We start from the raw sequence: 69,943 nt of genomic DNA, 5'->3' as shown, positions 1-69,943 counted from the left end.
ACTGGAGGCCATCGAGCACACCTAACGACCATTCCCTTTCCATCTAGGCTGGGCTAATGGATGATTAACATTTGGGTATCTCCAGCTTTATCTGGAGCCTGCCTGGTGGGCAGGGTAGCCTGAGCACCCCATTTTCTCTCCCCGCTTTTCTGTTCACAGGGCCCGCCCTTCTCTGCCCTACTTCCTCTTGGATGCTGTGGGCAGAAAGGGTTTCCTGGGTGAGGGCTGACTGGGATGGCACTCTCAGATGGAGGGTGCACTCCCACAAAGCCATAGGTGGGTTCTTGGGGGAACAGAAGGGATCGTGTTGGTCTGAATCCCAGAGGTAGGTGTTAGCTGATGATGGCGGCACTGTGAAAAGGAGGCCACCCCAGGGCAGGTGTCTTGAGAGTTTCTAGTGACTCTGGGTGAATTTAGAGCTTACAGTCACGTGGTTTCCTACTTGGGGCACTATACAAGGGATCACAAGGCACATTTACATGTTGGAGGCTCAAGAAAGATATAACTCCCTCCACAAAGATATTATTTATTTATTATTATTATTATTACTATGAATTGTTTGTTTTTTGAGACAAAGTTTCTCTGTATAGGCCTGGCCGTGCTAGAACTCACTCTGTAGACCAGGCTGGCCTCGAAGTCACAGATCTCTCTGCCTTTGCCTCCCAAGGGCTGGGATTAAAGGTGTGGGCCACCACTGCCCTGCTCCTCTCGATCAATTTTAATCCACCAGTGAAAAGAAATATCAAGGGGCTGGAGAGATGGCTCAGCGGTTAAGAGCACTTGTTGCTTTTGCACGGGGCCCAGGTTTGGTTCCCAGCACCCACGTGGCAGCTCACAGCCGCCTAGACCTCTAGTTCCAGGGGTCTGATGCCCTTTTCTGCAGCCCCACTGCACATACCCAGCACGTGTGTATACAGACAGGCAAAACACTCAGACACATAAAAATAATCTTTTAAAAAAATTAATATTTTAAATATTTTAAAAAGCTGGGTGGCGGTGGTGGCGGCACATGCTTTTAATCCCAGCCCTTGGGAGGCAGATGCAGGCGGGAAGGAATCTCAGAGTTCAAGGCCAGCCTGTCTACAGAGTCCAAGAAAGCCAAGGCTACACACAGAGAAAGCCTATCTTGAAAAACCTAAAAACGGGGGAGGGGAAGAGGGTAGGGCTGGGAGGAAAGGAGGGAAGGGGCAACAGGGTGTAAAATGAATCAAATAAATAAATAAGAAAAAATGAAAAAGAAAAAAAAAACTTAAAAAGAAATAAAGACCCTGTGTCATAAGACCTGATTTAAATAAACAAAACAGCAAGACCCTATCTAAAACCTAAGCCCATCCTCAAATCCCAAAGCCTGTCATCTTGTCACATCCTCTATCGTCACAGATCTTCTGAGGTCATTATTCTGAGCTCTGACTCAGGCCCTTCTATCCCTCATCAGCCAGAAGGAGCCGTAGGAGAAACTATGACACTGAGACCACGTCTCAGGATACTAAGGTTTCTCGGGGTTCATTGATGTCTCCCTCTAAATCCAGGGACCCTTGGGAGCTTTCTTTGCCTTAGCACAAGTACCGAGGACATGGCTATGGCACCATTTTTTTGGCAGTCCCGGAAGGCCTTTTTCTTGGGTTCTTCCTTTCCTTCTTCACTCATCCTGGTCCTTGGAACCCTTAACCCAGCAAGACAGTGTTCTGCTTATAGCTCCGGGGCCTAATCATGGTCACTCTGTGACTCCGGTGGCCTGGTTGGAAGATCCAGTATTGAGTTAAGTGCCCCTGTGGGATGAGAGGTCGCTGGACTGGAAAGACTGCTCACTTCAGCGTCCTGGAAACCTAGCCCGCCTACTCAGCCATCACTCGCCATTTAGACTGCCTCCTTCTCTGGGAGCGAGCTTTGCCTTGCATCTCCCAGCTACCAAGGGGCTGAGATTAGATGTCAGGGCACATTTCGCTTCCAGAGGGCAGGCAGGGACTGCATGAGGTCTTGCATGCTGCTGAGCAACACAGTTAGTGGACTTATGAGGGTTTGTATTAACGCCTGGGTGCTTCTGTCTGAAGGTGGAGGGGATCCAGAGAAAAAGTTGATGCCATTCTCTGGGGCCTAGACTCTGGTGCCAAAGCCAAGGCAGGGAGGGCTCTGTGGTAAGTTCCCAAGACCATGAGAGCCACCAGGTCCTCTGTCAATGTGTTCTGAGATGGTGCCTTTGCGCCCTTTCTGTCACCTCTTGCAGCCTCCTCCCAACTGTCCCTTGATTTCTTTGTTGTTGGGTTTTTATTTGATTGTCTGAGGCAGGGTCTTGGATGTAACCTTGGCTGATCTGGATCTCACTATTTAGACCAGGTTAGTTTCAAATTTGTGGTAATTATGCTGCTTCAACCTTCTTAGTGCTGGCAACAGAGGAGTGTGCCTCCATGGCCATTTTGTTTGTTTGTTCGTTTGAGACAGGTTGGCCTCGAACTAACTAACTCACTGTTCCAAGTGTTTGGATTCCAGGTAGGCACTAACATATGCAGGTTTTTTGCTTTTGTTTGTTTGTTTTTGTGTGTTTTTTTTTTGTTGTTGTTGTTGTTTGTTTGTTTTGAGACAGAGTTTCTCTGTGTAGCTCGGGCTGTCCTGGAACTCACTCTGTAGACCAGGCTGGCCTCAAACTCATAGAGATCCACCTGCCTCTGCTTCCCCCAGTGCTGGGATTAAAGGCATGTGCCACCATCACCACGCAGCCCAAGAAAGGGTCTTACTCTGTAGCCCAGGCTATCGTGAAACTCACTACGTAGCCCAGGCTGGCCACCTCTAACCCACAGAAATCTTCTAGCTTCAGCTCCCTCCCTGCTAGAATTACAGGAACTAACCACTACACCCAGGTTGTTTGATTTTGAGGCTAGAGTTTTGTTCTGTAATTCAGGGTGGTTTCAACTATGTGGTCCTCCTACCTCAGTCTCTTAGGCACCGGGATTTCAGGCATGTGTTACATTAAAAGTCTCCCCTTGAGAGTGAGGAGGTTCTTGTTCCCTGAACTGGGCAATCAAAGATGATGTGTCGGGGGCTCTGGGGAAGGGAGGTGGTAGGTTTGAGTCTACAAGTTTCTCCACTTCCGAGGAGCAGCAATGCCAAGAGGAGACCAGAGACAAGCAGGCATCCCAGGCCGCCCCAAATCGCACTTGGGTCCTGGGAAATTTTCGGAGGTTGGAAAGAGCGGATAGAATTTGTTCCTCGTAATTATGGGGCTGGGGACCAAACCCAGGACTTTGCAAATGCTAACACAGTCCACTTAGCACCCTCAGGACAGGCCTGCGGAACCCGATCAGACTGGAACCTGATCAGACTAGTTCCATAAATCCAAGCGGCAGCTCAGCATACCAGAGCAGAGCCCTGGTGCTCGGAGTCTCTGCGTGCTTTCGGGTGGGAGGAGGGGCCTCAGGAGGGAGCGGAGACCCCTTCCTGCTTCTCTACAGAAAAGTTCAAGATGTAGGGGGTTAGAGGACACGGACAGGGGGAGTCAGAGGATACCCCAGCTGGGCCTGAACTTTGTCAGGTGGAGAGAACACAGGTTAGGAGATACTAGGGGACCCTGGAAATCAGAGGTTCAACATGAGGTAGAGAGAAGCTGGTGTCGTGGACCGTCCGTGGGTGCAGTGCTTGCACTTGGAAGGCTGAGGTGGGAGAATCCCAAGTTCGAGGCTAGCCTAAACACAAAATGAGTTCCGGGCTAGCCTGGGTTACCCTGTGAAACACTCACACGCTCTCTCTCTCTCTCTCTCTCTCTCACACACACACACACACACACACACACACACACGAAGTGGCGGTGCACATGAGAGGCAGGCTCTCCCTGGCTTCCCCGCCCCTCCTGGGTTCTCTCAGGGCCTTTGCTGGCTCTTCCAGTCCCCAGCGATGACTCACCGCCACCTCCCCCTCACACAAGCACACAGACCCTGCAGATATTCCAGGCTCAGCCTGCCTCAGTGGCCTGCTGACTCAGAGCAGGCCTTCCCTGCCTTCGGTTCTGCGTTTGAAGTCCTCTTGTCTCCAAGCTCCCTGGCTGACTCAGAAAGTCAAGCCGGGTCCCCTCCCTGATCCCTCTTACACCCCTGCAGAGCAGGAGACCAGAGGTGACGCACACCCGGACCCAAAACAACGACAACAAAAACCACAAACTGCCAACAGTTCACAAACTGCCTACACCTCTAGCATCAGGGAAGCTGAAAGACTCTTCACACCTCTGTGTGCATCCTACCCACTACACACGTGTGCGCGCACACACACTCACACAGGTAAAAATAAGATAAATACGTGACTATTTCAAAATTATGTTTAGGGCTAGCGGAGTGGCCTGAGGTTGGGAGTGTGCACTGCTGTCCTGCAGAGGACTCAGGTTCGATTCCCGGGCACAGGCTGTCCACGGCTGCCTCTAACTCCGGGTCCAGGAAATGCAATGCTTTTGGTTTCAGCAGGCAGCTGGAAACACACACACACAAACCACACAGAGATACCGTATATATATACCGTGTTTAAATTAATTTTTATTTTTAATTACTATTATTATTATTATTATTTTTTGAGACCATGTCTCACTCTGTAGTCCTGGCTGGCCGGGGATTTGCTATGTAAACCAGGCTGACCTGGAACTCAGGAGAATTCTGTCTGCTTCTTCTGCCTCCCGAGTGCTGTGATTAAAGGCGTGCACCTCCATGCCTTTAGCATTATTGGTTTTTTTTGTTTGTTTGCTTTTGCCTTTTCGTTTTTTTCCTCAAGATGGGGTCTCTCTGTGTAGCCCTGGATCTCTTGGAACTTACTCTGTCAACCAGTCTACCTTCGATTTAGAGCCCCGCCTGCCTCTGCCTCCCGAGCGCTGGGATGAAAGGCGTGCACCACTGTACCCAGCTCAATTTTTAAGCTTCACTTATTAATTGGTGTGTGGATGGGCATCTGTGTGCCACAGGGTGTGGAGGTCTGAGGACAACTCTGGGAAGTGAGTTTTCCTTCCATGGTGTTCTTCCTGGTGCTTGAACTCAGGCTGTCAGGCTTGGAGGCAAGCACCTTCACCTTCTGAGTTATGTCGCGCTGCCCCACTGAGCTGTTGTTATTTATTTTAAAAACATAAAACTAAGCCAGGCAGTGGTGGCGCATCCCCTCGGTCCCAGCACCTGTGAGGCAGATGCAGGAGGATTTCTTTTGAGTCCAACTCGCTCGACACAGCAAATTCCAGGCTGGTCAGGGCTATATCGTGAGGCCCTATCTAAAAATAGAAAAACTTAAAAAAAGATAAAAGCAGTACAAAAAAAATAAACCTGTAGAAAGGCTTCAAGGAAATGGGAGGAAATGAGAGAGGAGGGTGGGGTGTGTCACCAAAATGTATACACACATACGAAACTCTCAAAGAATAAATGAAAAGCTATTTTCAGGGCTGAAGAGAAGGCTCAGAGGTTAAGAGCACTGGCTGCTCTTCCAGAGGTCCTGAGTTCAATTCCCAGCATCCACATGGTGGCTCACAACCATCTATAATGAGATGTGGTGCCCTCTTCTTCCCTGTAGGCATACGTGCAGGCAGAATACTGTATAAATAATAAATAAATCTCAACACCAATGTATATAAAATAAAAATAAATTTAAAAAAAATCATACTCCCTCCCTCTAGGCATGCTGGAAAGCATAGGGTATCCATTCCTGGGATATTCAGAGGACTGAGATTCCTTCCCCTGCAAGGCAAGGCTGCATAGGCAAATTTCTTTTTCTTTCTTTCTCATAGCCCCAGGTGTCCTGGAACTCCCTATGTAGACCAGGCTGGCCTTGAACTCATAGAGATCCACAAGTGTCTGCCTTCTGAGTGCTGGGATTAAAGGTGTGCACCACCACCACACCAGGATTGTTTGGGCAAATTTCAATGTCTTTGCCTTTGGTGGAATTTTGCAATTTGTATAGAGCAGACATTCTGTGTGTGGCCATGGCATCTTTTGCTATTCCTTGATCAATGAATTTTTTTTTTGATAGGTAGCATTTTCTTTTTCAAACCACTGGGCTCATGGAGATATAACAGAGGGTCTCTGTGTGGTGAAAATAATGGAAACCAGTCACTTAGAGAGAGGAAGCGGCACGGATGCCATCCTGTGGTTTCCAGTGTGTCGGAGAACACATCATCTAGGACTGATGAAGGAGATTCTCCGGGCTTCACCTCCAGAGGATTGCAGGGTGGCTAAGGAGAGGGCTCAGGGTTGGAGAGCGGTGATGTGCCTGCAGGATTCGGGACTTAAGGGCCACGTGAGAATCTGTGTGCTTGTTCCCCTGCCTTTTGTAGCGTTGGCTCCTAAGTCTCAGCGCGCGTACCATCTCATTTTACTATGAAGACATGTATAATTAATCAGACCGTTAGCTAAAGTCAGGCCACATCCGGGATTGATCTGGCGAGTTGCAGTTAACCTTCAGCTCTGGGTGCTAATGGAAGAAATTCTGGTGGCATGAAATCTTGGGACATCAGATGAGCCTAAACAACCCTTGATTTGGTTTGCAAGCGTATTCTTCGATGGTTCCTTTGAATTTTTGTTTGACGTTTTAATAGTTTACTGTAAAATATATACTGGATTCTGTCTGGAGATCTTGAAAATTATGAGAAGGGAAGGAAGGAGATGGAGAAAGAGAAGATTAATGAGTGGTATTTCTAAAGAGAATTATCAGAGTTCTTATTTCAGTGTTTCAGCCACCCTCCCATTGCTGGAGTTTCTTATCAGATTTCTCTCTCTCTGTCCAGAGTCTCACGTTGGCCAGGCTGCCTTCAGTCTTACTACTAGATAGCTGAGGGTGAACTTGAACTCCTGCTCTTTTGTCCACCTTCCAAGTCTTGGGATTATAGGCTTGCAGACACTGGGCTTTAGTATGACAACTCTGTAATTAATAAAGAGATTGTATAGAGCGTACCCACTTCTCCCGAAAAATAATCAGAACCTGTACATAGCTGCTGCACAGCTCCCTATTTTTGAAGTACTCCACTGGTCTCTCTGTGATCCTCTCTGCGGGAATCAAGCGCATTCTGCTCTCTTTGGTTCACTTCTTTTGGATGTATAGCGAAACAATTTACTGCTTAGTTTTATGCATTCTTGAACTTACAGAATTAGAACCGTAATGCGTGTAATTCCTCACTTTCAGAGCTTTGGGTCACTGTGAGAGTCAGCCGCGCCGGTGCACGTCCCTTCTTCCATTGTTGCTGCTCACGGCTACCCCACGGCACGGTTATGGTTATGGCAGGCTTTAGGGGTTTCTGGGTTATGACAAATGTTGCAGTAAATATCATTTTATTAAGACTATTACATTTCTTCACTGTGTGCCGTGTGCACTTGCAGACGGCTGCATGGGTGCTTGTACCTACAGAGACGGGTTCTCCCTGTGCAGCATGTGGGTCCTGGGGATTGGGCTCAGGTTCTTGTCCACAAGCATCTGTACCTTTGAGCTCTTCCACTGGCCAAGCTATGGTGTATCTCTACAGGGATTAATGTGTACAGCATGCCCTGCTTTTAAACGGCTTTTCACTTTCCTTCTTTCCTTCTTTCCTTCTTTCCTTCTTTCCTTCCTTCCTTCCTTCCTTCCTTCCTTCCTTCCTTCTTTCCTTCCTTTCTTCCTTCCACTATATAATCCTGGCTGTCCTGGAATTAGATATGTTGACGAGGTTGGCCAGAAACTCACAGAGATCTGTCTGCCTCTGCTTCTGTATCATGAGTGCACACCTCACCTGGCTAAAGAGTGTTTTTATTGTTTTTAAAATTGTTCTTTCTAATTATTCAAAAGGTTTAAAAATCTTTTATACAATCATATGGAATGTAAGTGCAAGATGCTATTTTACTATATTCTATTTTTATTTTTCTTTCTTTCTTCTTTTCTTCTTTCTTTCCTTCTTCTTCCTCTTCCTTTTCTTCTTCCTCTTCCTTTTCTTCTTCCTCCTCTTCTTCTTTTCTGATATAGGTTCTCTTTAAATAGTCCTGACTGTCCTGGAACCACGCTGGTCTCAAACTCACTGAGATTCACCTGCCTCTGCTGCCCAAGTGCTGGGGTTAACAGTGCACTATTTCACTCTGTTCTTTCTAGCAACAAATCTTACGATTCTTTTTAAAATCAAATTTTACCTTCATGACCTGCTTAATTTTAGGTTTAATTTATAACACTATTAAAATTGTTTTTTTGTTGTTGTTGTTTTGTTTTGTTTTTTTGCCTTCTCTTAGAACTGGTAGCTAGAACATTCAGTTATCAACGATCTGATATGAGTAAGAAGGGAACCCCAGAGGATCTGGGGAATCACCAAGAAGAGAAGCTCTTTCAAAGTGACAGTTTTGAATGACATAACAAAATAAGCCATCTTTATATATGGTTAATGGGGTCTGAGTGACACTCCCAGAAGGAAGATGCTAAGATGCTCTTAGCAGAAAGCAATAAGTAGAGTTTTTCTTTGGGATTGCTACCCTGGCTGTTTGGCCCCAGGGGAACCCAGCACGGGAAGGGATGTGGCAAGTAGCTGAGGAGGTTGCCTGCTTACCTAAACCCTGGGTGGAGAAGGATTCTCAGGCTGTCTGACACAACTCAGGAAACGGACTCAGCAGTTGACACAGAGCACAAGACTACCATGAGCACAGAGCTAGGGCATGACAAGCCCAGGGGTGTCCCTCCGTTGCTATTTTTCATGTGGAACAATGACTGTTTTCAGTGTGATTGTGCTGTGTTATTATTTACTTTAGAACAAAACAACAATCACCCAAAAGCATTTTCCCTAATCATACTGTCCCCTCCTTGTCAGACAGAATCACGTTTACTCAATGTATTTTTTGGTTGACATCTGTCAACAATGTGTTAAATTCCCTGGGTGAGGCATAGTCCTTGTTCTCAAAGATCTCTTATGTAACTGAAAACAAAATTAGTCTTAAGCAACATGAGACTGGGAAAAACCATGCAAAGATGTCAAAGTGTCTGGTGGTGACTGTTCTCCAGTGAATGTTGGGAATGTAAGGGTGAAGGCGTTCTGGGCTCTGTCGTCCTGGAGTTCTAAAAAAAAAAAAAAAAAAAAAAAAAAAACACCTTTCCTATTTTTGGAATTAATTCAAGCATCTCTGCATCCTCTCTGGTACCAGAGATAATGGTTTGAATGTTAACAAGTGGGAGAGGAAAGGGAAGGGGAAAGAAAGAGAAGTGTGGATAAGCATATTGATTAAGAAGAGGGAAGACAAGAGTTGAGGGGCAGGGGTCAGCAGCACAATAAACGGGGAAAGGGGAGCAACAGGGAGAAAAGAAAAACTGAAAGGAGGGTAAAGGTAAGGGGGGAGGGGGAGAGGAATTGACAGTGTCGGCAGCAGGAAGAAAAATGGAGGAACAAAAGGAGAGGGGGAGGAAGGGAAAGGGGAGTGGAGGGGGAGGGGCGGGGAGGAAGAGGAAGGGAAAGGGATGGGGTCAGGAGTCTCATTTGAAATCAATTTAGAAATAAGTCTGATATTGGTCTCCTGTATACTTTGAAAAAACATTGCAGAAATGAAAAGCTTAAAAAAATTTTTTTTTCAGTAATTTAACACAAAAATATTTTGAACAGATATTTTTTTATGTTATGTTCAAGAGTGGAAATAATAAGAGTTGTCATAATAAGAATTTATTTAAAATTTAGAGTGTTTCTGGAAGAAGTGTATGAATCAAAAAAATTGCCTAAATTGACTGCTGAAAACCAGGAATCATATCCTGGTTTGGTCAAGGAACCAAATGTAAAGGCAAAACCACTTAGGTGTTTTGAATCTTTGCTGTTTGTAAAACTGGTTTGTAAATGGAAACAGAGTGACGTGGTGGCTTTTAGTGATTTTTTTTATCCCGTGTGTGTGTGTGTGTGTGAGAGAGAGGGAGAGAGAGGAGAGAGAGATGAAATACTAGTGAAATGACCCATGTACTGATTTTTTAAATTTAAAACCAAAAACTAACAGCAACATTTTCCCCTAAGAGTTTGACACTATTTGAGGCAGCTCCTGGGGAAGAGGTGTTGGGGGGGAAATCCTTCCAAGGTTAAGAGTAGAAAAACCAATTGACCTTAACAAGACTGAAACTTGGAGAAAGCAAATGAAAATGATTTACTTGTTAGCTAGAAAAATATTGTCTTTAAAATGCATGGATTTTTTTTTTTTTAATGCATGGATTTTAAACACATTGGGAAGCTCAGCTTGAGTTAACTTTGTCTGCTTGACGTCCCAAAGGGTTCATTCTGAATCAAAATACTTTAAATACTTAGAAGATACTCTGGTTTCAAGGATGAAACCTCATTACTACATCCATGTTAAATAATGTTTAGGAATAGATTCCCTGTTTTCATAATTTGTTTTATTTGAAAAAAACAAAACAAAACAAAACAAAAAAACAACACTTGTCTCTTCTGGAACTGCAGTTTCCTACAAATGAACTCAGAGATCTATTTTGCATTCTGTGCCACAGGGCACAAAACTGCTCATTATCTTTGACCAAATGACTTTGGGGTAAAACAGAAAATGCAAAAGCAACAGGAGTATGAAGAGTAGTGTAGACTATTTTACCTCTATTAAAGATGCAGGGTAGGGCTGTTTTATTAGCAAAATGAATGTGGAAACATGTATTAAAAATAAAAAAGTTACTAGGAGAAAGTATTTACTTCCTTGCTTTAAGGTTTCCACATTAATTTTGAGTCAAAAAAAGAAATTAAGGTTTTGTCACACACACAGTGAAACAAGTGATTGTTCTTCTCCCCTTTGAGTCCTAGTTCTACAATTAAAAAGCATTCCTTTAAAGGTTTAAAACATGTCTGAGTGAATGATGATTTAAATAAGGAAAATGGTCTTTTCTGCTATGACCCTCTATATTTCATGAGATATCCTACACATAATCACCCTTATCTTTTTGAGGAGAACATGCTGCCTGTCCTTTAAAACTGGGACTAATTATGCTTTCTTAAAGTTTACAGGCATCTAAAAGGAACCACACTTCAAAGTGCAGAAAGAAAACATCCCAAGGCAGTATCAACAATAAAACAGGCAAACAACAACAAAAATAAACGACACATAAACCAGACCAAGAAACCCTCAGAATGTCCAGAAACTTTGAAGTCAGAGCTGTCAGGAAATGTTTTTTGATTTTCTATTTTGTCCATCTCATAGCAACCATAATTATATAAAAATTAACTATGATTCACTAGAAAACAAAAAATAAAGAATTCTATTGTAAAATATTTCCCTAACAGCTTTCTAGGGTTTTGTTTTTTTTCCTTTGTGTGTGTTCTCTCGTTTATAGAACATATCAAAATTTTAAGACAGAAACGACTGGCACATGTTAGATTTAAATTGCAAAATGTTTTGAGGATTTATCCAAAGGAGTTAATACAAAAGCAGGAAAAATTTTTATGTACAAAAATATCTTTTCTGCATTATTTTCCCCTCCTGCACCCCTTAGAGAAGTTTTTAAAAAGTGTTAACTTATTTGTAATAAGTGATTTGTACCTACTAGCCTGAATAAAACACATGGTTCTGAAAACTCTGAGGCAACGTGATGAGAATTGTGGTACACCAGCCAGTAAAAAAACAAAGACAGAAAGATAAAATAGAAAACTGTCTGTTACAAGCTGAAAGATGTTGGCAAGAAATATTTGAAAATAAGTTGAAATTTGTGTTTGTTTAACGTCAGAATTGTTGGAATTTTTTTTTTATTATTTTTTGGAATGGCTTTTTCAATTTCCAACTTTGTAAAAAATGGCTTTATTTTTCACATTTTTTTTTTGCCCTCTGAATGTTCAAATTAAAGGAAAATGGGGACAGAATTCTGTCCTTAAATGGAATCCAGTTTCAGTGTTTCAAAGCTAGAGGAGAGGAGTTGAGCAAACACTTTCCTAGGAGAAAAACCTAAGAGACAAAAGCAAGAAGTGTAGTAACAGTGAGTAATATCACACAATAAATGTAATTGTTAAAGAGAAATTTCTCCTTCTGGTGTATTTTTAAGTCATACATTTTTCTGTTAAGATTCACTTTTCCTTAAAAAGTAGGGGGAACCCCCCCACAATGTCTGTGTTTAACACCAAACCCAAAGCAAAACACTCCAAGAGGGAGCTGAAATGTCTTGTCTTCTCCTCCACTAACCTAGGAATGTGAGTCCTAACAATAAAGAGCCCTTCTGGCAGGTTCATTTCAGCGATGGGAGAGCATTCATTGCAGAGGAATGAAGCATCCCCAGCCCCAGCCTAAAACAGTCAGGTCACTGAGGAGGCAACCTTAGGTGGGGGCTTTAAATCTGCACCTCACCCCAGCTGCCCCTACTCTCGCCTCCTTAAAAACCTCTGTAGCCCTTGACTGTAAACACAGAAGCCCTGTTTTGTGGGGGGAAGGGATAGGGTGGGAGAAAGGATTAGAATTTAGTGAAACTGCTAACTTTAAAAAGAAATCAGTGTGAATAGAAATAATTGGGACTTTGTCAATGAAATAATTTTAAAATATTTTTAAAATACCGTGGAAGCAGTCTATTCTGAAATTTCTATTTTTTTCCTTCTGTCATTTTAAAACAAAAGAAAACAAAAAAGCAAAACCCACAAAAAACAAAAACCAAACAACTGATTAGTTCCAGCTACCATTTACATTATTTCTTAAATGGAAAAGTCAACCTAAAAGTGAATTGAACCAAATTACTATTTTTAATAGGCTTGTTTCTCTTGAACTCCAGGGCAGAAAAGGATGGGTTGCATTTTGCAGAAGCTTGTAAGTCTGGGTGGTGTTTTTGAGGGTTAAGTTGCTTTTGTTTTAGGAAGAAAGTGAGTAGTGGTTAGGTTACCCAGGGGGGATTATCTGAGAAGTGTTTTGATCAACCCAGAAGATTTAAAGTAAATGAAGCAAATCGCACCTAAATTTTTTTTTTGAGCAGGGATGTCGTGCCGAGGTACATTCTTCCTTGTCCCCCAAGATAACAAAAGATTTGGAGACAGGGTTACTATTTATGAAGACCCAAAGACTGTTACAGACAGCTCCTGAGGCCATCTCTTAGCCCTTTTCAAAAATCCACACACATCACTAAGGAAAGTGCCCAGGCAACAGATCACACATTCGAGCCAAGTGAATCCCTCCCTCCCCACTGGACTTTAAATTTTCTCGAACCCTCTTTACTCTGTGGTTTGTTTTTTCATTCGGAACCGTTTGCTGGTGAGTGCCTACTATGCGGCAGTCACCGTTTCCAGCTCAGTGCCTCAGTTTGTTAAAAAAAATCACGCTGTGATCAAGAGCTGACAAAATGTGATGTCAGTGGGGGCTGGGGGATGTCGGGGAAGGCGTGTGGGGGACCGAGGCGCGGACGTCTCCCACCTTCGCGGACAGAAAACATTTTTTTCCCCCTTACATAGCAACGAATAGCTCGTAATATTTAAATCCCTGTTGCTTCCTGGGAGGGAAAAAATGTCACAAAAACAAAAAGCCCGACCAACACGTGGCTGGCTAGAACAAAACGCCGATTCGAGAGAGTGGGTTTGGAAGGTGGTGGAGGGAAGCCTCGGAAACCGAGTTGGAAGTCCTCCCCCGCCCCATTTCTCTCCGGCGCCCCGGGAGAGCGAGGAGGGGGACAAAGGTGCTGGGTGTCGGGTTTGTGAACTCCCGACTTCCCGAACGGCAGGCAATCCTCCGGCAGCAGGGCGGCGAGCCCAAGTCGGAGTTGGCTCTCGGACTCTGTGAACGAAAAAATAAAATAGAATGAAAATCCAAGCCATCCAGATCGCTGCAGTCAACACGTGTTACCGAGCCGGCCCGGGCCGCAGGCGACTGAGACAATGGGGTCGGGCCGGGGGGAAGGGGAGAGTGACCCCCTTCCTCACCTGCCCTCTCGGCGCGCGTGTCCCGGACGGCCCCCTCCCTCCCGCAGCCCCGCGCGGCTCGGGAGCATCCCTGGTTCGGGGGCGGGGGCGGGGGCGCCGCCGGCCCCCTTCCTCTCCACGGCGGCCAGGCGCGGGGCGGGGCGGGGGGGACCCCGGGATGGCGCCCGCAAGGCGTCCCGCGCGCTCCGCTGCGCGTCCGGGACTCCCGGCGCGCGCCACCCTCCTCCCCGCCGCGCCGACGGGGTGCGACCGCCCACGTGTCGCCCCTTGCCCAGTCGGGTGTCTTCCCTGGGGCTCCCGGGAGCCCGGAGGATCCGGAACGCGTCGGTCCGGGCCGAGGGACCTGGGCGGATCCACTTCCCCCTCCCCACTGGGGGGTGGGCGAGGGGGGAGGGCCGCGGCCCCCTCCCCCGCCGCCCGCTTCCTCGAGCGCCCAGCGGAAATCGCCCCCTCCCCGCTCGGGGCTGACCTGGGGACGTGGGCGGGGCCTCGCACATCCCCCCCCCCCGTCCACCTCGCCCCGCGGCCTTCGGAAACGCAGCACCCCAAACTTAAGTTCCGAGACCCCCCCGGACCCTGCGCGTGGGCCGCCGGCCCGTGCGCCTCGGGTGGAGGCGACGCCACCTGTCCGCTCCCGGCGCGGGGAGGGCGAGGGGACCCTCGGGTTTCCAGCCGGCCCCTCCCCTCCGACACCGCCCCCCTCCGAGGTTCTGGGTGAAGCGACCACCCCCCGGCGTCCTCTCCCCACCCCGCCGGGCTTCCGGGGTGCCCTGGAGCCGGGTCGCGGGCTTTCCTCCCCCCGCGAACGCTGGCGCGTCGTCACCCGGCAGCTGGACGGGGTGCGAGCCAGCTCTCCTCGAGCGGGGATCCCGAAACACGCTCTCCCCGCGGGTCCCTCGTTCGCGGGCGCCGTCCCCCCAGGGTCCCCAGCTTGCCGGCCCCGCGCTCTCGGGGTGCCCCGGACGCGGACCCCGGGAGGCCGGGGACGCCTCGCGGGGGTGTGGCGGGGGAGGCAGGGACCCCCCGCTCCGGGGACGCGGGGGAGAGGCGTCTCTCCTTCGGAAGGAACGGCTCGCGCGACCCCCTCCTGAAGACCCCAGAGTCCTCAGCTTCTCTTTGTCTGTCTCGGCCGTCCCCCGCCTGTCAGTCCTCAGCAGTTTCCCGGGGTGGGGTGGGCAACCCGGTCTCCAGAAAACGAATAAAAAAAAGCGTCGCACGTCTTTATTCCTGAGAACTGGGGAGCCTGGGGTCGCCTCCGCCTCCCCCCTCACACCCCCAGAGCTCCGCCGGTGCGGGTCGCGGTGGCAAGATGGGTGGGGGCGGGGCGCCTTAGGGGCCAGGTTCGGCCGAGGGAGAGGGGTCTGGGGGAGCCGCGGGGACTCTGCCTCCGCCTCCCCGGTCTGCCCTGGGGTGCGCCGAGTGTCCCCCCAAGGCCCGAGCCCGTCGCTGTCGGGTCGGTGCGGGCTGGAGGGCCGAGGGGCCCGGCGGCGTCGGGGGTCTTTCCCCGCAGGGTGGGTGGGGGCTGTCACCACGTGGCTTCGCCGTTTTTTTTTTTTTTTTTTTCCGCTCCATTTTTTTTTTTTTTTCAAGTCGATTTTATTTAGAGGCGGCGCCAGGGCGGCCGCGGAGAAACGTGACACACCAGCCCGCTCGCAGGGGTTTCGGAGCGAAGGGAAGCAGCCGCGCCGCGCCGTCCGCCTCCCCGAACTCCGCGGGCACTTTCTCCCGGGCCGAGCCGAACTCCCCCGCGACCTCCGCGTGCCCCGGCCGCCCGCCCGCCGCTCCGGACCACTCCAGGGGTGCGGTACGGTGAAAGTTTGCGGCTCCCGCCGCCCCGCTCCGCGCCTCTCGGCCTAGGAGGCTCCGCGCCTGCCCGCCCGCCCGCCCGCTCGGCCTCGCCCGGGACCGCGTCCCCGCCGCCGCCGCCACCATGAACAAGCTTTACATCGGCAACCTCAACGAGAGCGTGACCCCCGCGGACTTGGAGAAAGTGTTCGCGGAGCACAAGATCTCCTACAGCGGCCAGTTCCTGGTCAAGTCCGGCTACGCCTTCGTGGACTGCCCCGACGAGCACTGGGCGATGAAGGCCATCGAAACTTTCTCGGGTAAGAGCGCGGCCGCCTCCCCGGGGGGGGGGGAAGCCACCCAACGCGACGAAATCCCCGAACAACGGAGACCCGCGGCTCCTCTCCCCCGGCCCGCCAACTCCTCCCGGGCCCTGCGGGGCTCGGCCTCCCTCGACGCCCCCTCCCCGCGCGCACACACGCGGGGTCTCCCCCCCCCAGCCCGATGCGCCCCGGCAACTCGGCCCCCTCCCCACCGACGGGGCGGGAGCCCCCGCTGGCAACTGGTGGGGTTGGGGGGCCCCCGGGCACTCGGGTCCGGTCTAGGCGTGGTTTCCCCGTCGCCCCCCCGCCCGCCCCGCGCGCTTGGCTCCCCCCGAGCCCTTCCCCTCCGTCCTAGGCCTCCCCGGGAGCTGGGGCTCCCGCACCTCGGGTCTTCCCGCCTCTCCGCGTCCCTTCGGCGGGGCTCCCGCCTCCCGCCCGAGGCCCGGGGCTTGAGCCATTTTGATTTGAAAGTGGGGCGTGAGCCGGGTGGCGCGGCGGCGGCGGCGCCGGGTCGCCATGCTGCTTCCCGAGACGCCGAGGCTGGGCGGAGGGGCGCGCGGCTGCAGCGGGGGACCCTCCCCACCGGGCCACGCCGCGCCCCCCGGGGCCCTGCGCCGGCCCCGACAGGTGATGCCCGGCCGCCCGAACCCGCCCGGGCCTTGGCGGGGGAGTAAAGTTGGACTCTCCACTCCAGCCCCACTTTGCGAGAACCGGGGTGCGCCTCTCACCCCCGCCCCCCGGCTCCCTCCTCCCACTTCTGGAGCCGCAGAAGCGGCGCGCTCACGCAAACGCGCTCACACCTCTCCCAGAACCGGGCTCTCCGAGCCGTCTGCCTCGCCAGCCCACGTGATTCATGGAAATAAAACGAAAATCCGAAAAAGACAACGAAATGACGCATTCTGTCGTGCCTGGAACAAACTAGCCCCCCCTCCCCCTCCCCTGCTTCTGCAGCTAGTGCCTGGACTCCTAGGAGGGCCTAAGAATTCTTATATTTAGCTAATGTCCCTCACCCACCCTTCCTCCCCATCCCCCACTCCTGTGTGGCCATTCATGTGTATTTTTTTTTTTTTTTAATCTTCAGGGAAAGTAGAACTACAAGGAAAACGTCTAGAGATTGAGCATTCGGTCCCCAAAAAACAAAGGTAGGAAAAGTTCTTTTTGGGGGAGCCGAGGGGAACATACAAGGGTCCATAGCGTCTCCAGTGGCACAAACCCATTGCTGGCCTTTCCACCCCCAACTCCGGATGTTGGGGGGCTGGGAGAGAAGATTGGCCAAGATCTTGTAGTGGGTAGTTTTACAGCTTGAAAACAAAAACAAAACAAAAAGCAACAACTTGGGACTGGGGCGGGCTAAAAGATGTTACTTGAAATTAAAGAGAGAAAAAAAAATCAATAGGGTAGAGGCCTTGTGGAGTTAGCTCAAAGTGTGGGAACGGTTTTGTAGGGCCGCTTAAAAGCGGGGAGTTCAAACGCGTGGCGCCACGGTGGTGGTTTCTGTGACTTCTACCAAGCCTCGTTTTTTTTTCTGTTTCTATTTTTTTCCACATCCTATTTTCTAAGTGGATTTTAGGGGAATCCTTTTCCTGTTGGGGGTAAATGAGCCACCTTCCCCGTTCGAATCTCCTTACGCCGCGCTAATAATTTCTGTTACAGGCGTGGATTTTTTGCTCCCCTCGCAGACCCTCAGCCCAAAGTGCCTCCCATCTTATACTGCCCCCTCAACTGGATTTCCAAAGAATATTCTTTGGCTGTACTATCCCTTTTCCAACCCCCCCAACCCCCACTCCTTCAGCCCATTGTTACAAGGGACCATCTGGGGTGAGAGCTTTGTACTCGGGGCTGTGAGCTGGGTCTCTTTGGAGGGTCTAGAACGCAAAGTGGATGAATGGGTGTGTGTGTGTGTGTTCTCATGTGAGTTCCTTTTACCCGGTAGCCCATCTTTTCCAGCAAAATGGGGTATCTCCATGTTGCTTCCTTAAAGTCCACCCAGTCCCCTTGAATTCTGAAGTCTTTGAACTGTGGAGTGTAAGGGCAGTGTTTCTGAACGTGTTGACAGTGCAGTTTTCTTTCCTGTCCTTAGTTGGAAGCAACCCTGGGTATATTTTTGATCCCCTCAATCCCTCTTTCAACTGGAAACCTGCTGTGTTTCTGAACAGTTTTGGTCTTTCCTAGGTAGAAAGGTGGGGGTGTGTGTGGGTTTTTTTTTGTGGGGGGGTTACTTTCAAAGAATCTAGAAAGTTTAGCTGAAGATAATATCTTCTGTGGTTTGGCTTCAGGTTTTTAAGTAACCGAATTACTGTATCTATAGATAGATGATCAATATGTCTTGTGTCTATGTGTATAGAGCGTGACTAGTTGTCAAATGTTTGAGATAGTGTTGTTGGAAAGGTGATTAGAATTAGTGAAAAGGCACTAAAATTTGGAGGGAAAGAAACCTTATTTTGAAAAAAAAATTTTTGACATGAGAATAACATAATTGATCAGTAAATTCCTTGAAGATTATGAATATTTGAATTCAAAGCTGTGTTGATGGGAACATTAGCTATTAAGCTGGAATTTTGAAATGTGTGAAATGTGTTTTCTTTCCTTTCTGCTCTTGAGGATGGTTTAAAATTGAAAGCTGAAGAAGGGAAAAGAGAAAGAAATAGCAAGATGTGGTGAAATGGAACTCAAAACATTTATATTTCAATTTTCATGGTGCCCTGTATTTGTGGATCTTTCTCTTTAAGCCATCTGCTTGCTTTGAAGGCATTTCTATCTAGGCTCCTTGTTCCCTCAAATGCATTACTCAGGGCTCTTTTGAATTGGAGTGGAAAGGGGGTTTAAATTTTTTTTTTCCCCTTTTCACATACATAATAAATTAGATCTTTTGTGTGTTCTCCCTTTTTCCGAAATATTTTTGGACCAATCACCCCCTGCCCCTTTGGGTAGTGGCGGTGAGAGGAGACTATTTCCAGCATGAACCAATTTTTGAAGTCCCAGGACTTAAAAAAAAGTTTGTTTTCATTAAGTCAGTTTTGTTTTTCTTGAGAAAGCCTGTGCGGCGTTTGTCTAGTTTGTGTTTGAACATACTCCTTCAGTTGAGTCTGTCATTGGCATTTTCAGTCTCAGAGAGAGAAGAGAATGTAGCCAGGACTAACATTCTAAGCAGAATGAACTGTAGAAGTGTATTTTTTTTTTCTCTGTATTGTGTTTTCAGTGTTTAAAATTGAACTCTTGATATGCGCAGTTGCAAATGAATTATGATTTAAAAGTATTACTGTGTTTGTTTTCCCTTTGACTGATTTGATAAATATGATTTATACCTTTGTAAATATGGCTGGATGCCATATTTAAGCTGAAAACAGTAAATAATCTGAATTTTTAATATGAGAGACATTCAGTTTTACTTTTACCTTCCCCAGCCCTCTCTTAGCCAATGCTGGAATTTGGTTAGCAATTTTGGCTTTTGTTGAGAATTAGATTCACAAGGACCCAACGCATTTTAAAAAGTTATGCAGCTTTTCCATTTGATAATGTTTTCTTCCAAGAGACTTAAGAGTAATTGAGGTAAGGAAGGAGGTGCCTTTTTAGGCTTAGGGAGGGATTTACTTGAATGAAATTTATCTTACACCTACCCCTGAGGCCTTTTTTTAGAAGAGTATGTCCTAAAAACCTTGCTTATTTACGGTTAGCTGGTGCCATCAAAACAAAATGTTGCTGTTAATATAAGAAAGATATGTGATGCTCTTCTGTTTCTAGGTGATCCCAAGGGCGAGTTGAGAGTTCTTACCTTTAAATTGATTTAAAGTTAAGTGGGTTAATGCTTTCTCCTAAATTTCCAATGACTAAAGTGAAAATTGGGTTTGTTTTCCAGGGGCAAAAACATATTCCAATTTGATTTCTATTTTGTAATTTAAAATTTCTGGACTTATCACTTTCAAAATCTGTGAGGGGCTGTTTTGTACATGGCAGGAAATATTTTCAGCTTATTTAAAGTGAACTGTAGAAAAGTTGAATAATTGAGTCACTAGATCTTTTTAAAACATGTTAAAACTACCTTCAAAAAATAAGTTCGGGTTTAATCAAAAAGCAAACAGCAGTTTGGAGTTAGGGGCTGAAAATGAAAGGAGGAAGGTTGAAAGATAACCTGCCTGGGCTTTTAAAGCACTTAGAAGTTCGGGATTATGTATTAATACCCAAATCCAAAAGGACCTTAGCTCAGATAAGGTGAACCATATATGGGGCAAAAGACACACACACACATAAAATTACAGGTAAAGTCTGGTGTGGGGGCACACACCTTCAGTCCCAGCACTTGGGAGGCAGAGGCAGCCATATACATTTATGAGTTTGAGGCCAGCCTGGCCTACAAAGCAAGTTCCAAGACAGCCAGGGCTACAAAGAAAACTCCCCATCTTGAAAACAGTTTAAAAAAAGAAACAATTTATAACTTTTTTAGTAAAAAGAATGCTAGGTGTTTTTAAGTGAAAAAAAAAAAATGGACATCTTAATTTTCTGCAGTGTTTGGAGAAAACATAAATACTGATGTTCTTCCTTTTATTTTAGTTTCCACTAAGAACTGAATTTTACATATATTAAATTTAATGAAAGCCATAATTTTCTACAATGAAAAAAAAAGAAATGAATTTTACAAACTCATAGATTTCCTGTATTGCTAGTAAAACCCATACTTTCTTAACTCACTGGTTCATATTTGAAGACAAGACTTGCCTGAGTATAAAATTAACTGTCCTTGAAAGCACTGTGAATTTCTTAACCCTGGCTTTTCTGATCTGAATTAGAAGATGAAATTTTACTCTTAATGGTTTCTCAGGTGAAGAATGTTGAGTAAACTGATTCCCATCACTAAATTCAGACTGACATTATTTCAGTTGTCTAGTTTGATGGCGTAGGTTTTGGTGTCTTAACAGCAACTGAAAGACTCTTGGTTCAAAGTTTCTTAATTTAAAGTTTCTGGGTGTCTGACCTTTAAAAATTGCCCTAAAAGATCCTTTGAATCTATTTCATGTGTGTGGCTGCTTTTACGGCTTTAGGGGTTTTTGTTTGCTTGTTTTGTTTTTTTCTTTATGGTTTATTCTGTGCTTTAATGTATACCAGCCAGTTGACAAAGATAGCATTGAGACAGACTAGTGAAAAACACTTTAAAAATGTGTTTTTAAACCTTACATTTGAGCAGAACGTGGTGGTGCATGACTTTAATCCCAGCACTCTGGAGGCAGATGCGGATTTCTGTGAATTTCAGGACAGCCAGGGCTATGTACGGAGAGTCTGTCTCAAAGAAAACACAACAAACTTACATTTGGTTTGACTAAGTTTGCATAGGAGGAGATTATCAAGCATTTGGTTTTGAGACTGGATCTCATTGTGTATTTCAGGCTAGCCTGGCCCCAAGGTAATGGCAATCCTCCTGCCTCAACCTCTGGAGTGCTGTGATTACAGGTGTGAGCCACTAGCTCTGGCTGGCTGTTTGGAGTTCAGGGATCATTCATTCATTCATTCATTCATTCATTTATTTATTTATTTATTTATTTATTTATTTTGCTTTAGAAAAACTTCTTGGTGCATAACTCAGTTTGTGTGTGGAAGGAGGCAGGGAGAGCGTCATAGGAAAAAAATGAACCTAAGGCAATTAAGGAAGTGACATCTTCCTATCTTAACAGTTAAATTGTCTGGTTTTGTCTCCCCACCTTAAAAGATTGATTCTAAGACGGGCTTGTTTTTTAGAAAGTGCAACTTAAATTTGAGGATGGTGATGAGAAAAGGGAGAGTCAGACTGAAAGGGATGAGGGATTAGAGAGTCAGGCTTTGGATTTCCCACCTCAGTTTTAAAGAGGGGCCACTGGAGGCCCCTCTTTACCTCATCACGTCCTGTCACCGGTTTTGGGACACAGACGCAGCCGTGGAAGGCTAATTTTGCTCTGGGAGGTTTTGGACTTCCCCTTTTCAAAAACAGGGTAGGGTGGGATACAGGAGAGCTCTGCCCCAGGCTCTTCCTGGAGAACCCCCATTGGACCCTCCTCCTGCTCCTCCCCTCTTGTTCTGTCCTGAGCTGGGCAATACTCCCCCTACCCTATCCCCAGGGTCCTCAAGATCCTGGATCAGGACTTAGTTCCTGGCGCTTAGATCTCAAAGCTCACAAGCCACTTTTCTTTGCTGGAAGGAGGGTGCTGCTATTGTGGGCCCAGACCCCCTCGCAGACCTTCCATTTCTAAGGCAAGAAGAGGGTCATGTGAAGTGGAGAGAAGCAAGCACTGGCAGTTATGTTTTCCTACCATATAGCTGCTCCGGAAACGGAACCTGACCATAAGCTGTCAATTTATGTAATTTTTCCAAACTAGGACATCAGATTGTATGACCTGAAGGCTGACCAAAACAGTACAGAGTAATAATGAGAGGGTCTGTGAGGTGGTGTTTTTTTTTTAGGGGGAGGCTTTGACTCGGGGAGGATCTCATTCCTGTTAGTAGGAAACTTGTGCTCTTATCTACTTTACTGTTTCTTACCCATCCATCCATCCATCCATCCATCCATCTCTCTCTCTCTCTAGTTATCTATCTATCTATCTATCTATCTATCTATCTATCTATCTATCTATCATATCTCTCTATTTTTTGGAGACAGGGTTTCTCTCTATAGCCCTGACTCCTGACTTCACTTTGCAGACCAGGCTGTTCCTCAAATTCAGAGATCCGCGTGCTTCTGCCTCTGCCTCTGCCTCTGCCTCCCAGAGTTCCGGAATCACAGGCGTGCGCCACCGCACCTGGTAGCTTCCATTGTTAAACCTTTTTCAAAAACCGAAGGAAGCAAAAATCTCTTAAAAAAAAAAAAAATCCAACATGTACTTAAACTATACGCTCATTTGGTTATTGATCATTTGATTTGCTAGAAATGATCTATAAGATAAAGCAGTAGCAAGATGTTCAGTCTGAATTGTGCCCTAGTAGAATTGGCGGGTCCTTGAGGATTTGATGACCATGCGAATGCCATAGATGCAGAATGGGCCTCGTACTATTGATATTTATTGCTTTGTAAGGCATTTTTTTAAAAAAATTGTGGTGCAGTAAGTTGGGGATAAATATGACGGTAACAAGCCTTCTCAAAACAAGCCACTGAAGTCAAGTGTGTGCTGATTGTGGATAAATCATGAGGTTTTCCAAAGTAGGTCTGGACCTCATAGTTTTAATATAGTTAGAGAAAGATCTGATTGCAGCACACTGACCCAACATCAGATGAGTCCTGTTGCAGAAGTGAACACCAGAAGCAGGGCTGGCCATTAGGGAACTGTTTTAGATGAAAAATATGAATAGCTGGATGGCTAAAAGGAACTGATTGGATTATCTAGGTATTTTTTCAAGACCCTGGGGCAGCCTTATGTAATCTGTATTTTGGGGGCTAGAAGGCATGGAAGAAGCTGTGATGGGCCTGATTGGGGTTTTTTTTGTTGTTGTTCAGTTTGAGGAGGGCCATAAGCAAAATTTTCTTTTGAGGTGGCAAGCACCAAGTGTTTTATTTTTTATTTTCTCTGTGATGTTTGTAGAGAATTTTCCAAATGATTCATTTAGAGTTAATTTCAGGTTAAGTGTGAAATGGATATATTCAGTATGAACAAAATCTGAGTGGGTAGTTTGAGTTTTTTGTTTGTTTTTTGAGATAAGTCTTTGTAGCCTTGGCTGTCCTGGAACTTGCTCTGTAGAATAGGCCGACCTCCCTCGAACTCAGATCTAGCTGCCCCTATTTGGTAAGTGCTGGGATTAGAGGTGTGCACCATCACTGCCTGGTGCCAGAATTTGAATCTTTAAGAGGAAAAGCTTTACTCATTTTGAGTAAATGAGTAAATTGCTGGGCCGGCTTACAGACTTTTTAAAAATATTGTGTGTGTGATTAGTTTGCATGTAGGCTCACCATGTGGATGCCTGGTGCCATGGAGCGCAGAAGAGGGAGGGAATCATGGAGTCATCCCCTGGAAGTGGAGGGCTTTCAGACACAACTTTAATCCCAGTACTCTGAAGGCGGAGGCAGTTGCATCTCTGAGTTCAAGGCCAGCCTGGTCCACACAGTTCCAGGACAGCTAGCTAGGGCTCTGTAAAAAGATCCTGTTTAAAAAAAAAAAATATTTTTTTGACCTTATTAAAGATTGTGGAGTCTTTTGTGGGGGAGGGTGAGAAAGGCAGGAATCATGCAAAATTCCTTTTTCGAATGTGTGTTTTGAGACAACATCTGTGTAGCCCTGGCTGTCCTGAAACTCTAGACCAGGCTGGCCTAGAACTCACAGATCCTCTAGGAGTGCTAGGATTAAAGGTGTGGCATTTTTCAAAATTCTTAAGGATCAGGAAGGAGGAAGCTTTCCAAGATCATAGTCTGGAGCAGCCTAGGTCTCCTGTGTGCTTCTGTTAATGGTCTGGAGGAAAGATCTTCAGGCGAGACCAGTGTTTAAAGCAGCAGCTCAGGTTCTCTGATTGTAAAGTGTGCCAAGTAGTATGTAGCGGCTAGTACTGTTAGTGCATCGTTACTGCTTTGCTCTAGAAATGGGCTTTGCTGTGTTTCTTTTTGGGCTCTACAGTTCTGTTCCATAGAGCAGTGGTTGCTCCAGGATGGAATGTATTTGTGTTTGAAAACATGTCTATGAAAGGTTTTGCTGATGGACTGTGTATGACAACTTGGGGCATTTATCTAAGACATGAGGGTAGGTGTTTAAACATACTTGTATATACTTGGTGAGTTTGGCGCGTATTTTCCTTTTCATTTATTGTTTTGGTTTGTTGAGACAGGGTCTTACTGTGTAGCCCCCAAATCCTAGACCTCACTGTGCTCCTTGGCATGTATTATACTGGTGGCACACTGAGGGCTCTGTCTAGGGTGCCTTGATAATGCTTAGCCGTGGGCAGCCTTCCAGGGCTCCCCTGCCACCAACTCCTAGACTGGAGCGCTGCACCTGGGCATTTGTGGAGTGCTAGATTGCTCATTAGGAGAACTGGATTATTTAGCACATTTACTCTGATGTCCCGAACCCACACAATTTCTCTAAGGTTACTGTCAAATGGGTGTGGAAGGAGAGGGCACCACCTGGGTCTGCAGCAAGAGAGAGTAGGGGGGATGGGAGAATTCTGAGTAAGGAAGGGCAGCTTCTCTTGCCCTGATGGTAATGTTGGGATGTTGGTTTTTATATTCTTCTTTATTAAGCTTATAAAATAAGCATGTAGAAATTAGGGACCTTCGAATGCCCTAAGGGTGTCTGAATATAGTTCCTCCTTCCTTTGCCTTTGTTGTGGGCCTCACATCCTCTCCCTGGTTTCCTGGTCTGGGAACAGTCCTGCAAAGTCCACTCAAAACCCATTTTCATGTTCACTTTCTCCTTTCAGTCCTCCTTGTTCCAAGTGGACATAACGTATCTTGGGTACACACGTCCACAGCCCGAGAGGTGTGGGCCTTCTCTTACTGGGTACAGAGAAGGCTTTCAATCTGGGTGTGGCTTTGGCCCTTTAACAGGGTTGTGACTTTAATCAGTTACTAGAAAAGGTTTTACAATTCCTTAATACAGTTGGAATGGCTTTGGACTCATCAACTTCCCATTACACCCTCCAAAGAAGAGAAAATGAGTGGGGGAGCTAAGAACTGAGGTGGGGCTGCTGGGAGAAGGAAACCTGAAGATGTTGGTTCTAAGTTGGAAGCATTTATTCTGCCTCTCCCAAGCACTTGGTCACTTACGTGGAGAAGTCCAAACACACTAGAGAGAGGCTAGCATTGAAGGGCAAAGGACAGTTGTTCTTAGGGAGCTGGGTTTTCTGGAGCCAGTGTATCCTGAGCAAGGAGTGACGATACTAGGACTTTGACTGGGGTGGTGACAGGAGCAGGGTTTTTTTTGGGGGGGACACGGGGTGATCAGTGGCACCTCTGTATTTCAGTGGTTTTTCTTCCCAGGGTGGAACCTTAGCCTTGCTTCATTAAAGACACACTCTCTACTGATGAAAAAACACCCTGGCCTGGGGTTTACTCTTTTAAAAATGTATTTGTTTTTTGTGTGCTTGGGTGTTTTGCCCGCCCATGAGTATGACGGTATCACTTGGGTGTTTGTTACCCATGGAGGCCAGAAGAAAGATCCCCTGGCTGGAGGAGTGGACAGTTGTGAGCTGCCGAGTCAGTGCTGAGATGCCAGCCTGGGTCTTCTAGGAGTGCAGCCACGATCACCAACCAACCACCTCCCACCCGACTTTACTCTGGAATTTCTACTTCAGGTAAAAGCGGCCAGGCACATCTGTGATCCCATTGATGAGGCAGAGGCACAGGGTCACTGTAAATTTGAGGCCATCCCCCCAGGACTGACTGCAGTGAGAGTTCCTTAAAGAAATGCTTTGGACATTTTGGAGAAGGGTGGGTGGAGCCATTCTTACTGAAAGTGAGCTCTGTAGAGGTGGAGTGATCTTCAGGAGCCCCTTGCCTGCCTGAGGTAATCAAGCCCCACTTCCGCCACTGGCCACCTTAAATGAGTAGCTTCCTTGCACATCGGAACTAAGAAAGGAATGCTACCTGTCTAGTTCCAAAGCTCTTTTGCTTTCCTTTTTCAAGAGAAAAAGATTCCACACTGTCAGCAGCAGTTGCCTGGGGGTGTGAGAATCACACTGGCTATTAAAAATTGAAATATAACAGATAGTGTGGGACTATTTAGCAGCCTAGTACCGGCTTCTGTGGCGGCCCGCACGTTGTTGCAGGAATTGGGAGGTCTAGCCTTGTGCACATTAATCGTCCCTGTTCTTTTCTGTTGAAAGAATACACTATTTATTACGTTACTTCCTTTGTCAGCTACCTGAAATCAAACAAGTGAAGGACCGGCCTGCGTTTTTGTGTTGTTTTTCCCTAAAAAAAATTAGTGAGGTAACTCTTGCTTAGGTGTCTCTTTCCCCCTCCTTTTTCTTTGAGATGTTTCTGGCCACTTTCCTGCCTTACTGGGTTTTTATTACTTCACAGCACTGAATCTCGTTCAGCCAGGGCGGGGAAAGGGATTGAGAGAGAGAGAGAGACTCCTGAAAGAGGGGGAGGTACAGGACAGAGTCCTTCCTACTGTTAACAAGAGGAGGAATGCCACCTCTGTCCTGGAGTTTCCCCTTGAGCTCTAGGAAAGCTGTGGGCCTGGCCTGGGGTTGTGCACTCAGATGGTGGGGTGCATTCACTCAGAACTGAAGAGCTTGAACAGAGGAGGGGTGGCAGCTAAACTGGGTTTCGGAGTATAGGCCAGAAAAAAAAAAAAAAAAGAAGTGGATTAAGGAGAGTTGGTGGGCTGGCAGGGAGGTGTTCGTGGGAAGAAAATTCATCTCTGAAGAGTGGGGTTTTCGGTCAGTGGGAAAAGCTGCGCAGGTAGGGTTGAAGCATGGGTTATTGCTCCGAGAGAGCCTCTTTGAGCATTATGTGGGAGGATGGAGGATCAAAGATTGTCCTTCTACAATTGGAGGGGGCTTATGTTGAGTATTTGAGTGAGTTCCACACTGTTCTATAAGGCTCCCACCTGTGTAGCACTTGGAAGCCAGGATGGAAGAATGTCCTGAGTTCAAAGTCAGAGTGGGTTACTGATGAGACTGAATCTCAACAAACAAAAGAACCACAAAGATGTTCTTGCCCTCATCCCACCACATTCAATGGGAAGAAAAAAACAAAAAACCCAGAAGCTCTGGTGATGTGTAACAGTTACACAGCCAAGGGCCTGCCTTCAGTAGGGGCACTTGCTTTCAAAGTCCACCATTTTTGTCTGAAGCCCAGATGTCGTAACTCAGAGGCTGAATCTGTTCTTGAGCTTTATGGGAGTACCATAACCTTTGCAAAGAAAAACACACCTGGCATGCATCTGTCTCTCTGCCTTGAGCCTTCTTCCCAGGCTGAAGGAAACAAAGATGGTGGGTATCAATTATCTTTCCTAGTATGGGCAACTAAATTAGGAAAAGGGATTCTGCAGTGGGATTTTGGGTCACTGTTTATTTCCGGGCCCCTAGTCTCCTCACCTGGATTCTCCCTGTCGCCAGAGACCTGATGAAGTATTCTGGGTAAAGAGCTACAGATCTTCCAACCAATGGTTGTCTGCTTCCGTGTTTTTTTTTTTTTTTTTTTTTTTTTTTTTTTTCCCTTGGGGGGGGGGGGGGGGGGGGTTGGGGAAGCAGGAGCTTGGGTCAGGGCGGGGACTGACTTGTCTTCTTCCTGCTCCCTCTCCCAGCAGTTAGGGACACAAAGAGGTCACAAATGCCTACTGAACCATAGTTCTTACCGTGTACCTTGGCTTCTAGGGAGCAAAAACCCAGTTACCTTGTTTTTCTGGAAAGCGGGAACAGTCTGTGTTGTCACTGGCCATTGCCTCTTCAGGCTGGTCAGTCTCTTCTGAGCCTTTTAAAAGCCACCTGGAAATGGAAACACCCGTGTTCTCACCCTCTTGCTGGTTGAGAAGCCCACACCAGCCAACGTTCCAGGTTCAAAGGTTTTCGTGTGTTAGAGGCAAGCACTTTATAAACTCGGAAGCTATGCAAAGCTGCGTTATTAAGGCTGCATATTAGTAAGGTAATTGATGACATCCCAAAGGGATTGGCAAGTACGGTCGTTAAACTCCCTAACACCCTTTATTATGGGGACAAGGATGAATTTTCTATTAAAACTTTGCTGTCAAGCCTTCCCGAAGGCCGAAGGGACTTGGCCTCGCCATCGCCCGGAGGGCTCCCAAGTTCTGCACCCCGGTCCCGACCCATTCCCAGATCCTGTTTCGGCTTGTCCGTGGAAGGCCTCACCAGCTTGGCCCTGCCGCCTTTGCACAGGCCCAAGGACGTCCCTTAGGATTGCTGCCTCCAGGGCCATTTTCTCCTCTGCAGCCTCCGCGGCCCCACTCCCTCCTCCTCCCGGCTCTCTGCCCCCTCCCCTTCCCCGGTTCCCTCTTAAATGTTTGCAGGCCGGTTCGCAGGCGGGAAGCCCCCTCCCCCACAGGACCACCTCAGTCACGGCCCTGACCACGGGGAGGTCGGGTCTGGATTTACTAAAGAACCCCGGAGGGGGAGCCTGCCCCGCTCCGGCTGCCTGGCTCGCCGATGGGGTCGGGTTTCGGCCGGTGGCTCTAGCCGAGAGAGATGCAGAGAGAGAGAGAAAGAGAGACAAAGGGCAAAGTCCTGGTCCCCACCCCCACCCCCAGCCCCCGGCACGGCCCCTCCCCTCCCCCGGGCCCTGCGCGGGCGGCCGAGGGCCGCGGGGGCCCCTCAGGACCGGTGGAGCCTCCTTCGGGTCCCCGGGGCGCCTTGGTGCGAACATTCTAGACTGGGGCCGAGGGACCGGGGCGCATCCCTGTCCCCACCCCTCCCCCGTCCGCTCCGCAGCAGCCCACCCAGGGGCTGGGCTGGGCGGGCGCGCCGGGCTTCCCCTGGGTGAGGTGGGGGGCTGGGGGAAGGGGCGCCCCGTGGGGCGCAGGCCGGGCCTCTCAGCTGCTCCGGCCCTCTCAATTGCTCGGCCTGCCGGACTCCCCTCCTCCCCCCAGCTGCTGCCACCCTCCCCCACCTCAGCTGCCGCCGCCCTTCCCAGGCGCTGCCTCCTCAGTTGCCCTGACTGCTCAGCTTCCCAACCCTCCCTGGGCGAGAGGTGGTGTCTGAAGCCTAGGCCCTCCGAGCTGTTGAAGACCCGCCTTTCTTTCCTGGTCAGGGTGGCCGAGAGCCATTTTGGAAAACGCTGGTGGTCCGGCCTCTTAACCATCTCTGAATCTGGGGGGGAGAGGGCCCTTTGGAGGGTGTTTTGCCTCCCCACCCCAATCCCAGCAGAACTTGGGATGGGCAGGACGGTGGAGCCTGGGTCTAAGAACTCTGACACCAACACTTAACATGAACTCGCCCATCACCAACAGGTATTTGTTGGCAACTGGAGAGGAGGCACCGGAGTCCTTCCTACTGATAAGATAAATTATTTTTTTAACCCTAAGGATTTTCAGCATTATGCTAATCCCTTTTCACTCTGATTTCTTTTGAGTCGGCCTGGCTTCTTTGCTTCTGAGAACTCCACTTCAAAATCTTTATCTTGAGCTGGGCTCTCCTTTTGCCTCACACCCTGGGGAGAGAAAGACTTCCCAGGGTTTCCTCATATTGCTTCCTCTTGATGCGTCTGGCCTCTCAGCTCCCCAGTGCTAGACCATTTGGCTCCTGGGCTTCCTTAAGAGATGCTGGGTGGGGGTGAGTGGGGGTCTGTCAGCTTATTGACCTCACCCACTTGGGAAGACACAAACATCTTGATGCTGCCAGCCAGAAACGAGTGAGGCCAGTGCCCCCGTGGGAACACCTGTATCCACATAGGAGGTTCCCGTGGGTTACCCTACTTTAAGCTTTAGTAAAGGTTTCGTCCTCAACGTCCTTCTTGCCTCCCTTTCCCCACTGTTTGGCTCCCCTTGGCCAGACTCCTGCAGTTAAAAAGTTAAAACGTAAAAATCTAGGCAAAGCCCGCGGTGGGGTGGGGGGAGGAAGCAGTTGGCTCCTGCCGACCTGGAATTTGCCTGGAAAGATCTGCTATCCCAGAGCTTCTGTTTGGCATCCTCTGGGGTTTCCCATATAAGTAAGGGGTGGGGGTGGGGCATAGCACACACCCAGGCACACGCACCCAAAAAAAAAAAAAAACAAAACACCCTGTGGGTTTTCTTGTCAACCTAGTCCTAAGTAAATTAGGCGCTTCTGAGGCTGGGTCAGTCCTCCTTCCTCCAATCAGCACTTGTGTGCACCTTCGCTTCCTTGCCTGCTCTAGATGTAGCCAGTGTTTTTGTAAGAGAACGTTGGTGACCACCCTTTCCCCCTGTGTACCAGACCTCTGCCAGCCATCCAGCCGTATTATAGGGTAGTTAGCCTGTTCTGCAAATTAAATCTGGTGCCCGAATTAGAGATGCATGCAGTAAAGGCCAGTTGGCAAGCATTTAGCCATACAGAATATGGGCATTTTTCCTTCTCTTAACGTCAGGCTGTAATGGCTTCTGCTGTGTTAACACTTGTCTTTGAATAAGCATGCACCATTTAGTGAAGGGAGCATAGACCAGCCTGGAGAGCTGAGTTCTAGTCTTCCCAAATTGGCTAGTCCTGTTTCCTCAGAGCCTTAATCTCTGAGTCTGTAAAATGAGGGGCCAGTTTATAATCCATGTAGGCCTCCTTTCTCCTTTGAAATGAAATATGAATCTGATTTCCCTTAAGCAGAACTTCTTGTGCAAGCAACGTTCTGTAAGAAGCCTGGTGAGCCTCTCAGCCCCCAATTTGGCATTAAATTTGGCATTAAACACAGGTTTAACACCCTTTCAGAGGAGAGGATGTTAGGGCTGAGCCCAGAGGAGCTTCTTCTTGTGGAGGGCTTTTCCTTCTCTTAGCTGAGGAATCGGAGTGTCCGTGGGACATTGTATGCGCTGCACACACTTAAAGCTCAAAGGCTTTTGCTGCAGAGCCTGATGACCTGAGTTTGAACCCCAGGACCCACATTCTGAAGGGGAGAACCAAACTTATTTGAACATGACCCCCCCCCATACACACTCCATACACACACAAAACATGAAATTTAAAAAACTTTAAAAGGGAGTATGTAAATAGTGATCTCTGTGCATTCAGGGCAGTGGTCACGCACATACACACATACTCTCTCTCTCACTCCTTCCTTGTGGTGGAGATGGCATCTGCCATCGTCCCAGACCTCTCTCTAGATCACTTTTTCAGCCTGGGTCCTAACCTGCAGCAAGCTACTCATTGCCCGCCGGTGCCCGCCGGCTGCCTGGCCTGTCTGGCTGCCCTGCCTCTGGATCATCCTGGCATGAAGCCCTGGGCATGGAGCCAGTTCCTCCTCCTTTTGCGGCACCACCCTTTTCTCAGCTACTGCCCTGCCTGGAGCGTGCCAGGCCTGCCCCCTTCAGAAGTTTTCTGGACTCCCCTCCCCTCCAGCCCCCGTTTTGGTCCCACCTCTCTGTTTCGAATGTGGTTAAAAGAACAGTGGGAAGGAAGTACTGATAGTCATCTGGTGAGCTGGAACCCCAAGGCCACCTTGGAAGCGCCAGTGATGAACACTTTCTCAGCTGGAAGGGCTCCTGGGTTAGTCACTTGGGGTCCTTTTCTGAAAACAGCAGAATCACCTGCCTAGTAGACACCCATTACTACCACCCCAGCCAGCCTTATCTGCGCCCTCTTCTTTCCAGCAAACTGGCCTGGCCACTGCTGGACTGGAAAGTCTTGAGAGCAAGACCATTTCCCATCATAGTCCGTCAGCAGTGTGGGACAGTGTCCAGCCCCGTGGAGTAGCAATACAGCCAAAACCACACGAGGAACTTTAAAAAACTATTAGTGTGTATTCACACATGGAAGTCTTGAATTACAATCTCCACATTAAAAAAAAAAAGAAGAAAGAAAGAAAGGTTAGGTGAATTGGTGGTGGCACGTGCCTGTAATTCTGTAATCCCAGAACTCTGGAAGCTGAAATAAGAATGGTGGGAGTTCAGGCTGTATCCGGAGAAGCTGGCTGGGGGGGGGGGTAGTTAATATTAGGAATTACATATTTATGCACAGTACTTTGTTTCTTTTTCTTTTCAAAAGGACTTGAATAAGTAGCCCAGGCCTGGCCTTTTGTGCCTCAGCATCCCCAGAGCTGGGATTACAAGTTTGCACCAGCCTGTTCAGATGTTCTTTTCAGGGAGGGGGAAGGGTAGATTTAAGACAAGTCTCATGTAGCCTAGTTTGGCCTCAGACTTGCTGGAATTACAGGCCCAAGCCACCGTAACCAGCTCTTAGATATTTTTTGACCAAATATATCAGAAAGATTATCACCCCAACATGCAATCAATATTGCAATTACAGAGATATTTTTTCCTGATTTTGGAGGAAAGACCTAAAGTCAGGAGTCTAGTATATTGTATACAGCAAAAAGCAAATATTGGTGTCTGGTGAGATAAAAGGCTTGGTTGATAAAAGGCACCTGCCGCCAAGTCTGGTGACCTGAGTTTGGTTCTTCAGAAACCACAAACTCTGGAGAGTTGACCTGACCTCCGCCCCCCCATGCATGAACGCTTTGTATGTATGTATGTCTCTTTGTGTCTTTTCTGACACAGGAAATAAGTAGATGTAAAAGTGTTTATTGGAGATACTACTGGCTTACCATAAAGAATCCACAAAATTTACGGTGGGGTGGGGGTAGTGCTCTCCTGTGATCCCAGCGCTCTTTGGAAGGCAGAGGCAGGCAGAGCTCTGAGCTCGAGGCCAGCCAGGGCTACACAGAGAAACAACAGTCAAAACGCACACTGCTCTTGCAGCGACCCTGTCAGGTGGCTCACGACTGGCTGTCCTTGCAGGGCATCCAGCAGCCTCTCCTGGCACCTTAGGACATAAGCAAATTACACACAGATTTTCAAAAAGTTGAACAGTAGCATAACAAATTTGCATATTATGTAGACTCTTAAAGTGAAGAGTCAGTTCTTTAGTTGCATGTTATCATGTTTCAGGCCCTCAGAGGCTGAGTGGTTCATGGCTACCACAGCACGTGGGAGCTGCCAAAATAGCCTGTGGAATTACAAGGCTCCAGCAGTTGGACTCTTTCCAGAAATGTCAAGGAAAGTCTGGGAAGCCAGTATTTTACATTTTGTTGAAAGTGTGTGTGTGTGTGTGTGTGTGTGTGTGTGTGTGTGTGTGTGTGTCAGTGGACAACACTGGGGAGTAGTTCTCCCCTTCCACCTTGTTGGGTCTATAGTTTCTCTCCCCTTATTCAAGACCAGCAGGCCGTAGGGAGTCGCTCAAGTGTCCCGCCTTGTGTTAGGAGCAGTGGGGTTGCAGACACAACTGAGCCCCAACAATGAGCTTTCTGCTTGTGGTTTAGAATCCAGTACCTATGATGTAATGGAGCATGGTGAATATACAGATTTGAACGTCCCCCTCTGGCTTGCGGAGGGGAAGGCTGGTTAGGGTAGGGTCTCACTATGTAGGCCAGGCTGGCCTTGAACTCAGAGATTCAATTGCCTCTGCCTCCTGAGTTTTGGGATTAAAGGCATGTGCCACCATGACTGAGCCTGTGGTTGGTTATTTATTGATAGATAGATAGATAGATAGATAGATAGATAGATAGATTGATTTTTTGATTTTATGGTTTAGTGTTTTGTCTTCACACATGTATGTGGATCGCATGCCCACAGAGGTCAGAAGGAAGCATCAGAGGCCTTGAAACTAGAGTTACAGATGGATGAGAGCCACCAGGTGGGTCCTGGGATCTGGACCCAGGCCTTTTGGAAGAGTAGCCACTGCTCTTGACTGCTGAGCCACCCTCTCCAGCCTTTTGGCTAGCTTTTCACTGCATTCCAGTTCCAGCAGCAGACCCACCACTAGCCTGGCATTAATTTGAAATGCTTCTTGCTGAGTGATGGAACCCAAAGAAGGCTTTAGCATGCTAGGCAAGTTGTCCTGGTCTGAGCTACAGCTGCAGCCCCTGACTATTCTCTCACTGTTGCATGGGGCAGCTCTCTCTCACTTTGAGAGAGACATATAGGCGTCAGTGAAAACTTGGACCTCATTTAAATGAGGTTTGCTGTCTGAAAAGTGTGAGGGTCTTTCTTAACTTTGGGTTTATGGATCACATTCTCAAAAAAAAAAGGAAAGCTAATAGTTACTCAGATTTTAGCATACAGGAAAACCGTTTTAAGATAAAGTTGCTTGTAGGTAGACCTGCTGATCCCTGTGTCTGGGGACACAAGACAATTGAGATGAGCCAGTCCTACTGTCCTTCCCCTCCCCCCCCCGAAATGGTCCCCAGAGAGATGAAGGCTTGCTTAGAGACCACAGGAGGCCGAGCTTGGCCTTGGGCTGGGGTGGACGGGAAGATCCCAGTTTAATCTTCTTTTGGAAGGAGATGAGAGTTTAGGTTTGATTCAAGACTGGGGCCTCTGCGGATACTAAAGAAAAGCTGCTGGCACCTTCCCCCTTCCCTTTATTCAGCTTTCTCTGCCCTTTAAGGGAACTTCTTAAACTGCGGAGAAGCCAGCAGCATGATTGCAGGTGGCACCTCCCGCCCTCACTCTTTCCGAGAATAAGAACATCATGAGAGATGGCTCTGCAGATAAGCTGACTGACTGTCCTTCCAGAGGACTTGTGTTCCGTTCCAAGCATCCAGCCACCTGTAACTCTGGTTCCAGGGTGTGTAAGATCCCTTTCTGGCCTTGGCACGGAACACATGTGGGGCACTTACATACATGCAGGCTCATACATATAAAACAAACAAACAACCTTTAAAAAAAAGAAGACGCTACAATTCACATGTCCTTAAAAGAACAACAAGCAGTGTCTCGGGCCTGTAAGTGGGGCTGTGACAGGGCGGTTACTCTGAGCTGCCACTGGCCTAGGCTAGAGTGACTCAGAAGAAAAAAGGGGTGTACTGGGAGTATACTTTAGAGTGCTTGCCTGGAACCCAAAAAGCCCTGACCTTGAGACCTGGTGCCCTACTGCGCATGTGTGGCACATCCTTGCCTGTAGTTCCAGTAAGGTGGCCGGAGTGTCAGAAGCTTTGTTTCAAAAACAAAACATCATTTAATGTCATTTAACCCAACAGTGTTTCCAGTATGCTATAAAAATCGCATTTCAACTAAATCTACACAGCTGGAAAAATAAATTAATAGCTTCAGGCTGCGGGTGATGGAGCATGCCTTTAATCTCAGCACGCTGGAAGGCAGAGGCAGGCGAATCTCTGGATTCAGGGTCAGCCTGGCCTACATAAAGAGTTCAGAGTGGCCAGAGCTATGCAGAGAAACTCTTTCTTGGGGGGGGGGAAGAAAAAAAAAAAACCAACCAAACAAGACAAACCGAAATAAAATGGAAATTAGAATTTTCTTCAACTCCTGGCTTTGGTTTTCAGTTATCATGAAATCCAGACAAGCCGGGGTGCTGTGGTGCACGCCTGTGATCCCAGAACTAGGGTAGGCAGAAGCAGGTGGATCTCTGAGTTTGAGTCCAGGACAACCAAAGCTACACAGAGAAACCCTGTCTCCCTTAAAAAGAAAGACAAGTCATTCATTGCCAGTCTTAATCTCAGAGCCCTGGGGTGTCAAACAAAGCCCCTGATAGCAAGTGCAGTGGGAGGATTGGATGCTGTAAGATGGATCTGGCACACACCCCTAATCTCAGCCACCCCCACCCCCGATGGGTGTATGCCGGGTTGTGGTTGTGCCGCACATTCTTTTGTCCTTCCTCTTTGAATCTGCCCTGGCTGGTCCCCACTGCTCCTCACATCCTCAGTTGACTTGACAGTGGGTTGGAGGTGAGTTTTCCAGTTACCTTGTGTCTGTTGAGCTGTCTGCCAGGGTTTTCTCCCTGACTGTGGATCAGAGCAGGCAGAGGACATGGGAAAGCTACAGGCCGCTGTGGTACTTAGGGGCCATTTTGGCTGTTGTAACCAAATGGCCGTTAATGGCCATTGCTGCCAGTTCACTCTCTTCAACAGTTAGCTGTTTGAGGATTAAGGGAGCCAGCGAGTTGCTCCTGGTTTTCTCTCCTGGAGTGTAGGTTGACCTTCAGCACTAAGAACTAAGAGGTGGGGTGCCCTCTTTCACACTGCTCAGCTTGGTTTTGGTATTGAACCTGGTTTATTGAAGCAGGGCCCTTGGTCTGGCAAGCAGTGGTATTGGGATTAGAGGACTTCAGTCAGGTGGGGCTTCGGGACTCTTTGATAATATCAGACCTTCTTTTCTCTCATTGTGATCGACTTTAAATTCAGTAACGACTGTCACCATCGCTTCCACTGTACCCTCTGGTCTGTTTTCAAGTACCATCAGGAGCTTTATTGGAGGTAGTTTCCACCAGGAGAAACCACTGTGGGGTGAAATAGTTGTGGCTCACCGCCTCAACTTTCCTAATGCTTCGGCTGTGTAATACAGACCTTTACATTGTGGTGACCCCTAACCACAAAATTATTTTTGTTGCTACCTCATAACTAATTTTGCTACTGTTATGAATTGCAATGTAAACGCTTGTGCTTTCTGATGCTCTTAGGTGACCCCCGGGGAAAGGGCAGGTAGTTCGACCTCCAGAGGGTCCAACCTACAGATTTAGAGCCACAGCAAGTTCTGTCAGCACACCAGCCTAACCCAGTCGATATTAGGCCTCCCATATATGGGGTGAATGAGTTTTCCAAAGGGGGAATTCAGGTTACAGGTCTCAGCATTGCTCTGCGCGGTTTGGGCCTGAAAGGAATTAGATAGCATCACACTCAATGGAAAACCAGGCTTAGAAGACAAAGGTCCTTGGGTGCCTCTGCTTCCCGGCCATCCCCGTGCACTTCAGTCAGGGCTGGGGGCTTTGCTGAAAAGGAAGCCTGGGAGGAGCCTAGAGTGGGTTCCCAGGGTGGGGTGTGTGCCCTGGAGGGGTGAGGGAGGGCTGCTGGGATGTCTTTCTTTCATTGGTTGGGTGGCCCTGCCCTCCTCCCTCCCTCTCCTGGAACATTCCAGACATTCCAGCCAATCTGCCTGCCATTGCTTTCTGGATATGGATTAACATCCTTGCAAAGGTTTGATTTCACTGCCACCACCCTTCTCTTCTGGCCTTCTTGAATAGAAGGCCCTGAAACAGTTTGAACAGGGAAGTTTTGGCCTTTGACCTTGGATTGCACTAATGGACTGTTTTTAAACCAGGCTCCTGTACTACAGTTGCTTTATGTCTCTTTGCTTTAGCTCATGGGCTGGCAGCCGTCATCTTCCCTCCATCCAAAAGGAGGTGTCCTGGGCTGGGCTACTCCTGCTGTTAAACCAAGGCAGCTCCTTTTTGGCCAATCCTTGGACCTCATGCCTGAAGGGATGAGGCCTAAGGACTCAGAAGTATGCTTTTTGGCTTCGTGTGTGTGTGTGTGTGACAGACAGACAGGTAGACAAATAGAGACAGAGGGAGAGAGAACCTCACATAGCTGTATCTGGCCTTGACTTTTTGATCCTCCTGCAAGTGTGCATGCTGCACTGGGATTACAGGCATTTGACGCCATGATTGTCTTTCTGTGCAGTGCTGAAACTTGAACTCAGGGCGTTGTGCATGCCAGGCAAGTGCTGTGCACACTGAGTTAGTTATATGTTTGACTTTTTTCCCTTCCTCCTTTGTTCTCACTCCAGTGTCACCTTCCAGACTGGCCTACCCCTGGCTCCTTCGTAAGGACTGGTCTTCTCTCTGTATCAATCAGTCCTGCTTTAGACTCCTTTGTGTGGGGATCACGGGTTGTGCCTTCAGGCGAGCCGGGTTTCTTTCTGATTCTCACTATATCTTGCGAAATAATTTTGTTAGGTCAAGTTCATAAACCACAAAGATTCTCTTCCAAGCAGATCCACCCTTCTTGTACCTATCCATTCGTTCACTCATTCATTGGCTGGGTTTCGCTGTGTCGCTCCGGCTGTTCAAGAACTCCGAGATCTGCCTGCATCTGCCTCCTAAATGCTGGAATTTGGGAGGCAGGGATTAGGGTTAGGGATGAAGTAGCTAAAGGAGCCGAGCACCACCACCACCCTGCTCCTTTAATTCCACACTGGACTCTGACTTTGGACAGCCAAGGTCAACACATACATAGTTAGGACACGGCCTTCCGCTTGTGCCCCAGTCCACAGCTGGGGAACAGCTTATCTAGTAGGCTGCTGAGGCCTGAACAACACAAGTGACTAAGCAGATCTTATGTGATGAGTATTTTACCTGCATGTATGTTGGCCCGTGCAGTGTGTGCGTGCAGTGCCTGTGGAGGCCAGAAGAGGGTGTCTCATCCCCTCATTACAGAAGGTCGTGACCCGTCCTGGGTGTGCTGGTTATTAAACCTGGTCCTCTGGAAGAGCATTCAGTACACTTAACTGCTGGGTCATCTATCCAACCCTCTGGACCTTGTCTGTGAACCTAGGGTTTGTGCAGGATCAAAGATATACAGAGATCTAAATGACAATTGACTAACACATCAAGTCAATTTAAATGTCTTAAACTCGGGGATTAAGGTATTGATTTGGGTGGTGAGCGGTTGCTCTGGGAGTTAGCCCTGAACCTGAAAGCATTCCTCAGGGGAAATCACTTTTTTCAGAGTTGAAAGCTGGGATGGAGGAAGTATAGTGTAGTCACCTGGGAAGGAGAAAAAGTTGGTCCTGATGCTGGGCTGTGTGTGCGCGCTAATCGCCCTGGAGAACCTTAACCATTCCTGGATGCGTCTATGGTTACACTTTAAGGACTTTTCCAAGCCTTTACTAAGCGCTTTACAAATAGTGTCTAATGCCGCCCACCGCCTGTGAGTAGGCGTTATCCCTGTTGTACAAAGGGGGAAACTGAGAGATCAGGGCTAATAAGTGGTTTAGATCCCTGGCTATGCCAGGGCTTAGCCACTGCACTATTATCTTATGCACTTGTTCGCATATATTGTTTCCCCTAATACGATTCGAGCACCTGGCCAGGCATTCTGCCTCTTTTGTTCATTGCTGTGCCCCTGCCCCAGGAGCAAAGTGGAGCTTCAAGTCTGTGCCAGATAGAGGTGTTGGATTAATTAATAGTTACTGTCTTACTTGAATTTTTTTTTTTTTTTTAAATTATGTATGTGTGGGTATGTTCCTCTGAATCAGGTGCCTGAAGTGGCCAGAGGTATCGGATCCCCTGGAACTGGGCTTCAAGCAGCCATGAGCTGCCTCACATGGGCATTAGGAGTCAGACTCCCGTCCTGAAAGAGCCCGAGCACCATTTCTCCAGCCCCTTGACTTTGTTGTAGGGCCGAAGAGAGAAGTATGAAGGAAAGCTAACTTGTAGCAAACATCAAAACAATAGGTTCAATCTGCTGCTGCTGTTATGCTGAGAACATCTGGTTCTTTAATGCCTCTGTGGCCCTGCTAGTCTTTAAGGTCTATAAGTGGGCCAGTGAGGGGAGGCCTTCCCCACACTAAAATATGCCTTCCTGCTTGGGTTGCTATTCTTTTTTTTTTTTTTTTTTTTTTTTTTTCTGAAATGAGGTTTCCCTGTATATTCTGGCTTCCTGTAATTAATTATGGAGAGCAGGCTGATCTCAAACTCAGAGATGCTGCCTGCCTGCCTCTGCCTCCCAAGTGCTGGGATTAAAGGTGTGTGCCACCACTCCTGGTTTAGGTTACTAATTTAAGGGCTGGGTATCTAGCGTGGGACAGACCGTGAATTCAGTCCCCAGCACTGGGGAGGAAGCCGTTGTTCTACGGTTTGGTGAAAAAATTAAACTGGGATAGGGATTAGAAACTGCCAGGTCATGGGGGCCTAAAGCACCTGGAATTATCATTTTTTAATCCTAACACTGGGATCCCCTTCCCCCTTTCATTTCAGGAGTCGGAAAATTCAGATTCGAAATATTCCACCTCAGCTCCGATGGGAAGTAAGTGTTCGGGGAAGTAAATGCGCACGTTGGGTGGAGAGCAGAGACTGGATGGGCTGAGAATAAGGAGAGAGGCGTGGTTAGTAGGGTTTCATTTTTCACTCATGCTCTGGGACAAGAGGAGGTAGGAAGAGTGTTTCTAGGACTTCAAAAGGCTCTTAGCACAGAGACAGGTTCATTCCTACAAATGCCAATGACACCATCAGCCTATAGGGCCCTAAGAGACGGAACTGAAAGGAATCAAACCGTCTAGCTCGTGCTGGTGCCCCAGAGTTTTGGGCCAGGGGTATTCTGGCCCCGAGGTACTCAGACACCTTCTGCTACTTCTCCAGGTGCTGGATAGCCTGCTGGCTCAGTACGGGACAGTGGAGAACTGTGAACAAGGTAAGACAGGGTTGACTGGCTTCAGCATCAAGCTGTTCTGTGATCAGATCCACTGCGAAGACCCAGGGTATAGGGTATAGGGCATAGCACGCCTGGACATACAGGCTGGCCAGCTGGTCCCATCTTGTGGATGGCTTACTGTGTGTGGTCCCACAAAGCTGGGCTGTTGTGCTACAGTGTGGTAGGCAATCTTAACTCCCCCCATTTTTCTCAGTTTTTTTCTTTACAATATTCCGTCTGCCTGCATCTATGCCTGCAGGCAAGAAGAAGGCACCAGATCTCATTATACATGGTTATGAGCCACTATGTGGTTGCTGAAACTGAACGAAGGACCTCTGGAAGAGCAGCCAGTGCTCTGAACCTCTGAGCCATCTCTCCAGCCCGTTTTCAATTTTTCAAGACAGGCTTTCAAAGTGTAGCTGTGGCTGTCCAGGAACTTGGAATATATGACTTGTTGTATGGATCAGACTGGCCTTAAACTCAAATCTGCCAGCTTCTGCCTCCTGATTGCTGGGAATAAAGGCATGGGCCACTGTACAATTCTTTATCACCCTTTCTCAATGAAGAGTCTTAGTCCCAGGCTTGGAGGAATCTCAAGATGTCAGTAGTTCAGGAGTGGAAATTTGTAGGGGTAGGTACCTTTAGTCCTTGCTCTTAAAACCTCTTAAGAGGCAGGATTTCTGTGAGTTTGAGGCCATCCTGGCCTGTATATCAGTTCCAGGGCTATCTAGAGAGACCTTGTCTTTACAAGGAAAAAAAATCCTTCTGGGCTTTTGGTGTACTTCTTTAATCTCAGTGCTCAGAAGGCAGAGGCAGGGGATCTCTTATGTTGCCTAATGATTAAAAAAAGCACTAGCTGCTCTTCAGAGGACAGGTTTGATTTCCAGCACCCAGAGGTGGCTCATAGCCATCTGTAACTCCAGTTCCAGAGGATCTGGTGCCCTCATCTGACCGTTAAGGGGACATGCAGGCAGAACATCTGCACATAAAATAAAAAGGAAGAAAAAGGATTTTTTGGTTTTTTTTTTTTTTTTTAAACCACCCAATTTGCTGGGCATGGTAGCCAGCAAATTAATCCCAGCACTCAGGAAGGCAGAGGCAGACACGTCTCTGTGAGTTTGAGGCCAGCCTGGTCTACAAAAGAGTCCAGGACAACTAGGGCTTGTTATGCAGAGAAACCTTGTCTCCAACAAAACAAACAAAACAAAAAAACACCACTAACAAAACCCACCCAAAGCCAGGCGTGGTAGAGCCCTCCTTTAATCTTAGCAGATCTCTATGAGTTTGAGTCCAGGGCTACACTGAGAAATTCTGTCTGGAGAAGCAAAAAGAAAACCATCCAAACAGTTTATTCGTTAATAGTCAAATGGACCCACCGAGGGAAGAGCAGGAAGGCTAATCCATACAAATATTCGCTGTGGCTTTGAGGGTCTTCTGTTTCTAAGTGTAAATTCTTTGCAGAGGAAATGAGCTTTGGGTGGTTTTGTTGGACATAGCAACACACAGGAACATGACATGCTCACGGATAGCATGTGGGTATCAACGTCCTGCTTACATCAAGGCAGGCGTTAGGCTCCTCAGTTTGTCTTTTCCCTTTGGTGACAACGTGTACGATCTTGCAGCTTTCTGAAGTTCATAGTGGCGATCCACGCAGGAGGACTCGCTCCTTCCGTTTGTCATTCGGTACCCACCAATCAGCTCTTGGATGGGAATCATTCTTTTATCACCCCTTTCCCCCAGGGTTTCTCTGTGTAGTCTTGGCTGTCCTGATTCACTTTGTAGACCAGGCTGGCTTCAAACTCACAGAGATCCGCCTGCCTCTGCCTCCCTGAGTGCTGATATTACAGGCGTACACCACTGCCAAGATGTTGAGAATACTTGAGCCTGGAATTCCTTCTGGAAAAGTGTATGGTATCTGAGCTCATAGAATGGCTTTAGATAGCCCCAAATCCCTTCAGCCATTGAGGGAAGGAAACTAAAGCCCATTTTTTTCTTGACAAGTTACCTCTGTAATGGCTAATCTCACCCACTGGGTGTTGCTTATTTGCTGGTTAAACTTCCCCGGGGTACATTTGCCTGTAGAGCAGGATTTTATTGGGGGGGGGTGTATTCGCCTTGCTGTGCCATTGCTACATCTGAAAGCCAGAAAGACTCTACTAGCCTGGCTTCCAGCGTCTCCAGTAAAGGAGGACTCCTGCAAGTGTCCTTCAAGTGTCCTCTAAGTCCACTGCTTTACCCCTACCCCACTTTTTTTTTCTTGGTTTTTCGAGGCCAGGTTTCTCTGTAGCTTTGGCTGTCCTGGACTCTTTATAGACCAGGCTAACCTCAAACTCAGTGATCCGCCTGCCCCTGCTCCCTTGTGCCGGGATTAGAGATGGGCTTCACTGCCCCTTTACCTGTAAACAGGTTGGGGTTTGTTGGCAGAGCTGTAACTGGTTGTGTTGTCTCTACAGTGAACACGGAGAGTGAGACGGCAGTGGTTAACGTCACCTACTCCAACCGGGAGCAGACCAGGCAGTGAGTACCTCAGGAGTGGGACTGGGTTCTCTCCTTGGAGCTCCATGACTGGAGGAGCCTGTGGCCAGAATTAAACAGCTGGTTTCTGAAATTGGTTCAGCCAACCCTAGGATCCCACAAAAGGTCCTTTCAGGGGCCATGTTTCAGAAATCAGAACTTTCTCTAAAAATGAACTGAAGGGGCAGGAGGTGGGGGATGGCTGGGAGCAAAGACTCTGGGCACCTGGGACTTCCAGAGTCCTGGACTGTGGCGACGGCGCCATCTTTTGGTTATGAGGGGGAACTGCCTCGTTCAAAATGGGTGGCTCAAGAGTGTGTGAGACCCTGGTGTCCTCCAGCTCGCTTAGGTAGCCAAGGGAGACCCTGAAGCCCTGATTTGTAGCCCCTGTTTTCTGAGCATTGGGATTATGGGTGTGCGTTACATATGGGATCCCGGCTGGTTTGCTTCTAGGCAGCTTGAACCACCACCCCCACCTCACAGGCTCGCCTCCTTAGCCCTTAGGATCAACATTTACAATTCTCACTCTGTGAGTGGACAGAACACAGGTTGTGTACACTGATTGCTTTTAGCTCTCTGGCTGTCAAAGGGTCTTGCCACATTTTGTTTTTTTATTTTCTGCTCCAGCACTTTCCAGTGGTCTTAGTGAAAGTTTTTTTTGTGAACAATAAATTGCAAGGAAACATGTAGCATTGTTGTATCAACTACTTTTCCCTCAGTGTGTCCTCTCATAGACCAGAAGGTTCCCTAGTGATGGTGGGTGGCAGACGGATGGGTATCTCCCCATCTTTAGCGTATCCCCAGACTGTGCCCCTCTGTAACTCAGGAGGTGCTTTGTGTAAGAAAGGTGCTTGGTGTGATTGGCATGAGTTGGAGTAACCATTGGACTTACCTGTTCCCAGAGCCATCATGAAGTTAAACGGCCATCAACTGGAGAACCATGCCCTGAAGGTCTCCTACATACCTGATGAGCAGATAGCACAAGGCCCTGAGAATGGGCGCCGGGGCGGCTTTGGCTCTCGGGGCCAGCCCCGGCAAGGATCGCCCGTGTCGGCAGGGGCTCCAGCCAAGCAGCAGCAAGTGGACATTCCCCTCCGGCTTCTGGTGCCCACGCAGTATGTAGGCGCAATCATTGGCAAGGAGGGTGCCACCATCCGCAACATCACAAAGCAGACTCAGTCCAAGTGAGTGCTGGGAAGGGCAGGTGCGGGAAGAGATTTTGCAGCCTGGTTTGGTCATCAGCACTTTTCTCCTGGGGATTGTGGCTTGGGACGTGGGTGGTCAGCGTTATCAGTGTTTCCTCTGTGTGAGGTTTGGGCACATGAAGAGGCAGAATAGGTCTCTGGCCCATACACTGTCACCAGCAGGAAGAGTTGCTCCAGCAAACCCAGTCCTGTGGGTTGGGAGTCAGCCACTCCTCAGGCATTCTTTGATAAGTGGCCACTTAATGGTGGTGGCAAGCTGGGCAGCCTGGCTGGAGTCAGGGCTCTTTGGCATCAGAAATAATTTCTGTCCTGCCTCCTGCTTTCCTCCTCTCTGCAGATGGTTGGTGCTTACAGGAAAGAGCGGTTCAGGTTGTGTCCTTCACATAGTAAATCACTATTACTTACTTGGGACAGTGAGTGTCCCTGATACATTGCTTGAAAAGGGGAAAACCGTCTCAGCCACACAGCTTGGGAGTGTCCCCACCCAGCAGCTGTTGGGTGGACTGCATTAGAGCAAGTCCTGGCCGTGGTTGCCTGGCCCCTTGTTGACTTTCCCAGTTCTATACTTGACAGGCCCCATTCCAAGGAGAGTGGATTCTATGCCTTTGCTTGACAAGACATGGGGGAAGTCCCGTGTTTTTGGAGACAACTAACCAGCTTTATCTTGTGTTCCTCAGGATAGATGTGCACAGGAAGGAGAACGCGGGAGCTGCGGAGAAGGCCATCAGTGTGCATTCAACCCCAGAAGGCTGCTCCTCCGCGTGTAAGATGATCCTGGAGATTATGCACAAGGAGGCGAAGGACACCAAAACGTAAGTAAGAAGGATACAGCTGCACTTGGAGACTGCTGCCCCCCCCCCCCCCTTTTTCTTTTCTGCTGCCCTAGGAGTCAAGTCTGGGACCTCACACGTGCCAGGCAGAGGCTTTGCCACTGAACTACACCCCAGCCTCTACACACCTGTTAATAGCAGTGAGACAGATTAGGAGTTAAGAATTGCACACAAACACAGAAGCTGAGAGACAAGATCTTTCCCTAATCATCTGGAAAGTTTATGTATTCATGATATTTATGTTTGTGTTCATATACATGTATGTATGTTTGTGTGTGTGTGTGTGTGTATGTGTGTGTGTGTGTGTGTTAGAATCTTCGTAGATGGAGTGTGCGGATGAATGCCCATGTGTGTTAGCACGAGGGTCAGACCGAAATGATGCTCTATCTATATGCCTTTATAAATTTTTTGTCAACACATCTGTCAGTAAATATAAAGCCCCGTACAGAGAGAGAAAAGCGACACAGGGCTTGAAATGCAGCCCGGTAGCATAAAGTAGATGCCTGCATGTTGAGACCCGGGTGTGGGCCCACTAATGCAAATCTGTACAGGGGGTTCACTTTCACTACTTTCTGAGTCATTGGTTCTGGCTTCTTTTGTATGGATGGGGGTGTTTGGGCCAGATGGCTGTACCCCAAGCTAATCCTGAACTCCCGTAACTCTTCTGACTCCTGAATGCCCAGTTACAAGCATGCACCACCATGCTTGGCTTCAGTTTCTGTTTTGTGTTCTTGAGAATGGCTCTAGGGGGTGGAGAGATGGCTCAGTGGTTAAAAGCACTGTCTGCTCTTCCAGGGTTCAATTCCCAGCACCCACATGGTAGCTCATAAACACCTGTAAGGTGGTCTGTTGCCCCCTTCTGGCATGCAGCTGTACCTAGTGTACCTGCAAATAGAGGTTCATACGTTTTTAAAGAAATTTTTTTTTTCCACCTGCATTAGGACCAGAGTTAAGATCCCATCATTCATACTGGATGACTCACAAACCCTTGCAACTCAAGCTCCAAGGGATCCAGGGCCGCCCCTTCTGGCTTCCATGGGCATCTTCACACCTTCTCACACCTTTGTCTTCTCTCTCTCTCTTAAATACATACATACAGTCTTTTAAAAGAGAGAGGGGCTCTTCCCCAGGCTATGAGCTTGTAGTCCTCCTGAGTACTGTGATAAGTATATCATCACATTTTCTTGTGTGTGGTGTGTGTGTGCATACACACTTGTTTGTTTGCTTTCAAGGCAGGGCATCTCTGTGTAGCCCTGGCTGTCTTGGAACTCCCTCTGTCGATGAGGCTGGCTTCGAACTCAGAGATCCACTTGCCTCTGCTGGGATTAAAGCCATACTCCACCACTGCCTGGCTTCCTCCCCTTCCCCCATACAGCCTTATTGGGACACAATTAGTATAATAATGCTGTTTGTGTTTGTAGACATGTTGTCTAGATTGGTCTAGAATTCCTGGGCTCAATGGATCCTCCAATCTCAGCTGCAGTAGCTGGGACTGTAGACTGCTGCCTTACCTCCTTCACCTTGGGCGTGGAGCCTGGGCCTCATGCATTCTGGGAAAACAGTACTACTGAGCTAACACCCCCCCCCCCAGTCCAATTGCTCATTTTTTCAAGTGTGCGGTTTGATGAGTTTCGATTTGTATATGGTAGTTAGTACCTGTTGGCCCTGATCACAGTTGAGGCAAAGCTATGGCTCCCATATTTCACCCTTCTTCCCACAGTCCAGCCTCGTCCACCCATTTCTCTGTTTATGAAACTGATCTCCCGTGCATTTCATAATCTGATACTTGCTCTGGTTTTATGGTTGGGTCTTTGTTGACACTATTGACTGGGCTGCCCTCTGCTTCCTCCCCAGGGCAGATGAGGTTCCCCTGAAGATCCTGGCCCATAATAACTTCGTGGGCCGACTCATTGGCAAGGAAGGGCGCAACTTGAAGAAGGTGGAGCAGGACACGGAGACAAAGATCACCATCTCATCGTAAGGCTCTCATTGGGGCCCTTTACAGCACTGCTGAGCACAGGGACCTCATCACTGAGCCTTCGCATCTGCCTCTTAAATGGGGAGGAATGGGGAAGGGGTGATATCATCTCCTCCACAAGGGCTGGAGTGAGTGCCATAGTACCTAACCCAAGAAAGCCTGCAGGGAGTGAGCGCCTGGGCTGGACGTGTGTCTGGCACTGAGAGAAGTGCACAGACCTGGGTCCTTTTCAGCTTTGGCATGCTGGGCTGCCTCTAAAGAACCAGTGACAGGCACTGGTTAGCTGTCCGTAAGCACACTCCCTCTCCATTTCCTGAGAGACTGGCCTGTTTTTGCAGAGTAGCCCTACTGCGGAACAGCGAAAGTAAAGGGCTGCCTGTGGCCAGCCCGCCTGTCTGGCGAGCACAACCTTTCATGATAGGTTGTGTTTCCGCAGAAGGGATTTCTGTGGTAATTCTGCTCTCCTTGTCCTGGTTATCTGAAGGCTGGAGATAAGGACTTCCTTCATAGAAGTTAAACAGCCTCTTGAAGTGCTGGACCCCTAACTCAGCTGGTCTTTTGACCCAGCTGAGGCCTGGTCCCAGCCCTGCGCTGTCCACTACTTGACTTTGTCTTACTCTCTTGCCAGGCTTCAGGATCTCACTCTCTATAACCCTGAGAGGACCATCACTGTGAAGGGGGCCATTGAGAACTGCTGCCGGGCCGAGCAGGAGATCATGAAGAAAGTTCGGGAGGCCTACGAGAACGACGTGGCCGCCATGAGTGTGAGTGAGAGGCGGTGCTGGACCTGTTGCCAGGGACCGAGTCTAGGCCCTGCAGAGACAAGAACTGAACCTCTGAACTATATCCCTAGCCCGTCTTGTAACCTTCTCAGAATTTAGCAGCAGGCAGGTGACCAGGAGAATCTTGGAGCATCACTTTCTTTTAATACACATTGGTGTTCTGCCTGCCTATATGTCTGTGTGAGGCTATCAGATCCCCTAGAACTGGAGTTACAGACAGTTGTGAGTGGCCATGTGGGTGCTGGGAATTGAATCAAGGTCCTTTGCAAGAGCAGCCAGGGCCCTTAACCACTGAGCTACCTTTCCATCCCCTCAGTTTATGCTTTTGAACTCGACTCATCTACGTTTGTCTTGGTGGTAGTGGCGGTGCTGGGGATCAAATCTGGGGTCTTGTACATTGTAAGTAAAGAATCTGCTGCTGGAAATAGGTGACTGTATTTACTCCACATGGCTCCTTTACCGTCTCCTGGGTTGCAGTGGGCAGAATCTTGGCTTTTGTAGGTCTGTGATTTATATGGTGTGATGTGTTCTCCTCCAGTAAAACCTGTGTACTCTAGTAGACAGAAGGGTCCCGATTTCAGCTGTTTTTTTCTGAGCCAGCTATTGGCTAGCTTGTAGGCTTGAACTGACTTCAGTCCTCCTACCTTAGTGTTCCAAATGCTGGGCCTATGGGCATGTGTGAGCGCACCCAGCTCATAGGATTTTCTTTCTTATTTGAAATGAATGTGTGTAACTAGATGTGTACATATCTATGCAGAGGCCAGAGAGGACATCCTGTCTCCTGCTCTGTCACTCACCCTCTTACCAAACCCAGAGCTGTGCGGGTGACAGCAAGACCCAGCAATCCTGTCTCCGCCCCTCAAACCCCACTGGGCTTAGGGGCAATGTGAGAATTTCCGTGGGTTTTGGTGCCCGTATTCATGTCCTCAGTGTGCTTACCCACTGAGCCGTCTTCCCTGCCCCTACCGTCTGGTTTTGCTTGTCACCATCCTATCTTGTTCAGTTGAGACTGCATCGCAGTGTATAGCACAGGCTGGCTTGGAACTTGCTAAGTAGACCAAGCTAGCCTCTAGCTCACAGAGATTCATCTGCTTCTTCCTCTCAGTGTTGGGATTTTTTTTTTTTAAAGATTTATTTCTTTATTTTACATATGAGTGCTCTATTTGCATGTACATCTGCATGACAAAAGAGGGCCCCAGATCTCACTATAGATGGTTGTGAGCCACCATGTGGTTGCTGGGAATTGAACTCAGGACCTCTGGAAGAGCAGACGGTGCTCTTAACCTCTGAGCCATCTCTCCAGCCCCCCAGTGTTGGGATTTTATTCTTACCATGCCCGGCCCCATTTTGATCTTTTAGAGAAAATTGGAGATAGGATACTTAGCAGAAAGGTTCAGAACTACTTGGGCTCCAGGAATGAAAGGAAAAGTTGTCATCACATCCTCAGGTTATGAGCTGGGTTGGCTTCCATCAACATGGCAGAAACAACTAGGGAGCCTGCTGGCCGCCTTCCTGCTAGGGCTTACCATTGTAGTCCGGTGAGGGGTCTCCGTGGCCCGGAAAGCACCATGCCAGGCAGGTTTTTGTACAAAAGCAAATAAATAACTCCTGTGGGGTGCAGGCTTCATCTGGGGTTACTGACCCCTAGAGCCACACACCAGGGCCCACCTGGGTCCATCAGCAAGCTGACCCATGCAGCAGGGCCCATTAGCAAACTGATGTGTGCCTCGCCTCTCCCCTCCAGTTACAGTCCCACCTCATCCCTGGTCTCAACCTGGCTGCTGTAGGTCTCTTCCCAGCTTCGTCCAGTGCTGTCCCGCCTCCTCCCAGCAGCGTCACTGGGGCTGCGCCCTATAGCTCCTTCATGGTAGGTGAAAGTTCTTATTACTGTGGTCCTATCTGAATATCGGGACTTGGGACATTGGGAAGAGGGAGGTCTGCAGTTAGAATATCAGCTACAAAGAAAGGAACCCAGCTGAGTCATCAGTCCTGGTGGGGGCAGCAGCTTTCCACTTGATTTTGCTTTCCTTTAGTCAGCTGGGAGCCTGCATCTGTGCCTTTTGGAGGCTGTAAGGTAGCAGGGTGGAGGGGCCCTGGGTGCTGCCTACGCCCACTCCCTAGTCCTTTGGTAAGAGTTCCCTGTCTTGGCAGCAGGCTCCAGAGCAGGAGATGGTACAGGTGTTCATCCCTGCCCAGGCTGTGGGTGCCATCATCGGAAAGAAGGGACAGCACATCAAACAGCTCTCCCGGTTCGCCAGCGCCTCCATCAAGGTGATTTGCTCTTGAGTTCTTCCGGGACTAGTGTGTACTCCAGCCTTCTTCACACGTTGGAAAATGAAAGCCCAGACCCTTGTGTTGTCTTCAGTGCTTCTAGGTTTCCAGGCTAGACAGGACAGGAGGCCAAATTAACATAGACAGCAGGCTGAGTGAGATTCTGCCACAAAGTAGAAGGACCCTGCCCCAGCCCCATTCCAAACCAGCATTCCCACCTCCTGCTGGACTCCAGCAAGTCTCAATTTTCTGGTGTGGGATCCAAGGAAGCACATGGTGCCTGGCAGTGAGCGCTAGTCTGTGTCTGCCTTCTTAACCACCCTGGATTCAGGATCCGGGAGAGCAAGGAGACTGTCAGTAGGAAGCCAGTGCTGTTGATCTCTCATGTCCAAATTCGTGGCTTCATTCAATGGCATTTAAAGCTTTGTGATTTCCCTCCCTGACTGCAGGGAGGTGTAGCCACTGCCTTCTCTACCCAGTCATCTCATAGTTCCTTTGGCAGCACTCTACTAAAACCCGCAGACAGGGCGGTGGCTGGTCATGGTCCTACTGTGACAGTGTCTGAGGCAGGTCCTGCTAGCCCGCTGCCCGTGCTGTCATCACCCAGTTCTTGTGTGAAACAGGAACTTGGGCTTGAGGCTTTGGTTCTTCCTCCCCCTCTCAGAGCTGACGGTGGGAGGGAACTAGAGGGGCTGGAGAGGCCTTTGCCTCCTCCCAGAAGCAGCTCCCCCTGACCAACTGCATGCTTTGTAGATTGCTCCACCAGAAACACCTGACTCCAAGGTTCGAATGGTCATCATCACTGGACCCCCAGAGGCACAGTTCAAGGTTTGATCTATATTTTTTTCCCCACGATGGATACTGGGGAACTGAGGTTGGGAACTTAACACATTCAGGAAAAGGGTTGGGTTAGCTTCTGTTAGCTGTCAAATTCCCATCACTTATGACTTGCAGTCATTTCTACAGGATACACAGTTGCAAAGCTGCCTCAAGTATGCTGTCAAGCTTAATTTCTGCTCATTTCTCCCTTCCTCCTTCACTTCCTCATGGTCCACACAGGAGTGTAGGCAAGAAGGGGATGTGAGGTATTTGCATTTGAGGTCAGCTCCCTTTCTCTGTGACTATGCTGCTTTACCTGATCTCTGTGAGGATAGACTGGGCAGCTTTCTAGGCACCCAAGGAGTGTCCATTCATGGGTGTAGTGCACTGGTTTTTACCCCATCCACGTAAGTCATCCCAGAACCTCTAAGTGTGGGAAGAGATTATGTCGGTTTCAGGGTCTCCGTATGGAATTCTAGCTGGTTTCAAACTAGCTAGCCAGACTAAGTTGGCTATGAACTTTTGGTAATTCTCCTGCCTCTGTAGTGTGGGACATTCATTTACTCATGGGTCTTAACTCGAGGGTCTCCAGCGTTACAGGTTATCACAGGAAACACTGAGGGTCACCCGCTGGAGGTTTACAACCATCTGCCTTAACTGGTTGGTCTTCCTGGGTAGAATTCTGGCCAGTTGGATGGAAAAGGCTAGGCCTCAGCTTGGAACTACACTGCTTCCACCTAGATACCTGGCCTTTTAACCGTGACCTCCTCTCCCTAGGCTCAGGGAAGAATCTATGGCAAATTGAAAGAAGAGAATTTCTTTGGTCCCAAGGAGGAAGTAAAGCTGGAGACCCACATCCGGGTTCCAGCTTCAGCAGCTGGACGGGTCATCGGCAAAGGCGGCAAAACGGTGAGCTCTGAGGGCTGAAAGCTCAGCCCTTGGTCTCTAAAACCCACATCTTTCTCTAGCTTTTTCACCTCTAGCCTCATTTGTCTACTGGCTTGATTTTACTTCCCAACACCTGGTGCCTGAATCCTTCCATGTTTCATTCACCCTCTAGTCCCACTACTTTTTTCCCCTTCTTCTTCTGGTGCTAGGTCTTGAACCCAGGACCTCATGTGCAAAGCATTCTACCACTGAGTTGCCCTCATCCCTCTATGCACATTTCATTGCTGGTGCTTTGAGCTCTCTGACCACTCCACCCCTAGGTGAATGAGCTGCAGAACTTGACCGCAGCTGAGGTGGTAGTACCAAGAGACCAGACCCCAGATGAGAACGACCAAGTCATTGTTAAGATCATCGGACATTTCTATGCCAGCCAGGTATGTACCATCCTCCAGAGGACTCGGGAGCCAGGAGCAGAGCAATGGAGGAAGGCTGTCAAGGTTGATCTGTGCCTTGATTTGCATAGGCCCTATGCAGGACCAACCGTAACCTCCCTGCTCTGGGCCGGTTTGGTCTGGTTCAGCATGCAAGGGTAAATGATTGTGAGAACGTTTTGTTCCTGTTTAGTCCTCAGTGGTAAAGTGCTTACCACTACTGTGGGGTGTAGACATGCAGGCCTTTAATCTCAGCACCCAGGAGGCAGAGGCAGGCGAGCTCTAGGTTAGAGGCCAGCCTGGGCTACATACAGAAACCCTGTGGGGGGGGGGGGGGGATGCTCACCATCAAGTGAACCTGAGTGCAGTCTCCAGTGCCCACATAGTGGCAGAGAACCAACTTCTGCAAATCGGCTCATTTATGTTTATCAATGCTTATTTATGAAATTTATGACTGTATGTTTTCTCTATTCAAAGTCTCTGTAGTTGTCCTGAACCCCTTTTGAGCTGGATCAGAAGTTAGTATTCAGCTTCGTTCGTGGAAGGATGACAATAAGACTAGTGACATCCTGGGTTTTCTTTTCAGGCCTCTCCCAATTCTCTCCTACTCCCTGTTAAACCCTCTGGCCTACCACTAACTCACCATCTATTCAAAAGAGGCCAGCTTTCCACTCCCAGTAAAACCTCTGCTTCAGCCTCCTGAAAGCTGGGGTCACACGTGTGTCCCTGTACCTGGCTTTGTATCATTTGTAACTTCAACCCCTTTCCTGCTAGTCGGTGGGGTGGCTCTGAAGCCAGGAAGCTAAGCAAATCTTATGTTCAAAATTTTCATTGACCCTCTGCAAGGGGAGGAAAATAGGATTGACAAAGGAACACTCCTAAACTCTCAAACATCACCCCAGTACTATATCTAGCTTACCAGTGTGCTGTGGCTTCCCCTGGGGGCTGCTTGAGTAATTAGGGGGCAAAACTCATGCTTTCAGCTCAAACACACCACACACACACACACCCTTTCTGCCTGCTCTGTTACCTGGGTTTGGCAGCAATATTTTAAGGATCTTTGGGAAATGGTGAAAGCCACAGGAATGATAGCTAAGATTGATGGTCATAATAGACCCAGCATTGTCTCACAGGTTTTGTGGCTATTAACTCAGTTAAGCCCCCTAAGAACCACATTATTCAAATGAGGGAAATGAGGCTTGTAAGGTTGATGGTGGTGTGTCCCAGCTCACGCAGTGCCAGGTGCATTGCATACACTGTCTCAGTTATTCAGAAAAAGGAGCCAGTGGAAATCTATGTAAAATATCAAGGCCAATGAGATCCTTCCTTCTCTGTCCCTTTCTTCGTGTGTGTGTGTGTGTGTGTGTGTGTGTGTGTGTGTGTGTACAGACTCACTGTCTAGCCTACACTAGTCTCAACTCTTGGGAAGTCTTCTTGCCTTTATCTCACATGTTGAAATCATACCTGGTCTGAACTCAAACACTGAAGATGGACCAGCATCTTCAGTCAAGCACTCACTCCCTTTATGGAAAGGAGACAGGCGGGTGAACCCATGTGGATTCCGCTTTGCCTTTGGCTTTTTATTCTTCCTCCTGGAGAAAAGATCACTACTATGTAGTCCTGATGTGGAACTTGCTACGTAGACCAACCTGGCCTCTAACTCATAGATCCATCTGCCTGCGTCTTTCGAATACAGGGATTAAAGGCAGGGACCACTACTTCTAGTGGGAGGAACTCTTTTTAGATTTCCTTTTCTTTTTTCAATGTTAATGGGTGTTTTGCCAGTCACAACATCTATGCCTGTGTACCTGTGCACAGGGCCCTCAGAAGCCAGAAGATGGCATTGGCAAAACAAGACTTTAACAGTTGTTTAGTTCCCATGTAGGAAGTGGGGTATAAACACGTTATGAACCAGGGTCCTGAACAAGCCTCCAGTGCTTGTAACTGCTGAGCCATCCTTCCAGCAGCGCCAACACGAAGCGAAGTGGAAGCTACTCTTGGGCGCTTCATCCATTTTCATAGAGCAACTGAGTGTACCTCACTGTTGGGTACGCCGTGTCTGGGCGCTTCACCTCACTGTTCCTTGCATAGTAGTTTTAGGTGGCCCCATCTAATTTAGGATTGAGATATCATGAAATGTCTCCATCCCAGGAGCTGCCATACCATTTCAGCTTCTTCCTCTATGTAGTAGAGTCTGTTGTGTCACGAAAGCCATTTCTGGTGTGCAAAGCTTCTCTCTTTGGAGGTCCTCACCTTCATCCTTGCCTGTTCTCAATGCAGATGGCCCAGCGCAAGATCCGAGACATCCTGGCTCAGGTTAAGCAGCAGCACCAGAAGGGGCAGAGCAACCAGGCCCAGGCTCGGAGGAAGTGACCCCGCCCCCTCCTGTCCTATTGGCTCCAGATCAGCAGGCAAACCGCAGAGCTGGAGGGCAGTGGAGGGCCCGTGTGCTCTTCCCAGCAGGCCTGAGAATGAGTGGGAATCAGGGGCCTTAGGGCCTGGCTGGAGATCAGGTTTGCACACTGACTTGAAAAAAATGTTTCAGTGAGGAATCCTGATCTCTCATCCCCAATTCAGCCAGCTGGCCATGGCCCACCCCTTGGCATATCACCATTGCAATTGTAGCTCGGGTTGCTTTTAAACGTGGATTGTTATGAGGAAGTTCTCCAGCTGTCAGAAGGATGGGTCAGATCCCAATGGGGAAGAGAAATAAAATTTCCTTCAGGTTTTCTAAAACCTTAAAGGATGGTTTGTTTCTTGACCCCTCTTCCCCATTCTTGCCTTCTTGGTTATTTGATGAAAATTCCTCCCCTTCTTAATGCCTCGACCAACACCTTACCTCTTCCTGTATTCATTTACACTGTTTTAGCCTTGTTATTTTAGGGAAGGGATGTTGAGGGAAGAGGGCTAGAACACAGCTTTGTGGAGAACACTTGTCTATAGTTGAATTTTGATCCTTCCTTAACCAGCCATTGGGAACAGCAACATGTAAAGAAGGAGAGAGAAATACTTAAAATAAATACTGATCCACGTTTAAAAGGAGGCCTTGGGCTAAGGATAGAGCTCAGTGGTCAGAGTACTTGCCTGGCATGTGCAGGACCCTGGGTTCCATCTTTGGCATCACAAAGAGGAAAAAAATTTCCGTGCCCTTATGGTTGAGATATTGCAGATCACCATCTTGGAAAATTGGCACAACTAAAATTTCTCCCAGGCAGCTGGGGCTTCCTCACCAAGATTCCCCCCTCATTTAAGCCCCTCCAACCTTGTGGATCCTGCTCGGTGCCCTGGTACACATGGGTGTGCTGCGTGCTCAGCGGGGTAGGGGCTGACCTCTGTCCCTGATTCCCATCATTCTCAGGCGGATTTTATATTTTTTTAAAGTCTATTTTAATGATCGGATGTATGAGCTCTGGGAAGGGGGTGTGAGCTCCCTTTGATAAAGTCTCAGTTCCATGGAGGAGTTGAGTGGCCCCAAGGTGCTCTCGCTCCAAGCCGTGTGTGCTCTTAGGAGGGCTGGGGCAGGCATCGCGCTGTGTCCCACCACAGCACTGCTTCCTTGCGGTGGGACTACAGCCCGACCCCCGAGCTCCCGACAAAGCTTAAAGTCATCTTCTGGCAGACTTAGTAAATTGGAGACTATTGCTTCTGTTTTTATTCTAGAGGAGTATTTGACTGACTGCTTATGCCTCCATGAATTGTCATTGTCATTATGAAAGGCATGCCTGGAAACAAACTTCAGATTACCAGCAGCATTGTGCACAAAGGGCTGAACACACCTAACTTATTAATTTAGCAGGCTCAAGGAGATCCTGTTGGAAGTTCAGCCCTTACGGAGGTCGGCGGCCACCATTGAGGTTCCGCCTTCCCTCCTGATACTGTACTGAATGTAATGCATATTAGCCAGGTAATGCACTTTAGCTACCCTGGACAATACTGTCAAGCGTGCTGGGAAGAAAGGAAGGCTCCTCTCTGCATGTGGAGAAGCCCATGCATCGAGCTCCCCTCTTCCAGACATTGCAAGGACAACAGTGACAAAGCAACCATGACATGTGGGTGGAGCTAGGCAGTGCTGTGCTAAGTGAACTACCTCAAGGTGTGAAGTTACCTCAGCAATGATTTCCCTTTGTTCCCTAAACCCCGGTTTTTCATTTTCTTTTTTTTTTTTTTTAATTTTTTAATTTTTTTAATTTTTTGCGGCTTGCTGATATTTTATATAAAAAAGAAAAGCAAAAGAGAAGCTGATAGTCTTGAATATTTTATTTTTTTAATGAAAAGAAAAAAATGAGAAAGTTATGTTTCATAATTTCTTACATGAGCCAGTAACTCTTTAGGAGCTCTGTGGAGAACAGGCCCTGTGGGGAAAGGTGGGGGTTGGGGGCTGGCTCCAGGGGAGGAGGCCAAGGCGGAGCAGGTAACCACAAGGGTGACGATGTCCCAGGACCTTGCCAGGATCTGATCTCTGACCTCAAAGCAGGATTTAAGATCTAGCAGAGCTTGAACCCTTGGGGACCAAACAGAAGTGTCTACTAACCAAAACTGACTGTGGGCACTCTTCCGCCTCCCTCTCTGGTGAGACAGTACCTTAGCTGGGTTTTCCCACATTATTTTAAGATATTGCCTCTGTTTTATCGAGGAGAGAAATGATAACTAAAAAATATACCCTTTTAAGAAAACCTGTATTTCTTTAAAAATATGGGAGCCAAGATTCCATTTATGGGAGAAAGACAAGGCCACCCTCTCTCTGTCAGAGAGGCCCGCCATGTTTGTCATGGTGGTGCTTTTTGTGTTTATTTTTTGGTTATTGTTTCATTTCCATCCACCTCGCTATTCTAGTCTGTATCATTCAGAGACTGCAGGGCAAGCAGATCCTCAGTAACGGCCCTCCCCCACCTCCCTGTCTTCTTAGGTTGATCTGGTTGATTCTAAAAGCGGACCTGTTAAATTCTTGATTATTACTATTATTATTTTTTAGGGTGGTGAGTAGCCAAGAGGGGCTAAGGAGAGACAGTGAACGTTGAGTGGGACAGGATCTTGAGCTGGTACCATCTTACCGCTTAGTCTCTGTCACAGCCCCTCGTAGGCTCCAGACCATGTAGTCCAAAGAGAGAAAGTCTTTCGGATGGTAACAGGCCAAGAGAATTAAGTTTCCCACCTGTCCCAGACACAAAGGGTCTCCCAACCTTCACCTGGCTCTATGTCCTTTGTCCCCAAACAAAGCCAACAATGTTCAGACGTCAGCCATTTCCTGATTTCAAGTGGATTTCTTGCAGCAAGCATGCTTTGATACCCGGTTCAAGTGACCATGGGGGGGGGGGAATCCCACAGTACCTGGATGAGATTGTTGGAGTGTTCCATTCCTTGGGGGCCTGCTCCCTTCACACCTTATGCCCAAGTCCTTTTCCTTTGGCTGATTGAGCTCCCAGAAGAGATCAGAAAGTGTGGCAAGGGACCTGAAAACTTACATGGATTGGGCAAGTTGCCTTGCTGGAAAGCAAGAACATGGATTGGGGTCCAGAGGTCAGCAGGAAGGGAGAGTCTGTCTTGGGTCATCTGGTGACCCAAAGGCCAGATCTTAGGGCAGCTCTTTACCCTGCTCGGTACCTCTTCTTTTCCCCCATCCTGGGTAAGATAGCAAACTATTACAAAAAGCACTTGGGAGATTTGGACGGTTTTGAGAAAAGCAACTTTTAAAATAAACGCTTTGGTGCTCTAAGGTGTATATATAGAGAGAGGTGTATGTGTGCACGCTACACATATATTTTTTGTGAAAGGACCATCTCTTTAGGATCTATTTTTTAAATTCTTTGAAACACATGAAAAGCCAAATGGTTTGATTCACTGACTTACTTTGAAGCTGCGTCTGCCGCTTACACCGAAGTGGCTTTAACACCCCCTCTTGGGGTCTGGTTGCCTTTTGCAGTTTGAGTTGTGGACTTGGTTGCCGGAGGGGTTCTTGGCAGGGCAGGAGAGAACCGTAGTTGAGGACGGGGAAGTTGTGTGGCCCTTGTTCTTTCCAGTCCTTTCTGCTTTTCATCTCCCCCCCCCCCCCCAGCTCTCTGCTTTGGGGGGAAAGTTCATGCCTCACTGTTAGCCTAAGAGACTCCATGTAAAAACCCAGAGGATGCTGGAGCAGGGGCCTCCAGTTGGTTCTGTATGTCCGTTTTCCTTTGTGCCAAAGACAGACAGACAGACAGAGGCTGAGAGGCTGTTTCTGAGTCAAAGCAGTGGCTGGCCATTGTCCTACATCTACTAGGCCTGTCTGCAAAGGAGAGGGGCCTGGAGAGAGTGCACACTGAAGACAAGTATCCACTCTTCTGAAGCTCCTGGGGTATTTGGGAGTGGTGCTTGCCAAGGGCTAGGGAGCAGGGAAAAAGGGGGGTCCTTTGGCTCCCTGTTGCACTTTGGGGAAGGAGGGAATATTTTGGGCTCCTCGTGGGACTGCTCTCCTCCCTTGTCCCACTGCAGAGATGGCACTGGGAAGTTCCCTTCAGGCCTGGCAGACTGGCAGCGAGGAGGGGCCTCAGTTAGCTCTCAAGGGTGCCTTCCCCTCCTCCCTCCCCAGATACCCTCTGCCAAACTGGGAACCATCAGTGCTATTACCTACCTCAGCCCCGGAGGGCGCCAGGCCTGGGCCCCAGGAGGAGCCGGCCCTGTAGGCAGCTCTTCTCCCCCTCTCTTGTGGGGAGCTCTCCTCCTCTCTCCCTAAGTGTTTGGGGGAGGGGGGAGATCCTAGTGGCTTTGCCAATCAAACCACACAACTGTTTTGCCTGTTTGTTGAAAACCAATAGAAGGAAAACAGCTCTGCTTGACAGGACATTGTAGGAAGATTGAAGAGAACTCCTCATTAACGCAGGGGACGTAAAAGCCATTTTCCTCTTAGACGCTCGGTGGTTTAGGTGCAGAATGTTTCTCTCGTATTCAGACACAGAGTAATACCAGCTAGAACTCTTTCTTTCCTTTGGATACATCTCAGTGAGGGGACAGGATGTGGGAGGAGGCCACATGCCTGAGGGGTCTAGTGTGTGGGCCAAAACCTCGGCCCTCCGTGCTGTGGTGGCACCATGGATGCCCTCAAATGGTTGGATGTGGACTGACAGAAGAAGAGAATTTGTTTTTCTTAAATAGTAGGAAGCTCCTGAGCACGTGTCTTTGGTAATCACAGATGATGAATGCTACGAGTATAAATGGATGAACTACCTCAGTCCTTACAGTAAAATTGGAAATAAGGGCAGGGGCTCATGCATGAGGGTATGACTCCCAGCCAGAAGAGAGTTGAGGTTTGTCTTGGGGATCAGGCAGGCCTGCCAGGATCCCTTCTCATAGGTCGGGTTGGCAGGGTTCGGCATCTCGTGTTCCCCCCCGCCCCCCCCCCTTTCTGCTTTCCTCACCCATGCTTTCATTCCTTTTCCCTCCAGCTTGTCCCTCTCTCAGCCGTCAGCTTGGGTGGACCAGCCGGTGAGGAAAGGAGTGGGCTTGTCTCTTAGGAGTGGCTGGAGGGGAGTTCTGGGGCTGGGGTCCCTCAGCTCCTACGCTGGCAAGTCCTGGAACCAGGGCCTCTTCAACAGGGTTTTCGACATCCTCTACCTCCACTCACTCCCCTTCTCCATGGGGGGCCAGTTGGCTCTGAGATGGAGCAGGATCCTTTGCTCTGGGGCCAGGCCCGGTCCACCAGCCACCTTTGTAGTTGGTGAGCTAGCCCCTCCCTCCCCACCCTCTAACGGACCTCCCCATAGAAGCCCCGTTTCACTTTTGTTTTTATCTACCTCTTAGCAGAACAATATAGAGATTAGGTAGTGGCAACTCCATTTGCTTAGGTTAGGGGGGGAAAAGGTCTCTTTTTCCAAAGGAAAAAAAATATTACCTTAAAAATACTTTCCAAAAAATATTAAAAAAAAAAAACCAAAAAAAATTTTTTTTTTCTTTTAAAGTAGGGAGACAATTTCCCGTAACCACAGGATTAATTTCTGAAACTGTTCTCTCTCTTCCCCATCCGTAAGTTTCACTCTTTGTCAGTCTTCTTCACTTAAGATAATGCAATCTATATAGTGCTGATCAGGTACAGCTTTCCCAGTGTGCTCCTTGGCTTGACCCGTCCCCACCCCATGGCTGCCAGTGAGACCCACCTGAGTTTCCTGTCACTGCCTTCCCAGCCAGGTGACTCCAGGCAGGAACCGTGGGTTGGGTCGGGTGGATCCTGACTCTGTTCTTTCTTGGCAGGTGGTTAGGGACCACTTGTGACCACTGCCAGTAAGCTCATTTAAAATGAATTTAAGCAGATTACAGATTAGCATAATGAATAAACATTTCCCGCCATTTGAGTCTCCCTTGTCTTCAGAATCGTGATTGTGGTCTCCGAAACCAGTTAGGTCAAGAGCCCACTCCCCTAAGTCCTAAGATGCAGCGTCCAGTGAGGGGTTTGGTTTTGAGGGGAAACCTGGGAGGGGTTGGAGGGCTGCTGCTTGCGACTGTTGTATTCTGTAATCGAGACAACTGTGGAAATTGTACTTTACCGCAACTCTGCCAGCGGTTACAACCCTGAATTTTGATTGTGCCCTCCTCCCATCCTCTGTTCTTGAATCTGGGGGAGGTAGGTGGGCAGCTGGCTCGGACCTGGCAAGTTTTGTTTCTCTGATGGGTGAGCAAGCACTCCGGGTTCCTTCCCGGTGAACATTGTTCCAGCCTCAAAGCAATTTCATTCCACTGTTTCAATCTCAAAATAAAAGGAAACTTCTATTGAAAACCGAGTGTGCCTGTGCTTCTGGGAGGGGAGTGCAGCCCTGGGGGTGCCTGCCGCCGGTGTTCACTGGGGGTTGCCTGGAGGAGGGGGACCCTGTCATCAGGGTCCGCTTGGCACCATCTGCAGGCTTTGGCCAGGAGGGACTGACAGCAGGAGGCTCGGCACAGGTTGCCTCCGCTCCCTCCACATCATGAGGAGCTGCTGTGCTCTGCCATGTCGGTGCAATTGACGGCCGGCAACAGTGGGTTAAAATACTAAGTTTTGTCGTGTGTTGTCATAGGTAAAAGTAGCTAGTACACTAATTGATGTAGTAAGAGTTAGCTTCTTCAAGCTTAGTTTTCTTCCTTTCCTCCTTCCCTCACTCCTGCCTTTCCTTTGCTTTTTGAGGTACCTTCTCACTGTGTAGCCCAGGCTGGCCTCAGTTTACCTGCCTTAGTGTCCAGAGGCTTGGCTTCGGATGGCTGAGTTCTGGATGGGAGTGGACCCACCCGGCAGCCGCTTTCCTTTGGCTTCAAACCTGTTCTGCATTGTCATCTCCTGAAAGATGGTGTTCATTCTCTCTTGCTTCACCAGTGCAATTTGTCACCAAGTCTTTGGTTCCTTCCCTTTGTTCTCCGTTGTTTGGCAAACCCCAGAAGAAATGTTTTGCCATTCATAGAGTATAGCCCAAAGCTATTTTGTTTCTACTGTCTGAGCTGATTTCTGGGCTCATCCGTCAACTGCCACACAGATTCGGTGGTTTGCGACACATTCACCGATGGCAGGGACTTGAGGCCCCTGAAGGAAGAGAGGCAGCTTGGCTTTATGGAAACCATTGAAGTTATGGTAAGCTTTCTTCTGGGCTCCCTCTTCAAGACCTGATCTGCTTCACAGTGGAGCACTGTGTTTTCTGGCACATCTGTGGACAGTTCTGCTAAGGGCAGGAGAGTAAGACAACTCATAATTGTCCATTACAGGAATAAGGACCATCATTGGTCCTTTGTGGCTCTTTGAAGCAGTCCCACTTAGGCCTGGGACCTGCTGTGTAGACCAGGCTGGTCTTGAATTTGCATAGATCCTCCTGCCTTGCCTCTCAAGTATTGGGATTACAGGTGTGCCTTCACCACGCCTGGCTCTCACTCTGTCGCTTAGGCCGCTTTCATACTCTCAGTCACCTGCCTTGGTCTCCAGTGCTGACCTTCCAGGAAGATAATGTCACACCTGACCAGGCCTTGGCTTCTTAAATTGGAGTTAAATCCTAAACTTAAAAAATTAGATACCTAGCTCTCAGTAGCTCACACCTTTAATCCCAGCCCCTCAGGGAGGGAGAGGTGGCGGATCTCTGTGAGTTCAAGGCCAGCCTGGTCTACAAAGCAAATCCAAGGACAGTCAAGGCTACACAGAGAAACCCTTTCTCAAAAAACAACAAAAAAGGGAAGAGAACAGATACTTACATTATGCTTCATAACTGTAGCAAAATTAGTTATGAAGTAGCAACAAAAATAGTCTTTCTGTGTGTATGTGTGTTTTGTCTACATGTATGTCTGTGCAACACGTGTGCCTGATGCCTGCAGAAGCCAGAATATCAGATTCCCCCGGAACTAGAATTAATAGATGATTGTGAGCTGCCATGTGGGTGTTGGGAATTGAACCTGGGCCCTCTGGAAGAGCAGCCATTGCCCTTAACGCTGAGCCAGCTCCAACAAAAATAAGGTTTATAGCTGGGGGTCACCATAACATGAGGAACTGTGTTAAGGAAGAGAGGCAGCTGCAACTGCATGGGGAAGGTTGAAAACCACTGGCTTGACATACGAAAGGAACCAGGTGGATAAGAGCATTCCAAGAAATGTTCTAGTGGCGGATAGCTTTAGTCTCAGTACTTGGGAGGCAGAGGCAAGTGGATATCTGAGTGCAAGGCTAACCTGGTCTACATAGTTTCAGGATGTTCAGAGCCTCATGGTAACTCCAGCTCCAGGAGATCCAAGATGAAGTTATCTGGGCTTTGCTGAGGTCCACTGAGGTTGAAAGAATAGCATTTGAGGCCAGGCACACATGTGGTGCACATAAATACAAGAAGGCAAACATTTTTAAAAAAATTTTCTTTTAAATTGTTAATTCGAGAGGGTCTCTCAATCATTGAGCCAGGAACCCACCTCTTCAAGAAATCTGAGGTCACCTGACTACATGCTGTGCTGGCTGATCTTACGTCAGTGTGACACACAAACTAGTTACCTGAAAGGAGGGAACCTTAACTGAGAAAATGTCTTCTTCCTTAGACCCAGCTGGAAGGCGATTTCTTAAATAGTAATTGACGATAAGAGCCCAGCCCATTTGTGGCTAGTTCCGTCCCTGGGTTGGTCATCTTGGCTTCGATGAGAAACCTGAGTCTTTCTATAAGAAAGGCTGAGCAAGCCAGTAAGCAGCATCCCTCCACGGCCTCTGCATCAGCTCCTGCCTCCAGGTTCCTGCCCTGTTTTGAGTTCCTGTCCTGACTTCCTTTGGTGAGGAACAGAGATAAAGAAGTATAAACTGAATTAAACCCTTTCCTCTCTAGCTTGCTTTTAGTCCTGGAGTTTTCATCACAGAAGCAGAAACCCTAACTAAGACACATTGGCACCAGGAATGGGGTATTGCTGTGACAGACCTGACAATTCTTTAGGGAAGACTGTGGAAGGACCTTGGGCTAGAAAGGCCATTGATAGACCTGGGTTGACAGATTTTAGACGAAGTTTGAAAGCTATCAAGGCCATTTGCTATTTTGGTTTAAGATCCTGTAGTTTTGGTTTAACTGGGGCTGAAGAATCGGCCATGATTAACAAGATACTAAACTACAAAGACACTAAGAATTGAAGCCTGTGCTTTGTCGGGATACACAGTGCTGGTCGGCAGGAGCTGGGAACTTAGCGATGATTGAGAGACCCACAGGGTGGTGTGTGGAGGACGCCTTCAATCCCAGTACTAGGGAGGCAGAGGCAGGCAGTTCTCTGAGTTCAAGGTCAGCCTGGTCTACACAGTGAGTTCCAGGACAACCAAGGCTACACAGAGAAACCCTGTCTCAGAAAAAGAAGAAAGGAAAAATAGAGGCTGAGTGAGCCATGTGGAGCGAGCCAGTAAGCTTCCTTCAGTGATGAACAGTGTCATGGATGCATAAGCCAAATAAACCCTTTCCTCTGGAATTGCTTTTTTTTGGTCACGGTGTTTATCATAGCAATAGTACCCCTAACTAAGTCACATGCCGGGGGGGGGGGCACCGACGACTATCCCTTTAGTGGGATAAACTAGTTTCCCAGAAGCCCCTCCTGTATGTAGTTTCAGGTTCTATCAGGCAGCAATGCCAAACCTCCTTGCTCTTCTGAGTTACTCAGAAGCCTGTAGCTCCCCCTCCCCCCTTTTATGTGTCTATTCCCCTTGTTTGTTTTGAAGCAGGGTCTCACTTTGTCGAGTTGGCTGGCCTGGAATTCACTGTGTAGACTAGGCTGTCATCAAGCTCAGAGACCCACCTCCCAAGTAATGGAATCAAAGGCACATGCCACCATCCATCCCTGGCTCATTTTATTTGTTTGTAAAGATTTTATGTCTTTTTTTTTTTTTTTTTTGTATGTAGAGTTTGTGGGCATCTGAGTGTATACATCAGAGGAAGCCGCTGAGGAATGCATGCTCCGTGTGGCTCCCCAAGCTTCTCAACTTCTTTTCTGTCTGTACAAAATCGAAGGGTGGAGATCAGGTTATGTCATTAGTCTCTTTCCAGTCCAGGTTGGGGCACTTTGCCAGAGTGATTCTCAGAATTGAGCATGTTCTGTGTATTTGATTCCAGACAATTTAATGGGCCAAAGTCCTGCCCACCGTTCTTTCATGCTTTCTCCTTAGACTTAATATCAGATATGGGCTTAACAAAAGGCATATCAGGCTTTTGAGGTACAGCCCAGTTAATCATGCTAGGCACCCTTTTGTCTGAAGGGATCTCTGGGCAATACCTTAATCCTTTCAAACTTTACTTTTAAAAGGGTGTGATAACCACACCTTTTGTTTAATCTTCTCCCTAAGGCCATGTGGTAGGCAGAAATGGCTGGTTGTTTAGTCCTTGGCAGGCATACCCCTTTGCGTGATGACTGTAACAGTGCTCACAGGACTTGAGATCTGTTTCACTGAGATTAGCCAGGTGGCTTGTCCTGAATTAGCTAAGTAATAAAAGGATTTGTCAGGAAGCCCAGTGGCTGCAGAGGTGGCCCACGCCTTTAATCCTAGCACTCAGGAGCAGAGGCGGGTGCCAATCCCTGAGTCCAGCTTGGTCTACAGAGGAGTTAGTTCCAGGACAGCCAGAGCTACAAGGAGAAACTCTTGTCTTGAAAAACCAAATTAAAAACAAACCGAGACCACAAACAAACAACACTGGTCAGGAGCTGGGGATATATGCAGGGTGGTTGTCAGGCCTGGTGGAGAGGACTGTTTCAGTCGCTAGTACCGGGCTAAGATCCAGGTGGGCACACCTTCTCTTGCTGATCTCTCAAACCCTTCTGTCTGGTGAAGACACCTGCTGGAGAGTGAGGGTCCAGATCAAGCAGGCATCAGGATTCCAACGGATGCTTCCTCAGACTGTGGCTCTGTGGGCCTACTCATTCTGACTTGGTCCCAACGTAGTCCTAACCCAAAGCATCATGCAATCAATCAATCATGAGAGAAAAACTTGTCAAACTTGGGGGGAGGGGTTGTTACGATGCAATGATGCAAAAAAGAATTGGCAGAAGTGAGGTGCTATGGTTTAGGTGTGGCTTAAGTGTGTGTTCCCAAGAGTTCACATTTTGAGGGGGGCCTTGTGGTACAATATAGATTATGGAATCCCAGCACTTTAGCTCAGAGGTTAAGAGCACTGGCTGGTCTTCCAAAGGTCCTGAGTTCAATTCCTAGCAACCACATGGTAGCTATAGCTACATGGGTAGCTCATAGCCCATCTATAGTGAGATCTGGTGCCCTTCTCTGGTGTGCAGGCACACATGCAAGCAGAACACTGTATAAAAAAAAAAAAAAAAGAAAAGAAAAAGAAAAAAGAATTCTAGCACTTAGTGCCAGGGTCGTGGTGGGGATGGGGCAGGAGAGTTTGGTAGAACTCTGAGTTCAGGCTAGCCTGAGCTACATAGTGAAACCCTGTCTCATACTTATAAAAGAAAAAAGATGGAGCTGGCAAGGTAGCTCTGCAGTTCAGTGTACACATTGCTTTTTTTTTTTTCCCCTTCCACAACAAGATTTCTCTGTGTAACTCTGTCTGTTTTGCAACTCACCCTGTAGACCAGGCTAGCCTTAAACTCAGAGATGCTCCTTCGTCTGTCACTTGAGTGCTAGGACTAAAGGCGTGTGCCACCATGCCCTGAGCACATGTTGTTCTTGCAGAGGACCTGGGTTCAGTTTCCAACACCCACATGCTGGCTCACAACCATCTCTAACTCCAGTTCCAGGAGATCTCATACCCTCTTCTGACCTCCACAGGCATCAGCACACACGTGGTGAACACACATACAGGGAAAATACTCATGCACATAAAATAATATTTTAAAAAAGATTTATTATGTATACAGTGTTCTGCCAGCATTCCAGAAGAGGGCGTCAGATCTCATCATAGATGGTTGTGAGCCACTATGTGGTTGCTGGGAATTGAACTCAGGATCCCTGGAAGAGGAGCCAGTGCTCTTAACCTCTGAGCCGTCTCTCCAGCCTGTCACTTGGTTTATTAATGTTCGGACTGTAACCAGACTTTTAGGGTAAAAGCACAGCCCTACAGGCGAGGCTTGGCCAACGTACTAATTAAAAGAAGAGAAAGGATAGAGACTGACTGTTGATGCCTGGGAGAAGAGCAGATGAAACGGTCCAGTGGCTCCAAGCTTATGGTGAGCATTAAATTAAGAGAAAGAGGTGGAGTAGGGTGCAAGAGGTATGCAGAATTAAGCTGGGCATGGGGAAGGAGGCCTGTAATCCTAGCATTCAGGAGGCTAAGGCAGAGGAACACTGAGTTCAAGGCCAGCCCAGGCTACACAGTGAATGAAACAAGCAAGCAGACACCCGGAAACAAAGCAGGCCGGGTCAAGATGTGGCCTGGTTCATTTTTTGTTGCAGTGTATGCGTGGCGCTCAAAGGACAACTTACTGGAAATGGTTCTCTCTCTGTGGAGATCCTGTAGATCAAAGTCAGGCTGTCAGGCTTAGCAGCAGGAGCCCTAACTGGCTGACTTGATTTGCTGGCGTTGTTGTTGTTGTTGTTGTTTTGTTTTTTTATGTGTGTGTGTGTGTGTTTGTTATTTTTGTACCTCTGACTGTGTGTACACCAGGGTAGCCTTGAACTGGAGGTCTCCAGGGGGCTGGGATTAGAAGCGTGAGCCACCGTGGTGGGTTTTATGCTGTGCTGAAGATCCAACCCAGGGCTTCCTGAGTGGTCCAGGTAAGTAGTGTAAGCAGCGTGTGAACTGAGCCCCACCCCGGTCTCTCAGTAAGGAGCTGGAATGGGCTGGGGAGGAGGCTCAGCCACTTTAATGCAAAAGCACAAAAATCTGTTGGATCGCAAAACCCAGGTAAAAAGTTGAGTGTGATTGCACATGCTTGTGGTCCCAACGCTGGGGGCCAGAGCTTCCTGGCCTTACTGACTGTCCAGCCAAGCCTAATGGACAGGCTCCAAGCCAATGGAGAAACAAACAAACAAACAAACAAACAAACAAAACCGTACTCTAAAAATAATGTGGGTGTCAGTCTCCAGGAAAACCACCAGAGGCCTTTCAGCTGTGGAGTCATGCCTAGCATGCATGAGGCCCTGGGTTCAACAGGAAAGGTCATTGCCCTGTCCGCTGTGGGGAGCAGACCATCTGGTTCCCAGCGGAAGGTCATTCCTGCTCCAGGGTGCAGCCTTGCCCTCATAGATAATGGTCCAGTTGCCCTTACTTGTAGTTGCTCTGTCTATCCCAGGGGCTTTTGTGGTGGTTCCTGGACTGGAAGGTGACTGCAGTTTGAGGACAGCGCCTTATCTCTCTTGCTTCAGCATCGAAAGGCGATGAGATACAGGTAGACTAGGTAGGGACACCCCTTCCTGCCCATCCTGCCTGTGTAGAATCAAGCAGGAGTCTGAGCCAAAGTCAAGGAGATAACCACAAAACAGCAGGCAGAGGTGCCAGGCTTCCACGCTAATTGTAGTTGCCTTATGGGCTCAAGTTAGAGAACAAACAGACTTTACAGGAGGTGAGAGCCAGTTAGGAACAAGCTGAGGCAGAAAAGAAAGAGACCACCGCTCCAGCTGAGGTGTCTCCAAAAAGGCAAGACTGTAGCCATGTTCAGGAGGGTGCCCTGCTCCCCAAAAGCCAGCACACCTGGGCAGAAGGTAGACTTGGTTTTTATTCTAAGTAAAGTGGGGACTGTGTCCTTTCCTCATTGGACAGGGTCTGGCTGGCCTCAGTCTTTTGCAATTGGTCAGTTTCAAAAGAATTGCTGGAGAGATTGGCTAGAGAGATGGGATAGCTCAGTGGTTCAGAGCACTGGCTTCAATTCCAGAGGATGGTGGTTCCATTCCTGCTCAAAACTGAAAGGAAAAAAAAAAAAAAAAAAAAAGAAGGGAAGGACATGACTGCTCCTAGTTATGGTGTAGGAAAACTTTATTGTAGATAAAAAGGAGAGCATAGCCAGAGGCAGGACAGCTGGGAGAATCCTGAGTGAACATGATCCAGAACCAGGCCATGTGAGGAGAAGGGATAGGAAAGAGGTAGAAGCTGGACCAGTAGGCCAGGAAGATAGACCATAAGAGGGTAGGTAGCCAAAATGGCTGGATTATATGGGGAAGTCTCTTGGGGATGAGCAGCTGAGTCCCTTGGCTGGATATACCCTGTAACAGGTAGTGACTGAGGGATGCTGGGAGAACCTGGTGGCTAGGTTCCAGGACAGCCAGGGCTACACAGAGAAACCCTGTCTCCAAAACAAAAACAACAAAACCCCACTCATGTTCAGAAATCTAAATTTTATTTAAGATTCATTGCAAAGGAAAGTGAGAAGGATTTGACCACTTAGGGCATTTATGTTCTGAAAATGCAGCAGGGCCTCTTCGTTTTACTGGTGGAGGGGTTTAAATATTTGCATAAAAGTCTTACTAGATGGAGAAGATGAAAAGATTTGAACTCTGTAATAGGCTTTCTCCACCGATGACAAGATAAGCCAATTCAGGAGGTTGGAGAGATGGCTCAGATATTAAGAGCACTGGCTGTTCTTCCAAAGGTCCCGAGTTCAATTCCCAGCAACCACATGGTGGTTCACAACCATCATATAATGATACCTGGTGTCCTCTTCTGGCATGTAGGCCCACATGCAGGCAGAATACTGTATAAATAATAAATAAATAAATATTTAAAGAATAAGCCAATTCAAGCCAAATTAAAATTAAAAAAAAAAAAAAAGTTTATTTAGGAATGGCTCCTGAGTGAATCCATGGGTCCCAAAGCATGAGGCCAGGGAAATCTCCATGCAGACAGGGAGACAGAGATGCGAGTGGATAAGGAAAGAGCATGGTCATGCAGGGCAGAGAAAGTGAGACAGAAAGAGAGAGAGAGAGAGCTCAAAATGTCTGGATTTTATTAGGAAGAGCCTCTGGGGGAGGGGAAGCTCAGCCCCTGGGTTGGAGATTTCAAGGTAGAGGTTGGGCTATGTCAGCCAAACCCTATAACAGGTAAGGACTGAGGCATGCTGGGAGCACCTGGAGGCCAGGTCTGTCTGCTTTGATGTATTAGACAGGCACCTCAACCACTTGTCCTGGCTCTGAAGCCCAACATCCCAACCTTTTGTTGACATTGGGACGATGTTATTGGAGGTCTAAAAAGCTGGAATGTTAGCGAAGTCTGAGAAGAGCAGGTTGTTTCACTTGTC

At 48.2% G+C, this 69,943-nt stretch overlaps 1 protein-coding gene across 3 annotated transcripts; it reads left to right on the top strand.

Annotated features, from left to right (window-relative positions):
• The first annotated feature begins 15,740 nt into the window (after window positions 1-15,740).
• Igf2bp1 (insulin like growth factor 2 mRNA binding protein 1) lies at window positions 15,741-54,718 on the top strand. Of its 3 annotated transcripts, none has more exons than XM_055620187.1 (15): window positions 15,741-15,915; window positions 17,000-17,060; window positions 40,195-40,243; window positions 40,576-40,627; window positions 43,081-43,144; window positions 44,044-44,325; window positions 45,024-45,158; window positions 47,031-47,153; window positions 47,783-47,918; window positions 49,681-49,803; window positions 50,091-50,207; window positions 50,961-51,035; window positions 51,804-51,935; window positions 52,235-52,348; window positions 54,626-54,718. In XM_055620187.1, exons 1-15 carry the CDS (start codon window positions 15,741-15,743, stop codon window positions 54,716-54,718), a joined length of 1,731 nt encoding a protein of 576 aa, XP_055476162.1. The 3 variants fall into 3 exon arrangements, with proteins under 3 accessions (XP_055476162.1, XP_055476161.1, XP_055476163.1); XM_055620186.1 differs by having other exon boundaries at window positions 50,088-50,207; XM_055620188.1 differs by lacking the exons at window positions 44,044-44,325; window positions 45,024-45,158 and having other exon boundaries at window positions 50,088-50,207.
• Window positions 54,719-69,943: the final 15,225 nt, after the last annotated feature.

Source organism: Psammomys obesus, unplaced genomic scaffold, assembly GCF_907164565.1.
Source record: "Psammomys obesus unplaced genomic scaffold, mPsaObe1.curated_primary_1811, whole genome shotgun sequence".
NCBI classification, from domain to species: Eukaryota; Metazoa; Chordata; class Mammalia; order Rodentia; family Muridae; genus Psammomys; species Psammomys obesus.
The sequence above is the reverse complement of the archived record's forward strand: the minus strand, read 5'-3'. Positions and strand labels throughout refer to the sequence as shown.

What these genes read in the sequence shown, in the direction of transcription:
- Igf2bp1 (XM_055620186.1), top strand. Translation starts at nt 15,741, where the DNA reads ATGAACAAGCTTTACATCGGCAACCTCAACGAGAGCGTGACCCCCGCG. An exon ending in ACGACGTGGCCGCCATGAGT is followed by an intron (nt 47,919 to 49,680) that starts GTGAGTGAGAGG and finishes TCTCCCCTCCAG; the next exon opens with TTACAGTCCCACCTCATCCC. An exon ending in TCGCCAGCGCCTCCATCAAG is followed by an intron (nt 50,208 to 50,960) that starts GTGATTTGCTCT and finishes CATGCTTTGTAG; the next exon opens with ATTGCTCCACCAGAAACACC.